General features: G+C 41.3%; 1 protein-coding gene across 1 annotated transcript; it reads left to right on the top strand.

Annotated features, from left to right (window-relative positions):
* Positions 1-32298: 32298 nt before the first annotated feature.
* Fam240b (family with sequence similarity 240 member B) lies at positions 32299-47851 on the top strand. The gene is made up of 3 exons (XM_070035445.1): positions 32299-32358; positions 43170-43314; positions 47758-47851. Exons 2-3 carry the CDS (start codon positions 43172-43174, stop codon positions 47849-47851), a joined length of 237 nt encoding a protein of 78 aa, XP_069891546.1. The 5' UTR covers positions 32299-32358; positions 43170-43171.
* The last annotated feature ends 24238 nt before the right edge of the window (positions 47852-72089 follow it).

Here is a 72089-nt window from a genome sequence, read left to right as displayed (position 1 = left end):
AAATCAACCATTAGAATAAGAAAAATAATTGCAAGTAAAAAGAAGTATTACAAAATGATAAATGGGCTAATTCTCTAAGACACATCATAGTACTTAACACATATGCACCTAATAACAAAGTGCAAAAATGTGAAAAAAAATGAGAAATACAAAGAAACAAAAGCAAATCTATTAAACTTGGAAACTCACATACTTCATTCCATAATTGATAGATCCAATTGACAGAAAGTCAATAAGGATAAAGTTGACTTGAATAATATTATCAATAAACCTGATCTTAAGTAATGTTTATCTAACACTCCATAAAAAGAGATCAAAAAATACACAGTCTTTACAAACTCAGCAACATACTTTTGGTCATAAAACCTATCTCCCTGAAATTTAAAAGAATAGAAATCTTGTAAGTCATTATAACAGAATGCAATTAAATGAATGAATTAAAGTAGATATCAATAACAGAAAAATAAGTAGAATCCCCATGTGTAGAGACTGAGCAGAACACTGCTAAATAATATAGAAAGCAAAGGAGAAATATCAAGAGGAATGCCAAAATATGTTTAAATAAAAATATAGTAAAACATACCAAAACTGAAAACTTGAAAGTACAACTTATCATACTTGTGAGGTACAGTGAAAGTGTATTTTTAGAGGGAAAATGAAAACAGTCTTAGAAGCAGTCTTATAACATTGGACATATATTTTGAAAGGAACATCTGAAGTCAATAATCTAAGCAATTCCTAGAGAAATAAAAAACTGAAGCCTAAAGCAGCCAGAAGAGAAAACATAATCAAAATTAGAGCAGAAATTGGTAGACTTGAAATCGAGAAGCTGATAGAAGAAAAATGGAACCCAAAATTGGTTGAAAGCAAAAAGATGATAAATCTTTAGCAAATATAGCAAATAAAAAAGAGGTGATCCAATTACTTATATCAGAAATGAAAAAAGGAATATCACTACTGATTGAAAGAACATGAAAAAAATATTATGAACAATTCTTAGGCCTACAAATATATTAATTTAATTAAAATAATCCAGTTTCTTGAAAGACACAAACTATGAAGACTCATACTAAGAATAATGAACATTAACTACTAAAAATGAAGGAACCAGAACTATATAATAAAACTAATTAATTCTACAAAAATGTAACAATTATACAATTCTGTAAAATCTCTTCTAGAGAATCAAAACCAAGTAAATATGTCCCAATTCCTTTTCTGAGGTCAGCAGTACCCTAATAGCCAAATAAACAACTTACACAAAAGGGAAACAATAGGCCAAAGTCTCTCAAAACTATAGATGCCACGAGGTGTATCACAATCCTATAATCCCAGAACTCATATTGCTGAAGCAGGAGACTGACGCTTGGATACCAGCCTGGACTTATATAACAAAATTAAGGCCAGGCAGGGCTACAGAGAGCGACCTTATCTAAAAAGAAAAAGAAAAAAGAACACAATTGCAAAAAAAAAATTAGTAAATTAAATCCAAAGGAAATTATATATAAAGGAAATTATAGCCTGTGACCAAATGGAATTTATTCCAAGTACCCAAGACTTATTTGATATTCAAAACTCAATTAATGTATTAAAGAGCAGAGTTGCATGCCTGTAATTCTATCACTTAGGAGGATGAGGCAAATTTGAGGTTGGCATCTGCTATGTAGCAAGAGCCTGCCTCAAAACACACACATAAAAAAAATAATGTATTCTACTTCACTAACAGGCTGAAGAAGAAAAATCATGTGATTATATCAATTGATGCAGAAAAAGCTTTATATAAATGGAATAACTGTGGTTTGAAAAAATTCAGCGAAATAGGAATAGACAGAACATCTATTTGATAAAAGAACATCTATTTGATAAAAGAACACCAGCAACATACCTATAGCTGCCATCACTCCATTTCCTTCTAAAATTAGGAACAAAGCTCCAATTCAGCATTATATCAGAAACTCCAACATATGAAATCAGACAAGAAGGGCTGGGAAGTTGGCTCAGTGGTAGAGCGCTTGCCTTGCATGCCTGAGCCCCTGGGTTCGATTTCTCAGCACCACATAAGCAAAAAGAAAAAAGCCGGAAGTGGCGCTGTGGCTCAAGTGTAGAGTGCTAGCCTTGAGCTGAAGAGCTGAGGGACAGCGCCCAGGCCCAGAGTTCAGTCCCACAACTGGATCCCCCCCCAAAAAAACAAAAACAAAACAAACAAAAAAAAAAAACAAGAAATCAGACAAGAAAAATAAATATAGGTTGGGAGAAAGAATAAAGTATCTTTCTCCTGGTGCCCATGGCTCACACTTGTAATCCTAGGTATTTAGGAGGCTAAAACCTGGAGGAAAGGGCAAAACCATCCCTGGTAGGAAATGACCAGAAGATTCCCTGCAAAAATGTGGGGCTGGAAGCCTGATTCAAGTAGTAGAGTACTAGCTATGAGCAAGAAAGCTAAGTGAAAACACGAGGCCCTGAGTTTAAGCTCCAGTAACTGCATGCTCTTGTGTGTACTTGTGGCGATTGATGTTCGCGCACACCTACCCACCATTGTTTTTTGTAGATGCCATGAGTTGTTAACGTAGATGCCATGATTTGTTAACGTGTACATACAAATTCCAAAGAATTGACAAAACTGCTAGAACTAATAAGCAATTATAGCCAGGTCAAAGTCTACAAGATTAATATACAAAAGTTAATTGCTTTTCTATATGCCAACAATACAAAATTGGAAGTTAAGATTAAAAACAAACACAATTTATTATAGCACTAACACTAATAAAAAAATTAGGAATAATTAGGAATAAAGCCAACAAAATAATTCGAGTTTTACACTTGATTTTAGATAAAAGCTTGAAAAGTGAATAGTATTAGTTATCAATATGGAAAAATGACAAAACTTTCATGAAGTATATTAAATAATTCCAGGAAATGGAAACTTTTTTTGTAGTAGTAGTAATGTTGTTGTTTGCTTTTGCTTTGGTGTTTTTACACTTTTTTTTCAGAGGGGGCAAAGATGGACTCAGAAAAGGAAGGAAGAAGGATGAACAAATGCAATCACACTATTCAGTGTATACTAATGGAAAATTGAGAAACTGGGGTAAAGTGAAGGAAGGTGTAACATTGTCCAAAAAAGAGAAATGTACTCATTACCTGACTTCCAACATGGTCATTCTCTGTACACTTCAATAATAACAATAAAATTATATTTAAAAATTAAATACTGGGGCTGGATGGGGTTGGGACAGACAGTAGAATGATGAAAGGAATGATAATGATCAGATGCATTGTATTCATAAACTGACATGTTGAATGGAAAACCCTTTCTACAACTACTTAAAAACAATAACTATATAATTAAAACATACATATCTGAGCTGGGTGTCGGTGGCTCATGCCTGTAATCCTAGCTGCTCTGGAGGTTAAGATCTGAGGATCACAGTTCCAGCCAGTCTGGGCAGGAAGGTCCATGAGACTCTTATCTCCAATAAACCACCAGAAAACCAGAAGTGGTTCTGTGGCTCAAGTGGTAGAGCACTAGCCTTGAGCTGAAGAGCTGAGGGACAGTGCCCCGGCCCAGAGTTCAAGCCCCATGACCAACAACACACCCACACACCCCCCACCACACATATATATCTAAGTAGAATGGTGAAACATTCTATACTCACAGAATGGTACACTCAGCATTGGTGATATGTCAGGATTTTTTCAACTCAAGATCTACCTTCAAATGGCCAGCTACCTACTTTGTAGATATCACAAGGGTCACAAGTTTACACAGAAAGGCAGAAGGCCCCAAATAACAAATACATCATAGACGATGAACACATCAAACTTAGTACAAAGACTACAATAATCAGCCATGTTTTGGTATTGGAAAATAAAATGGGGCCATAATGTTACGGAACGGAATACAACAAAACATACAGTCAACTAATCGTCAACTAAAAAGTAAAAATAAATTCTCCAGAGAAAGAATAGTCTTTTTTGACAAATGATGCCAGAACAAATGGATACTTGCATGATCCCAAATGTTTCTCTCTCTCCCCCCCTCTCTCTCTCTCTCTCACACACACACACACACACACACACACACACACACACACACACACACACTGTACATAAAATGGATCAAGTACCTTAAAGTAAAACTCTAGAAGAAAATACAGGAGAAAATCTGGGTTTTCCCAGAGTTGACTTTGAAATTTTATAACTTACTGGCTAGCAGAAGATGTGAAGTTCAAGATCCAAGGCCAAAACAATGACTAGCCCTCATCTCCTCCATTCTGTTAGAAGGACTCCATTCCCACTGAAGCTAAGGTTAGATGAAGCCTCAACTTTGTACACAGCTACAGCTACACTATCCTTATTGAAGCTATGACTCCATATGACCCTAATAAGTAATTTCTGTCTTAAATGATCATGTAAGCTTTATTGTTGACATTTCAAATAAGAAAGGAAAGCTCAGGTTATAAAGTGACAGCCAAAGCCCCAGTCCCATATGAAGCAAAGCTGGGTGGGCCATCTCCAAGGCTTGTGGCGCTGTCCAGTACCTCTGCTTGGTGCATAACATGTTCTTTGCCTCTGGTGAGTGCAAAATTCCTGCAGGCAGAATGTCTACACGTGGAGGATGCTGCGGTGGGGGTCGGAGGGCTGAGGATACTCACAAGGATAGACTTAAAACCAACTCCAGCCCTACAAGGCAAACTGAGAAGGTTCACAGAAATATCTGAGAACGATTTGGTGTCTGTAGGAACAAACTGGAACTGTACTAGTGAGAAGAAATGAAACTTTCTTGGAGATTATTTTTAAATTTTTTAATGCCAGTCCTGAACTCAGGGTCTGGGTGCTACCTCTGAGCTCAAGGCTGGTATTCTACCACCTGAGCCACGTTTCCACTTCCAGCCTCTTGGTGGTTAATTGGAGATAAGTCTCATGGACTTTTCTGTCCAAACTGGCTTTGAACCATGATCCCCAGATCTCAGTCTCCTGAGTAGTTAAGGTTACATATACGAGCCACTAGTGCCTGGCTTTTCAGCATATACCACATTTTATTTGTCCACTCATCTATTATGGGACATTTATTTTGTTTCTACATCTTGCCTATTAATCTCATGATTAATTAGAGGTGCAATAATGACATCCAATTTAGTTCTATGTCTTAATTTTAAAGAATCATTTAAATCCTTATCAATGAAACTGTAAATTGTGCTGTTCATCTTCAATATCACTCAGTGGCTCTGACATGAATGATAGAATCATGACAGATTGCTAATAGAGCCCAGATCCTATCAGCCGCAGGAAAATTAATACAAAAGTCAAGGCTGGATTTCTCTTTATCAAAGCTGACGCTATTGAAAAGTCTTGCAGGCATTCAGCATCTCTGCAGCTAACTTTGTCCCTTTTGCAATAGATTATTTCTTTCCACACTCTATTTTCACACTAGGTGTATGTTACAATGTCATCCATCATGTATACTGTCAGTTTATAACAGCTTTGCAGAAACCATGTGAACTGCCACCAGGAAGGTAATGAGAAATCTTCCCAACTTCCTGTGGATCTTTATATGTGCTCCACAGTTTCCTATACAAAATAATTGGAAGGGAGAAAGAAATCATCACAGCTCCAAACTGTTCTTTAACGGAGTATCTTTTCCCCTATTTTATTTATTTACCTCTCCTTTTCTGAGCTTTCTGTGATCATCAGATAGAAAAGCTAAAGGTTTTGCCTTAAAATGCAAGGCTTTGAAAAGCCTTACATCTGACAATCCTAATTAACAACCAAAAGGCCAGAAATGGAGCTGTGACTCAAATAGTAGAGAGAGGGGGGAAGGGAGGGAGAGAGAGAAATTGAAAGAGAAGGGAAAGGAAAGGGAAGAAAGAAAAGGTTTATTTCGGCTGGCTAAATAGTGCAATTTAAAGGAAGAGTGATTAAAGCTGAGGCTGGTAGAATTTTACTACCTATTTTTTCCCCTATAGAGTCTTTCATTTAAGAACTAGCCTTTCAAACAAAGAGATCAATAAAGGATGGGAACACAGGTAGATATTTAACAGAGTTCCCATAAAAGAGAAGCTAAATGTTTAGTGTGTAAATGACATATAGATTTTCTAGGACAATCATGCCAGCCACATGGAAGACTTTATTCTTCTGGCAGTTATTAAAAATAATAGGGGGTAGTGGGGATTGTGCCAGGATGAATTTTCCCAGCTATGGCTCAGATATAGAGAGTTGATCATGAATTTAGATTTGATGACAGTTTACCAATGGAGATTTCCCCACTTATATGTAACTTACTAACTTCTATTTTTCTTTCATCTTTGGCCAAATACTTAGATGAGTGGATAACTGAAACTCCATTCCAATGACAAAGCTTTTCAATATATTCCTAGGTTTTCACTTTTATGAGAACTTGCATTTATGTTCAATCTCTATACAGTCTGTAACTTAGCACTACAAGGGGAGAATATATAACTTTTACACTCCCCTCCATTTATCTATCTATCTATCTATCTATCTATCTATCTATCTATCTATCTATCTATCTATCTATCTATCTATCTATCTATCTATCTGTCTGTCTGTCTGTCTGTCTGTCTGTCTGTCTGTCTGTCTGTCTGTCTGTCTGTCTGTCTGTCTGTCTGTCTGACTATTTTTCAGATCTAAATTTGCTTCTGTAGTTTAAACATGTTTAATTGCAGGGAAGGTAGATGGGATACCCAAATGCAGAGTTCCTTGATGTTCAGGAAACATGAAGTATCTGGCCCGAGAGAAGGTTTCCTGTTCAGGAGTCTGTCTTGAACTGACATCATTCTTAGTTCTTCAGTCCTTGAAAACAGAGTCAGTTTTCACAACCTATGCCACACAAGCTAGACCTGAGCTCCTTCTCTCCCAACCCCCACCTCAAAGGATGACATCTCCCTGTTCACATTTCCTTTGTGAATCAGAAAAGATCACTGAAGAAAGCTGAGTGTTCTGGATGTCTAGATCTATCCTTGGGAAGAAGGAGGAATTAAAGATATAAGATTAATAAGTGCTAGGAAAGAAACTGGGGTTTTTTGTTTGTTTTTTAATGTTTTTATTGTAAAAAATACTGTATAGAGGGGTTACAGTTACATGAGTAAGGTAATGAGTACATTTCCTATCAAGCATTGTTACCCCTCCTTTGTTTTTCCTCTCCTATTCTTCCTGCCCCACTTCCCCAACTCCTCCCTTCCCCCGCCCCTTTCCCCACCTCGCCTCCCGAAGTTGTAAAGTTGTAAAGTTCGTTTTCAACATAGTGTCTTGTACATCTCATTATTACAATGGATCAACCTGTATCCTTATTTCAGCATTTTGTTATTTCCCTTCCCCTCCACAAATTAGAAAAATGTATATACAAGATGCAGGGCACTGGAATCAAATACAGAGAAAACAAGGGTTATACTGTGGGGGAAGATCATACAAAATAAACAAAAAAAATCACATAGTACATTATAAATACATTAAAAACAATACTAAGAAAGAAAGAAAAAACACTTGTGTCCCTATCTTGGGGGTTCATTTCACGTAACATCATCTTATATGGTTATTTGTGCATAGCTTTTGACCTTTTCTGCTTGTTCTAGACATATACTAGTTACTGCAAATAAGGGATACCAGGGGACCTACGTTTCTTTGGGCCTGGCTTACTTCACTTAATATAATTTTTTCCATTTCCTAACAAATGAAGCGGTCATTCTTTCTGATGAAGGCATAGAATTCAATTACATATAAATATATATATATATATATAATATGGCTATTATATATATATATATATATATATATATATATATATATATAACATAGAAACTGGGTTTTTAATAAGCATTCACATCTCTCAATGTGGCTTTAAAAGAGCAAACCTAGCAGAAAGCTGAGGTAGGAAATATGGAGGTGATATGCCCACTGGTAATTTGCACTTGTTCAGTTTTATATTAAGATCCTGTCTAGAGCAACTAGAGCAAATAATCACCCAAAGGCAAAGACATGTCTTGGGGAGCAGCAGGCTCTGACCAGGGACCATACTTGGGGAAATTGAAGCCCTGAGCTACATACAAAGCTAGAAGCTCCCAACTAGATCCATTCTTCAGAGGTGTGAGAGGAATATTTACAACTAAGGAAACTGTTTTAAACAACAACAACAGAGAGAAAACTGAATTTTTCTGTCCTGGGATGTCATTTTTATTCAAAGGGCAGTTACCAGGGCAACTCCCTCATACATGGCAACAAATCAGTGCCAAGCCTTTGGGGAAAAAGTGTGGCTATATATGTTCAAGTTGGCCCTGGTATACAAGTTGGCCCTGGCCTACATCTCTTTGGGTTATTATTATTTTTCAATCTAGAATTGGGAAACACAGGACTTTTCAGTTACTCCTCCTGTACCAGTTTTCTTCTTCTGTACCTTCAAAATCATTGAGGTGAGCCCCATTCCTCCATTCCTGTCTATGAGACCGTTTGTAAGAATTAAGGTCTTGTTCATCAGATGGTTTCCTGACATATGCAATGCTATTTTAGAGGTAGCCATCATCTCCTAAATTGCTACATAACTTAAAGTTCTCAGCAAAAACTGTGTATTCTTTCAGCCAACCTTATGAAATCCAACAAAAAGTTATTTCCATTGATCAATGTCCTATTGTGAAGGAAAAAAAATGTTTTTCCTAACTAGTTCCTGCTTTGTACCAGTTGTGCTGGGGGTGATTGATCTAGTAAACTTGTGACCCCATTTCCAACTAGCCAATTGCAGAAGACGGTGAACCTAAGTTCTGATTAACCAGAACAAGAGACAGTCAGGTGCAAGGGAACCTGGCTTGCCTGCCTGCCCAGCATGCTTGCCAGTCTGACTCTGGGCAATTACATGCCTTTTACAGAACTGAAATTTGCCTTGCCAAGTAATTTCTGAGTTTCGGATCTCATTCCATAGTGATACCCCCAGATCGTGAAATTCACATCTTAAAAATTCACATCAAAGAATGTCCATCTGTCCAAGGGAACTTTTGTGCAGCAGGCAAAGGAAGAGAGCATAAGCTCATTTTTAAATGTCAGTACTGGGGGAAAGGTTGGGAACACAGAGGCCTTGCCTGCCTAGATGTGTGTGAAAAGAGAAAAGAATCCCTCTCACAGCAGAGAAGAGATGAGCAATTCCAAGATGCAGGTGAGAATGAAGAAAGAATTTTGCTCTAGACACCAAGGCTGAAAACAAGTGAGTTGTGCTGTACCACCCTCCGTTACGTCAATAAAATAGAAAAATTAGTCTACTACAGGTGTATTTTGGACTGAGCAGCTTTCTGATCATCACTATTTATTATATCATTTCAATGGAGAAATGTGTCCCAGATTTTATTTTTTTAACAGTAATAAATCAAAGACTTCCGGTCTGTGAAAAACTAAAACCAAACATAAAAAATCTGGGACTAAGGGAGTGCAGGCATGGAGGAAGAAAAGGTAAGCAAATGTAGCCATTATATTCCATGTACACTATGGAAAACATGAATTATGCAACTTGTGGGTAGGGACGGGAGGGGGAAACAGGGAAGAACAAAGGAAGGATGACATTGTCAAGAAGCATTGACTTATGGAATTGTAACCTCTTTATACAGCTACTTAATAACAGTAAAAACTTGTTTAAATCTGGGACTATAAAAATATCAACAAGCTGGGCGCTGGTGGCTCATGCCTGTAATCCTAGCTACTCAGGAAGCTGAGATCTGATGATTGTGGTTCAAAACCAGCCCAGGAAGAAAAGTCCATGAGACTCTTACCTCCAATAAACCACTCAGAAAACCGTAAATGGCACTGTGGCTCAAGTGGTAGAGTGTTTGCTTGAGCTGAAGAGCTGAGGGACAGCACCCAAGCCCAGAGTTCAAGCCCCACAATCGACCAAAACAAATTTAAAAAATCAACAAGCCCAGATATTTATTACCCACATATAGTGCAATTTTGCTTCTACTAAATAAGCTAGTTTATTCATAAATCTGAAGTTTGCATCCAGCTGGCCTAGAGCTCATTCCTCCTCACTACGTCATTACTCTTCATTCAGAGCATTATTCTTATTCGCTTGACAGATTATTGTTTAGCATGTCCTTAAAAAGCTAAACCGTTCATCTGCTCATCTACATCCCGTGTACGTGAAGGCAATGGACCATGGCCTCATTCCTCCAAGGGCTCCCCAGCTGTTAAGTTGGTGCCTTGCTCAGGGTAGAACTATCTTTCTCTTTATGGATTTAGTTTTTAAACAGTTTCTGTTACCTGTGTTGTAAAAACAACCTCTAGCAGTTCTCTTTCTAGGCTTTTCTAAGACTACACGTACATGCATTGGTTCATAAGGCAGGAATGGAGGCCAGCTGCAGTCCAGGCTAGTGCTGGAGGAAGCAAGGACTCCAGCATATGGAAGAAGCAAGGACTTCTCTGGGTCCCTTCATCTATTCCTGTATCACTGATGCTCAAAGCTCATGGATGGTGTCCATGCAGCCAGGAATGTTCATTTGATCATAATAGTTCCTCTGCCTTAGTTCCTGTCTGACCTTAATCACAAATGCCTGACTAATTAAGTATTGCTAGTCCAGCAGTGATTTTCAGCTTTAGCTTCACCCTGGAAACACCTGGAAGAGCTTTGAAAATTTACCCATGCCAGCCTGCACAAATATCTGGTTGAGGAGATCCAAACACGGCTGTTGATTCTTCCCAAACAATGTGTCTAAGTTTACCCCATTCCGCAGCCAATATTACAGAATGCACAGTTGCATTTGAATTTCAGGTTAATAAAATGAGCATTTTTTTCTGTTTTTTTTTTTCCATTTATTTTGTAAGCAAGGAGTTTAAAGTGATTTTACATGCCAACCTCACCAAAAAAAAAAAAATCCTGTACTTTCTTCTCATTTTTTTCTACTTAAAAATAAACAGCAATGGCCGGGCGCTGGTGGCTCACACCTGTAATCCTAGCTACTCAGGAGGCTGAGATCTGAGGATCGCGGTTCAAAGCCAGCCCGGGCAGGAGAGACCGTGAGACTCCTATCTCCAATAAAACCACCAGAAAACCGGAAGTGGCGCTGTAGCTCAAGTGGTAGAGCGCTTGCCTTGAGCTGAAGAGCTAAGGGACAACGCCCAGGCCCAGAGTTCAAGCCCCACGACCGACAAAAAATAAAAAAAATAAAAAAATAAACAGCAATGAAAATAACTACTATGTGTGTGTGTGTGTTGTGTGTGTGTGTGTGTGTGTGTGTGTGTGTGTGTGTGTGTATGCTAGTAATAGAGCTTGAACTCAGGGCCTAAACAGTATCCATTAGCTTTCTTATGCACTTTAGTCACATCTCCACTTCCAGCTTCCAGCTTCTTGGTAGTTAATTGGAGATAAGAATGTTATGGACTTTCCTATCTGGGCTGGCTATGAACTGCAATCTTCAGCCTTATCCTCTTTAGTAGCTAGGATTGCAGATGTTAGCCCCAGCACTTGGTCAATAGCTACTCCTTTTAAACAAGAACTAAATATTTGGCACTTAAGTTCAGAGTGCGGATTGTTTAAAATGCCTTTGTGGAGTCAGCAGAATTCCACGTGAAAAGTATTTTCTTTGCGAACAATAATAATGAATGGGCAAGAGAAAATAAATTACTGAAAGCAGGCAATTTTTACTATAAATTTCCTCTATGTACTTGGATTTATTTTCCTTGTGCTTACATGCTTTTCTTGTGACTTGACCCCACTTAACATGTTTTAGGAAGAATAACTGAGAAAGTATATCTTCTACCCTATACTTAGAGAAAAAGGAATGTCGCTTTCATGAAATCTAAGTTGGGAATCTAGCATTTTCTCTGTAAACCCTAAAATGAACAGTTAAGTAGGAAAGCAACTATAACAGAAGAAAAGCCACCAGGGAAGAAATTGAAGTGATACAGCTACCAAGAAACAATGCAGAGACTTGGAACTCTCTGCCGTGATTTTTTCCCCCTCTATCTTTGAAACAAACAGTGCCTGAACATAGCTAAGGACTGAAATCTATGCTGTTTAATTGAAGATAAGACTCTCTCAAATTTGTTTGCCCAGTCTGGCTTCAAATTGTGATCCTCAGATCTCAGCCTCCTGAGTCACTAGGATTAAAAGCATAAATCACTGGAACATCACACATAGTAGCTTCCCCCTCCCTCCACCACCAAGAGAACAGTGTACAAAGAGGGGGAGACAGTAAATCCACAGTAAAGAATTAGCTGAGAACATTGCCTCAGGCAGGCTCTGGGTCTGTGTTGACAGCATGTATCTTGAAGTGATATGATGAGAAGTGCATTCTACCTCTATGCTATTTCTCTCCCCCGCCCCCCGCCCACACACTATAAACCAAGTCCAAAATAAGAAAAGCAGACAAATTCCAACAGAAAGGCATCCTACAAAATACCTGACCAGGGCTCTTCCATACTATCTTTACAATCTCTCTGTTTATTGAAAACTTATTGAAAAGAGATATGTGTATCCGTGTGTGTGTGTGTGTGTGTGTGTGTGTGTGTGTGTGTGTGTATATATACACATATATATATATATATATATATATACACACACACACACATACACACACACATATAAACTTAGCATCAACCAAACTTGCTTGAAAAGCAAAAGAAACACTTTCCTGAAAGGCCATCATGGTTCCAGCAGACCAAGGAAATTAGAGGGTGTCTATACTGAACCAGAGGCCACATCACCCACACTATTATTTGTTTGTTTATTATTGTGTCAGTACTGGCTTGAACTCAGAGCCTCTAGTTGTCCTTAGCTTTTTCACTTGAGGCTGGCACTCTACTACTTGTGTCACACCCCCACTTCCAGCTTTTTACTAGTTATTTGGAGATGAGAGTCCCAGATTTCACTGTCCAGGGTGTCTTTGAAATATGATCTTCAGATCTCAGCTTCCAAACTATGTAGTACAGCAGGCATGAGTCACCAATGTCTGGCACATCCATACTATTTTAAAGCAAGACAACCAAGTCAGAATTCTAAACATGCTTTAAGTGTTAAAAAATTAAAATATGCATAGTTCATTACTGTCCAGTACAGCCACATAAGATATGTTTCTTCTTCAGCAGAGCAAGTCAAACATATGGAAGAAACATCCAGCCACAAGTTATTCAGATAAGCATCAATCATTTGTGAAGTGTTATAAAAGAATAATGAGAAAGGAATAGAACTTGGATGACTAACAACACAATACCACTTTAATGACAAACTCAATAACAATATGTCATGGAGTGATACTGGAGACCAACACTAAGACCTAACACCAAGAAAGCACATTCCAGAGACCTCCAGGAACAATAGCTCATAGTCATCCCATTAAGTACCATGGACAGGTATGTTTTTAAAGGAAGACAAAGTCATTGGCATTGAGACAAAATATATTGCATCTTATCCACTGTGTCACAGTAAAATTGTAATCTATTCTGTGCACAAAAGGCACTAGTTCATTTTTGCCAATGAATGAAATGTACACTCTTTCTCCTAAAAGTATAAATCAGCCAGGGGCCAGTGGTTCACATCTGTAAGGGGCAGGAAGGTGTATTACACTTTTACCTCCCAGAAAAAAAGCTGGAAGTAGAGATGCAGCTCAAGTGTTAGAACACTAGCCTTGAGCAGAAAAGCTCAGGGACAGACAGTGCCAGGCCCCAGGACTGGTAAAAATAATAAATTAATCAATGAATAAGCTGGTGTGGTGGCTCACACCTATAATCCTAGCTACTCAGGAGGCTAAGATCTGAGGATTGTGGTTCAAAGCCAGCCCAGGCAGGAAAGTCTGTGAGACTCTTATCTCCAATAAACCACCAAAAAAGCAGAAGTGGTACTCTAGCTCTAGTGGTAGAGTGCTAGCCTTGAGGTGAAGTGCTGAGGGATAGCGTCCAGGCCCAGAGTTCAAGCCCCACGACCAACAAAAAAAATTAATAAATAGATAATATAAATTATCTGGGCACGGGTGGCTCATGTCTATAGTCCTAGCTACTCAGAAGGCTGAGAACTGAGGATCACAGTTTGAAGCCACTCTAGGCAATCACATTTGAGAGACTTTTTATTTCCTATTAACTAGCAAAAAAGCTGCAAGTAGAAGTATAGCTCAAAAGGCAGAGGGCCAGCCTTGAGAAAGAAAAACAAATGAGACTCTGATTTCAAACCTCAGAGCTAACTCAAAAAATAAAAAATAAAAAGAATATGAAGTGTTACTCTCTGTGTTTATCCATGGGAATGCATTAAAACAAAGTATATTTGTTTCTCTTTGTATTCTATCATCAACATTATAACTAAAAATTTCCCTCTTGTTTCCAATTTAATAGAACACAATTAGGAAACATAATATATAGGACAATATCATTAAGTTTTCTACGACTAAAATAACCCACCTTAGGGAAGAGTTCCAATGCCTTAAAGAGAAACAAACCATTCTTTCCCCTCATTTAATGTGGGATTTTCAATATTGGTCAATGATCAACTATGTCTCTCTAATTTCTCCCTATGTGCTAATCATATTTAATTCAATCTAAATAATGTATTTTTAATTTTATTGCCAATTACAATATTTGACTGTTTATCTCTATATCACAGATGCCATAGGTCATGGTAAGGGGAAAAAACCCACAGGAAATGCATGCAATTTAAAAAACCATAACACTATTTGAAAATGAAAGGCGGATGACAGACGGCAAGCTAAATGTTTGGTTTCAATAAACTCCCATTCATCAGGTGAACAAGCCTTTCCCATTTCATTAGACATTAATTTCCATATGGAGATCAAATCCTGAGATTTTAGTGTTTCATCTTAATAGTCGTGAACGTTGTTCAGGAACCATCTGGTGAGATACAGCCGATATGATCTTACCAATGTGAGTGAGTGACCTGTAGGCTGTAAGCATATTGCATGCCAAGACACATGTCATCCTTAGCTGCCTCTGTATGCGGGATGTCGAAGCTCTGATGATCTAGTGAGCCCTGGGAGTGGAGAGGAGTAACATTGCACTGCCTTTGAAGTCCTGAGCCTGAGCCAAGTTCAGTTCTCATCCACCTGCTCCCTTCTACGTCCCAGCTCAACAGCTCATCCTGTCTTGTCAGGCTGACTGGGAAGCATCCTGATTCCTACCTTTGTCTCCTGGCTAGCTCCATCCCTAATAGCAGACTCAGAACCCTGCTCTGAGCCCTCAGGAACTCCCAGGCACAGAACAAAATCCTTCACCTTCTAACCATATAGCAAGGAGTCTCTGAAGTCTGGTCATAGGCTCTGTGCCTGGCCTACCCAGGACCAGTATTGCATGATCATTGATCACCATCATGGAGATAGCACATAGAATATCTATCTAGAGGGTATCAGAATAGAAGGCACAATCTTAGCGTGGTTTTCCATGCCCAATACATCGGAATTTGTTACCTCTGCAATGCAACCTAGTCTTCCACTTCATTCATCATTAATCACCATCCCCCTCTGAACGCAACACTCTGCCTGGTCCTGCCCAAAGGTCTATATGCCCTGTTCCTTCTGCCTCGGGTACTCTTCCCTAAGATTCCGCCTTTATGATAACAATGTTCTCTTAGTTGTTTACAACCTGTCTCTCTTAACTAGAATGTGGGATTGTATTTTCATACATATTGGGGTTGGGGGGGGGCAACAGAAGAATGCTAGATATGTACTTGACTTTCAATAATAGGAATGTGGATTGAAGGGTGTGATGGGAGAGGTTAAATGGCATGACAGTCCGGGTGCCAGTGGCTCACACCTGTAATCCTAGCTACTAAGAAGGCTGAGATGTGAAGATCGTGGTTCAAAGCCAGCCCAGGGAGGAAAGTCCATGAGACTCTTATCTCCAATAAACCACCAGAAAAACAGAAGTGATGCTGTGGCTCATGTAGTAGAGCACATGCCTTGAGCTGAAGAGCTGAGGCACAGTGCCTAGGCCCAGAGTTCAAGCACTATGACTGAAAAAAAAATAGCATGACAGAATTGCTGGGCTCCTTCAAGTTAGCATTTCTGCTTGAGTATCCTGATTCTGAATTCATTCTTCACATCCCCCAAGTTTACACACCTTACCCCTTCAAAAACACAGAGCCACTCACCAAGGCCTCCCCATTGCAATGGGTGCTGCTACATCATCTTTTGTTCTGCACTAAATATAAGAAACGTACAATGGCTGACTGTAATCCCAGCTCCTCAGGAGGCTGAGATTGAAGATCACAAGTCAAAACTGGCTTAGGCAGACAAATCTGAGCGGCTCTTATTTCCAATTAATTAATCTCCAATTTGGTCCTGCAAAAGCTGGAAAAGGAAGTGGAGCTGTGGCTCAAGTGATAAAGTGCTAGACTTCAGTACATCTTCAGGCATCTTCAGGGGTGAAGACATTGGCTTAAGTTAAATGAGGAGAAAGAGGAGGGAGTGAGGAAAATACACAGTTAAAAGATTCCTAAGTCACAGATGGCCTGGTTGACCATTTGCTCCATCTTAGTCCTAGAAGGAATTCCAGAGAAGTTATTATCTCCCTATTTACTGGAACAGAACAGGAACTAGGTGATCTCCCAAAGTGTTGGCTGTTCACTTAAAGATAATAATAATAATAATAATAATAATAATAATAATAATAATAATAATAATACATTGTTTGAGGGGCAGTTTGCCTTCACACAAGAATGCTTATTGGTGAATCTGGTCTTCCTTGGAGCTCATGGTGATTACAAAGCTGACTACTACAGAGAATAGCTCAGATCAAAGGGGACACTCAGATTCAAACTGGGGGACTTTTAAGTTACCTCTTACATAATTACATACATCAAGAAGGGGGAACACTACGATGTTTTGATACATGTATACAATATAGAATTAAGTCAAGCTAGTTAATACTTCCATCACCTTAATTACCTCATTTTTTTTGGTAATACTCTGGTTCAAACTCAGTACCATATGTTTTGCTAAACAGGTGCTCTATCACTTGAGCCACACTTTAGCCTCATTTACCTATCTTTTTTGGTAGTGAGACATTTTTTTTCACTCTAAAATATCTCACAACCTATTCCTTATGTCTAATCAAAGCTTTGCACCCTTGCACCAAAGTGCACTTTAAATAGTTGAACTCACTGGATAGATGTGGAATAATAGTTTCCAGAGACTGGAGGTAGAGGGGAGAGAAGGGAAGATGCATCTTAAATTTTTAAAAATAATTTTTAATCTTAACAATTTTTGCTACCTGTACACCTGCAACAGTGCCTTAAACAGGTGCTTGTGTTTATGGATCCAAATTCAGTAGGTATAATTGCACAATTATGTTCCTGAAAGACAGTCCCATTAGGAAGTCTGCAGAATGCTAAATATGGCCTTTGATGAAAGTTGTATGAGCTATTTATTGCTCACTAATCGATGCTTGAAAATAACCAAAGCATCTAAAACACAAGAGAAGAATATAAACAAATCATTAATTATGTAGGAATCCTCCTCACAACCTCATAAAAGGCCTGAATTGATTATGGCACAAATCTACTAGAATTTTCCCAAGGACAAAATTTGGGAAAGATGGACCATTTTTTAAAAAAAGCAAGTCCTGCACACAGCTGGATGGATTTTATGGTGCACCATGAATACAAGGTCTGTTCTTTGCTAGAGATGGTTTAGTTGCTGAGTGCAGCCTGGGCTTTACTTCTCTCCCTCTCTCCTTCATTTTGCATTGAATCAATTTCATGCCAATAAAACTAAAAGAAGAGGTCTAAAATGAACTAAAGAAGTGCTGTACATCAAGTATGTTGGCTTATGTATATAGGGTCATGTATATAATCCCAGCACTTGGGAAACTGAGACAGGATGATTGTGAGTTCTGTGTCAGTCTAGGTCATACAGGGAGACTACCTTCTTCTTCTTTTCCTCCTCTTCCTCTTTTCCCCTCCTCCTCCTCCTCCTCCTCCTCCTCCTCCTCCTCCTCCTCCTCCTCCTCCTCCTCCTTCTTCTCCTCCTCCTCTTCCTCCCTCCTCTACCTCCTCCTCCTCCTCCCTCTTCCTCCTCCCTCCTCCTCCTCCTCCTCCCTCCTCCTCCTCCTTCTCCTTCTTCTTCTTCCAAAAAGTGCTTTATTAATTGAAAATTTGTCTTTAATTAAATAAATTAAAAAGCACTTTACGGTAAGTTTCTCCATTCCCCAAATAACTAGACTTTCCTTTCAAAGGTCACTGCCTCCAGAGTATCTGTCAGTCCATCTGTCATCTCTACCTTCTGATAACTTGGCCTTGACTTAGATCAGCAGTGGCTGTCTGGAAATGACCTTCTTTCTCCTCAGCATTTCATCAACTAGTCAAGTCTCTTAACTTGAAGATCTTGAGGTCTTGAACTTCATTAAAGGACAGCCTTATCTTAAAGACTTTCATGATCCCATCCATATTTAACTCCCAGTAGTTGATCAATAAATAGCTGTTGAATTTGAAAAAAAAAACTTATTGCCAAATAAAATGTTTTAAACTGTCACTTTCCTTAAAAGTGAAAATTCAGCTTTCCCATGCTGGCAGGAGTGGTGGCTTACTGATCAGTTCAAGGGACTCATCCAGGAAGTAGGACTAGCAAAAGCACATTATTGGATGTAGCAATGCTCACCGATGATTCAGACTTCACAATTTAAAAGAAAGTCCATACACCTGACACTGGTGGCTTACACCTGTAATCCTAGCTACTCAGGAGCCTGAGATCTTAGGATCACCGTTGAAAGCCAGCTGGGGCATGAAAGTCCATGAGACTCTTATCTGCAATTAACCCAGAGAACTGGAAGTGGCTCTGTGGCTCAAGTGGTAGAGAGCTAGCCTTGAGTGAAGAGCTGAAGGACAGCACCCAGGCCCAGAGTTCAAGACCCACAACTGACCAAAAAAAAATCTGCTTTCCATGCTTTTGAAATACACTTAATAATAAAAAGCAAATAAGTCATAAATTTAAAAAATGGCTCCCAAACTAAATTAATTGTACATCTACTGCCACATGCTCAGAATTAACCTAAAGGTGCAAACAACTCATCTAGATGGTTAATATGGAAGGGATAAAGTAAATATAGTTTATCTGTTTAATGCAATATTGCTCAGTCATTAGAAGGAATAGAGACAAAAAGGATACATGGAAATATCAATGAGCAATATCTCTCCAATTTTGGCCTGCATAAAACTGCCTGTTGGGCTTGTTAGAACACAATTGTTGAGCCTCATCCCTAAAGTGTCTCATTCCCTGAAATGGGAACAAAGAATTTGTCTTTCTGACAAATACTAATAGATGTTCAAGCTTCTGGTTCAAGAAGCACACTTAAAAAATACATCATCAATGCATTATACAAAAGGGGTTTCGTTTTGATATGTCTGTTCACGAACAAAACACCTTGGTTAGAATCACCACCTCCTTCTCTCCCCTCCTGCTTCACTTCCCTCCCCCTTTCTAATCCAACCGCCACATATTTCACCTTTCCAGGCTCACGCATTTGAATAAAGCACCTTACCATCCATGTGCTTCATTCTCTCTATTTTTCCTCTTCCTTCCTAGCCCCCTCTACCCCGCATGCCCCAGACAGGACATGTTTCATCTTAATATTCATTCTTGCTACAGTGTGGTAAATGTGCGAAGAAACTTCACCATGGTATTTAACACATGCATATACCATACTTTAATCAAACTTGACCCTGAATGTGTTTGTATATAGGTTTATCTTTTAGTTCTTATGTCTGAAACTGGATTTTTTAGAGTCCAGATCCAAAATCTAGGAGTTCCATGTTAAGTCTGGCCACTCATGCCCATATGTCAAATAAAGAGACAGTGAATTATTGGGCACTTGTGGCTCATGCCTATAATCCTAACTACTTGGAAAGCTAAGATCTGAGGACTGTGGTTCGAAGCCAGCCCAAGCAGACAAACTTGTAACTTTTATCTCCAGTTAACTAGCAAAAAAACCAAAAGTGAATCTGTGGCTCAAGTGTTATAGCCCCAGCCTTTAGTGAAAAAGTCGAAAGTCAAGTGAAAGAGCTCAAGCCCTAATATTGGGGAGAGAGAGAAGGGAGAGGGGCAGAGAAAGGAGATTTCTTTCATGATAGTCATGGGAAGACAGCACTTGATATTGACCTCATGTTAATTGGGGACTAGAAAGGAGAAAGGTATGAACAGTTAAAATCGTGCCAGGTCACAAGCATGGCCATAGTTGTCAGTAACTCAGACTTTGTCTCTGAAGGCCTAGCAGGTAGTCTATAGTATTTGGCTGTTCTCTTCAAATGATAAGAAGAAGGCAATGCCTGTTTGAAAAGCCGTTTGTCTTTTGTCACAAGATGCACAAGATGTCACAGTGAAGCCTTTTTCTTGCTAGGCAGGAACTTCACCATTGATCCAGGCCTTCAGTCCTTTTCTTTCCATTTATTTTTTAAACGGGGACTTATTTTCTGCCTGGGAGCACACCTCAGGCAGGATCCTCCTATTTTTCCCTTCCCACCATAGCTAGGATGACAGACACATGCCATCACACCCCCCTGTTTCAATTGAGACGGAATTTCATATAGCTTTCTCCCCAGGCTGGCTTGGAACTGTGATCTTCCCAATCTCAGCCTCCCATGTGACTGGATGACAGGTGCATGTCACTGCATTCAGCTATTAATTGAAGAAAAAGGTCTCACTAACTTTGTGCCTCTGCTGGGTTCAAACCACATCCTACGTGATCTCAGGCCCCTAAGTAGCTAGCTTTACAGATGTGAACCACTGCCATCTGTCTCCATCGTACAGTCTTGCAAATGCCAATTCTTTGTAACCATAGACGTATAGCAAATATTGGATCAACAGCCCTTTCCAGGAGGCCAACACCCTCAGCCGCTTGACATCCTGTCAGAAATGCTCCTACCTATCCTGCTTTTTGAAGCTGGTGTTCAAGCCCTGCACAAAGGGTCCAGCCTTTGGCTGCTTCTCAACAGGACCACACTTGAATTGTTTACTCCCATCTTCTCATCAACTCTGGAAGAGTTGTTGCTGCCAACAGGGCCCCTCCTCCCTGCGCTGGGCCTGGACTTCAACTCTTGCAGGTGGTTTCATATCACACACACACACACACACACACACACACACACACACACACACACACACACATTATGCTCCCTATTGCCTAGATCTTATAATATTGTGTAGACCTTACCATGGCACTTGACACACTAGATTTTACTTTGTGTGTATGTGTGTGAGTGTATATATCCCACTAAAATGTAAATTCAATGAAGGTGCACACACACACACTCACTCTCTCTCTCTCTCTCTCTCTCTCTCTCTCTCTCTCTCTCTCTCTCTCTCTCTCACACACACACACACACACACACACACACACACACTTTACAGCTCACCAGTGTATCTCCAAGGAACAGCACATCCAGAGTCCACAGCCATATTCTGAGGGATAAGAGAGGGAAAATATTTCAAGTCGTAATCTCTGGCAATGAAATGACACATGCAATGAAAGCTCCCAATAGTGTGTCAGGATTTCTAATAATGGATCTGTTCCCTATCTCTTTTCCAACTTGGAGTCACAAATTTTATTCAGTAATCTTGTAGACACCCAAAATGTGGGTCTTTTGTCCATTAACTGCAGCAAGAGGAGGCTTTGGCTGGTCAAAAGCACTTCAGGGTTCATCTGGCATCCTATCAAGAACCAAGCGTTCTTGTGGTCCCACAGTTTCTTTGAGCTCTCTGTATACTGAGTCCAAGGAGATTTGCTGTGGAATTTTTTTATGCTGTTAGTCTCACTCCCACATCTCTTCAATGCTGGAACATTACATGGACCAGGGAGCTACGGCAGGTCATACATCTCGAATCTTATCCTCTCTTCACTTCTGGTTCTAGATCAGAGGAACTGGAATTTCAAAAACCTGAGGTAGTTCATGAATGGCATACAATTGATAAGGAACAGAACAGATCAACTACTGTGGTTGAATGCCAGGCTCTTTCCAACTTGTTTCCTGTCTTCTACTTTCCTGTGGACATATTTTTAGGCCAAAAAAACACAAAACATCTTATTTGGGTATGTTTCATATACGATTTCTATCCAAATGCAATTTATAATTCATTTGGCTTTTAATGACAATGTCCGATTTGAATATGTCATTCTAATGGGGCTTTCCCCCCTCCTACTAAATTACTTTAAAAGCTGTGGGATTAGAGATGAAGGGGTTATCTGTTTTTTTGAAAGTGAGCTTGTGATCTTGAAGACTGATTTTTGTTGTTGTTGTTATTAATGTCTTGTTAGAATATTCTGATACTAAAGAGTACCTACACGGAAGTGGCGCTGTAGCTCAAGTGGTAGAGCGCTCGCCTTGAGCTGAAGAGCTAAGGGACAACGCCCAGGCCCAGAGTTCAAGCCCCACGACCGACAAAAAACAAAACAAAAACAAAAACAAAACAAAAAAAAAGAGTACCTACAACCTTGCCTGTTCCTGAGAGATTAGAAGCATATAAAAGCAAAATTAAAAATATTGCCTTAACACTTGATTTAAAAGAATTAAATTGTCTTCATGTAAATGCTGCTGCTTCTAACGTGTGGTTAGCATTTTTCTCCTCTTTCTGCTCCCCCTTCTTTTCCTCCTCTTCCTCTTCCCCTTCCTCCTCCTTTTTCTTTTTTTCTCCTCCTTCTCTTCTTTCTTCTTTTTCCTCTCTCTCTCTTTCTCTCCTAAGGCCAATATTAGGATCCAAATTTTGAAGTGCTCCTGGAACTCACAACTTAAGACTGAGAACTTAAGTGCTCAGGACTTAAACCAGAAGATTCTGTATAGCCCCAAATAGCCACTCAAAATACAGGTTTGATTAAGTAAAATACAAATAAAGTATTTATAATTTGCTGGAAATTTTATACTCATGAGTAACATACCCATCATCATCTGAAAGGTGATGATGAATCTGGAGATGTTATCATCCAAATTCTCTTTTCCTTATTTTACCTCTTCTTTCTCTCTAGTGAACTGTGTGACCTCCACCCTTGTAATAAAAAGTGCAATGTGCATTCATTTAAAAATGGCTTACTAGTTAGCTGTTAGTGACTGACACCTATAATCCCAGGTACTCAGGAGGCTAAGTGCAGAGGATTTTGGTTCAAAGCCAGCCTAGTCAGGAAAGTTCAAGAGACTCCATTTCCAATTAACTCACAAAAGACTGGTCTGAAAGTATGGTTCAGGTGGTAGAGCATCAAATATGAGTGTGAAAACTGAGCAAGAGGCTCCAAAGTCAAACCCCAGTATCAGCAAAAGAGACACTTACTCTGTTTTGTTTGTCTATTGCCATTTAATTTCCTTTTACTTTTGTGTTTGAATTTTAACTGACTTTAAAATGATTGAATTTCAAGCCACAGACTGGGGAGAAATATTTTCAAAACATAGATTTGACAAAGAATTGTTTCCAAGATACATAAAGAATTTTTTCAACAAAAAAATCTAATCATAAAAGCTTTGAATAGACACATCAGAAGGAGATTATACTAGTGGCCAATTGTACTTGAAAATATTGTGCATTAGATGCAGAAAAAGCATTTGACAAGATCCAACACCCCTTTATGATGAAGGTTCTGGAAAAATTAGGAATCCATGGAACATTCCTCAATACAATAAAGGCTGTATATGACAAACCTACAGCCAGCCTTATACTTAATGGTGAAAAAACTAAAGCCATTTCCTCTTAACTCAGGAACAAAACAAGGATGCCCACTCTCTCCACTGCTCTTCAATCTAGTATTAGAATGCCAAGTTACAGCAATAAGACAAGATGCAAACATAAAGGGGATCCAAATAGGGAAAGAAGTAGTAAAATTCTTTCTCTTTGCAGATGACATGATCTTGTATTTAAAGAACCCCACGGACTCCACTCCCAAATTAGTCAAACTGATTCAAAACTTTGGCAAAGTAGCAGGGTATAAAATTAACCCTCAGGGCTGGGAAGTTGGCTCAGTGGTAGAGCGCTTGCCTTGCATGCCTGAGGCCCTGGGTTCGATTCCTCAGCACCACGTAAGCAAAAAGAAAAAAGCCGGAAGTGGCGCTGTGGCTCAAGTGGTAGAGTGCTAGCCTTGAGCTGAAGAGCTGAGGGAGAGCGCCCAGGCCCAGAGTTCAAGCCCCACAACCGGACCCCCCAAAAAAAACAAAAACAAAAAAAAATTAACCCTCAAAATCAATGGCTTTTCTGTATGCCAAAATGAGAAAAGTGTGGCTGAAATTAGGAAAGCAGCTCCATTTGTAATACCCCCACAAAAAATAAAATACCTAGGAATTAACTTAACCAAAGAAGTGAAGGACCTCTATAATGAAAACTTTAAAAAGGAAATCAAAACAGAACTTAGAAAGAGGCAAAAAGTCCCATGCTCCTGGATTGGCAAGATTAACATTGTGAAAATGGCAATACTTCCCAAGGCTATCTACAAATTCAATGTGATACCTATCAATATTCCAACCTCATTCTTCAAGGAAATAGAAGAGGAAATCCAAAAATTCACATGGAACAATAAAAGACCCCGAATAGCAAAAATGATCCTTAACAAAAAGAACAGTGCTGGAGGAATATCAATACCAGTGCTGGAGGAATATCAATATCAAATTACAAAGCCATAGTATTCAAAACAGCTGGGCTGGGAAGGTGGCTCAGTGGTAGAGTGCTTGCCTTACATGCATGAGGCCCTGGGTTCAATTCCTCAGTACCACATAAGCAGAAAAGCCTGGAAGTGGCGCTGTGGCTCAAGTGGTAGAGTGCTGGCTTTGAGATGAAGAGTTCAGGGACAGCGTCCAGACCCAGAGTTCAGGCCCCATGACCGACAAAAAAAAAAAAAATAATAATAATAATAAATAGAAATGAAAATAAAGAAAATATTGTGCATCCTCATTGACTGTCAGAGAGGTGGAAATGAAATTAAAATTGGCAAGCTGGGAAGGTGGCTAAGTGGTAGAGTGCTTGCCTTGCATGCATGAGGCCCTGGGTTCGATTCCTCAGCACCACATAAGCAAAAAGAAAAAAAAAGCTTGAAGTTGCGTTGTGGCTCAAGTGGTAAAGTGCTAGCCTTGAGCTGAAGAGCTGAGGGACAGTGCCCAGGCCCAGAGTTCAGGCTCCACGACCGGACCGCCCCCCCAAAAGAGAAATTAAAATTGGCATCGATATTTCCTCTGTATCAACCTCTGAGAAAAAAATCTGGACACAAGATGTCAGAGACAAGTGCCAGAATGTATAATATATATATATATATATATATATATATATATATATATATATATATGTATATACACCATATACTCTACTATATATATATATACTATAAACCATTCATATCACAGTAAAATACATATAGTAAACAAGTTGCCATTTTAACAATGTTTAGTGCATACTTTGTATTTCTGTTACCACCACGATCCATCTCTGTACCTCTTTCTTGTTCCCCAATTTAAGTATGTCCACATTGAACACTACTAACTGGCTGCCAATCCTCCCTTCTCCAAGTGAATTTGAGTATTCTTGATAACATTAAACAAGTAGAATAATACATTTGTCCTTTGACACATCCAGGTTGCAGCAAACATATGTTAGAATTTCCTTTCTTGATAATGGCCTGATTGCACTAAGATGGAATCTCAATATTATTTTGACTTATGTTTCTTTTATAAACAGGGATGCTGGGTATTTCTTCATATATTTATCGGTCTTCTGTATTTATTCTGGGAAGTATCTTTGTAGTTCCTTTTCCTGTTTATTAATTAGATTATTGATTCTTTGAGAGTTTCATTGGTTTTTGTTTTTTTTTAAGCTCCTTGTTTATTAGGATCTTGTTCTTAGATCTTTGTCTGGCAAAGACAGTCTCCCATTCTGTAGGCTGGTATTTGTTTATTTATTTATTTTAGCTTAGCGACAATATCCTTTACTGTGCAGAAGCTTTTTAGTGAGATGCAATACCACTTGTCAGTTCTTTCTCCAATTTGCTAAGCTCCTGGTATTCCATTTAGGAAGTTCCTGCCTATGCTAATGAGTACTACTAAGAGTCCTACTCTTTCCAAAACAACAAATGCTGGGAAATATGCAGAAAAAGGAACCCAACACATGTTGATGGGAACATAAATTAGTGTGATTATTATGGAAAGCAGTATGGAGATTCCTCCAGGAACTAAAAATAGATCTACCCTATGATCCAGAAATACGACTTTTGGATATGTTCATTACAGCACTGTTCATAGTAGCCAATTTATGGAGACAGCCTAGATGTCTCACCACCAATAAAAAATTAAATATATATGTATGTATGTATACATGTATTCTGTTGTTTTAAACAAAGGAGGAGGCAACAATGCTTGATAGGAAATGTACTCATTACCTTGCTCATGTAACTGTAACCCCTCTGTACAGTATTTTTACAATAAAAATGTGCAAAAAAAATAAATAAAATCAAGTTGATAGGTTGCATGTTGGTGGCTTATGCCATTAGGCCCTAGGATCCTTGTGAGGGTAATGTGCAATCATGGATGTTTACCACCCGCCCAGTGCCTACATGTCTTATCAGAAGTGTTTAGTAAATGCTTGACAAATAAACTATGTTTAAATTTTTTCTACTTAGGAAATTGGAAACAATTGCTCTCTTGATTGTAAATATCCAGGGTCAGATCATTCTGCCACTTCATAGAAAAATTAATAGGCTATTTGACCTTCATTGAGATAGATGGTTTCTGATGTGAATAGATTACAATTTATCATCAATTCCCCCTCATTCCCCGCCCCCCCCCACACACACTGGTGGCTAAGTGATTGGAGGTCCTGTTTCTCTAAAATAGAAAGTCAGGAACTGGTGGCTCACTACTGTTATCCTAGCTGCCAAGAAGCCTTAGCGCTAAGGATTACAGTTCGAAGCCAGCCTGGGCACACAAATCCAAGAGACTCTTTTCTCCAATTAACTAGCAAAAAGGGGAAATGGAGATGTGGCTCATTGGCAAAATGCCAGCCATAAGTGAAATAAACTAAACTACAACACCAAGGCCCTGAGTTGAAGCCCCAGTACTAACACTCAAAAATAAAACAAGCATATAAAATAACAGGTTTCCATTTTTAGGTAAGTGTGGTGGTATATACACCCATAATCTCAGCACTCTGAGGCAAGAAAATTATAAATGCAAGGTCATCATCACAGGCTATATGGTGAATCCCTGTGTCACATAATCAAACAAAACCTGGACTGTTTCTTAGATGAAAACATTATAGAATGCTTAATAATGATACCAACTATGTTATATGCTGTATGCATGTATTATACATGTCTACCTGTATTTTATTAGAGTGAATTCCTTCTACCTATTACAAAATAACCACAGTTTACTGGAAAACATTGGGCTATGGTAAGAGGCATTGGTAAGCACCTCTTAAACCTTATGCTCATCACATCTCTTGATGGCATCAAAAGGCCAAGTTGAATGATTGACCTACACCATCCAGCCTTGTGTAAGTACACTTTAGGACATTAGTACAGCAACAGAGTCATCTAATGATGCATCCTTCAGTGTTTATCCCCATCAATAAGCCCTGCCTGACTGGTCTTTCAAGTGGTGCTCAGAAAACCCAGAGGAGTTGTTAGAAATAATAGTGATGTTGATTGCAAACAAATAAGGGAAAAAAATCAACAGTGCAGCTATCTTGACCTTTCATGGTTCTGGTAGAGGTACATGACAGGACAGCAGACCAGAAAGAAATGTAATAGTGAAGTCTGGCTCCCTTGTGCTGGTCATAGTGGACACCTCTCCCTGGTGGTCTCTTTACCAGAAGGATAACAAGGCCTCAGAGCTTTGCATCCAATGAAAGATTAATTCAAGCAAAACATAATGAAAATGGCAGAAAAGGCTGACTACACTGAAAGAGCTGTATGTTCAAGCAAGGAACCAGCACTGTGGTACTACATTTGGTTGGAGTTTTATTCAGGCCAACATTAGGTGTGGACCGTCTTTCAATTGATGAGAACTCTGATGGGCAAATTGAATGGCTGGAGTTGTTTTTGTACCAGATGTGTATCTGTGGCCTCCTAGAAACTGAAGTCTCGTGAAGCAAGTTCCCATGCAGAGTAGAGCCAAGAAGTCACTGAAAGGATGTTGTTTTTATCTCCATGAGTTTTTCTACTTGCTGATGAACCTCCCGGTCACCAGATTTCAGGGCCAGCTCATTTGGCCCTGGGAATTTTACTAGCAACTTTATTAGCTCCCTTTTGAAGGATGTAATTGAAGGGTCATCTGGTGAGCCATTTGCTAACCTCAAAACTTTCTTCAAAGGCCAGGAAAGGCTAGCGCATGGGCAGATCCAATCTTATCAAGTCTGTCTCCCTGGCAACCAAGGACTTTATGCTTGCTGCCTGCCTCTGTCTGACATTTGTGGGCAAGGAAAAGGATGTGAGCATACAGAGGCTATACACAGGAGTAGGTGAGCAGAAGTCACCCAGCTGTCTACTCATTGTTGGCTTCCTATGAGGTCATAGGGATTAGTAAAAGAGGTATGAAAAGTCCAGAGCATATTTGTAAATTGTCCAAATGTGTAATATTCTTCACCCATACATAAGCTGGTTTATCAATAAACAATGAAAGACATACTGGCCCAAAGGATTGAGCATAAACTATAACCAACCATTAGTTGACATATTCAGACAAATGGGTATGCAGAGTACACTGATAAAAAATCTATGCAAATAAAAGGATAACCCCACATTTAAATTTAAAATGGTGGCTTTGGGGCTGGGAAGGTGGCTCAGCGGTAGAGTGCTTGCCTTGCATGCATGAGACCCTGGGTTCCATTCCTCAACACCACATAAGCAAAATGAAAAAAAGCCGGAAATGGTGCTGTGGCTCAAGTGGTAGAGTGCTAGCCTTGAGCTGAAGACCTGAGGGACAGCGCCCAGGCCCAGAGTTCAGGCCCCACGACAGGACCCCCCCAAAAAAAACCAAAAAAAAATGGTGTCTCACACTTTAAACTCAGCTGCTCAGTAGGATAAGATATGATGATCTCAGTTCAATTTAACCTGGTCCGACAAATATGAGATACTCTTATTTCCAACTAACCAGAAACAAAAGCTCTACTTCCATGTTCCCTCTCTCCAGAGAATAACGATGTTTGTTCTGGTCTCCATCCTCAAAACCTAACTTAATACATAGTACAGTTGTAGCCAGTCCATCAGTTTACAATCCTAGTTAGGACTGAGTCCAAACAGAAATCATGTATGCAAGAGACAAAACTAGCTCTCCTTGGCTAAATCCAGTATCAATCTACCTCCCTTCCCTTACAACTTTTATCCTAGCCCACTTCCTGTTATCTCTACTAACACAAGACCTGAGAGAGCTTTTTCTTCTCCAGCATCTGTTTTCCAATCCAGGTAATTCATTATTTTCAATTTCCTGCTTCCGTTTTACTTTCCCTTACAGTCTATGCCCCTTTTGAGCCCTAATCTTTAATTGTCATCATTATTTTTCCCTTTACAAGAGCCTCAGCTTATCATCCTTTTCCTCAACATCCTTTGCGATCTCTCTCAGCATACTTTCCTCATTAAATGCCATTTATTTATAAGATTTCCTCAGTGGTTTGCTTCTGTGCTTTGCATCTGAGAATCTCCATGTTCAGGAAGAGGTCTTTTCCTCCCTCAAAACTCTCCTTAATTTCCCTTCATGAACTAAGAGTGCTAGCAGGATGGCCTTTCTGTTCTGAAGAACTTAATTTGTTTTCTTTACCATCCTAGCTTGGATTTGCTTTGCCATCATCATCAGGCATTTCGTCAACATCTTTCTAGGTTGCTTTGTTTGGCTTGGTTTTTCATGAATCCCTACCCTGGTGAGCAGTGATTTTATTTGATCTAAAGACAAGCTGTTCTTGGTTTAGGAAAAGCTCTCTTAATATACATTGAACGACTACTTTTCCTCCTTCTCTTCCTTTAAAAAAAAAGTCTTTTGATTACCCCACTGTTGACACATTACTATGGTTTTCTTTGCATCCTTCAGAATAGCTCCTTGGTCGTCCTCAGTTAACTACTGTCTTATATTTAGTGTATGAACTGCTTTTTGATTTTTCTAAGCGTTCAAAATTGTGTCTTCATGAGGCTTAGACTTCTTTCTGTAGTTAGGTCTCTGCAGTTCTTGTTTTTCAGTTTCTTTTCAAGCTATGCCCTTCTCAATTTCGATGTCAGAATTGGTATCAAGGTCAGTAGCTAGTTAGAAAAGAATGATTGGAATTTACATGTAAATTTTCTTTTCTTTTCTTTTCTTTCTTTCTTTCTTTCATTCTTTCTTCTTTCTTTCTTGTTCTTTCCCTCTCCCTCTCCCCCCCCCTCTCTCTTTCTTTCTTTTTTCCTTTCTTTCTCAATTGTCTAGTTTCTCCTTGGTCTGGGGCAGAGGCTAATGAGATAAGGGAAGGGGGCTAAAGGCAGAATAGTCTTCACCCTGATTATTAAATGGAGTTATTTCCTTCCTCTCACAAGCTACTGAGTTCCATTAACTAGACTTCCCTTTACTTTGTAATTTGTTGTTGTTTGTTTGTCTGTTTCTGTTGGTGTTGGTGTTTGAACCTAGGGACTGGGAGCTGTCCCTTTGTTTTGTTTTGTTTTGTTTTGTTTTGGGTCCAGTCGTGGGACCTGAACTCTGGGCCTGGGCGCTGTCCTTCAGCTCTTCAGCTCAAGGCTAGCGCTCTACCACTTGAGCCACAGCGCCACTTCCAACTTTTTTCTTTTTGCTTTTGTGGTGCTGAGGAATGGAACCCAGGGCCTCATGCATGCAAGGCAAGAGCTCTACCACTGAGCCACCTTCCCAGCCCCTCCCTTTTTTGCTTAAGGCTGACGTGTTACAACTCAAACTACACCTTTATTTCTGTTTGTTTTTTTGGGGGGCGGGAAGGTTAATCAGAGATAAGAGTCTCATGGGCTTTCCTGCCCAGGCTGGCTTCAAACTGAGATCATCAGTTCTTTTTTATTAATACATTTTTTGTTGTAAAAATACTGTGTAGAGGGGTTACAGTTCCATGAGCAAGGTAATGAGTACATTTCCTATCAAGCATTGTTGCCTCCTCCTTTGTTTTTCCCCTACCATCCCTACCCTCCCACTACACCACTACCACCCCCCTGCCTAAATTGTAAAGTTCATTTTTCAACATAGTGTCTTGTACATCTCATTGTTTCAATGAGATCCTCACTTTTTATCCCACTGAGTAGTTAAGATTATAGGAATGAGCCAGGAAGGTGCCTGGCTCACTTATAATTTCAATATATTCCCTGGATATAATTTTTTATTGTTTTTCTTTTTCAAAATGTTTTTGTATAAGTAGTTTAAAAGTTTTTAGGCTATAAAAGTTTAAGTTATGAAAGTTTTCAGAACTAAATCTTCTTTCTCCCTATGGGGGAAAAAAAAACCTCATCTGTATAATTTGGCTCTACTATTTAAATTAAGCATCCAGTTGGTAGTAAATGAGCTTATTAAAATACATTCACAGAGTCAACATTAAATATTACCACTGCAGTAAGATAAAATCAGAACATCAATATTAGACGAGATTGTCAAGTATAATGTAAGTTATAAATTTATAACCCATAGAATCAAGTAATGGATTTGCAATTAGCTAGGCTAGTCCAAGGATTTGATGAAAACCAGTGCTATTTCTGTGATCAGATGAGTGAGTATTCTAAATGTTTTTCCTCGGGACACAATGTGCCTCCTCCATCATGGGGTGAGAGCCACACTAAAATGAGAAGTCGACCTCACTTGGATGCATCTTATTGGAAAACACTCATCAGGGGTCAATTCCTGCTCCAACTGGTGGCAAGCTAAGCAGACCGTGATATGTCATCACCGGATTCTGTTCAAGGATTAATGGCTCCAAAGAACAAGATGCTTCACTAAGTCGTCCTGTAATATTACACCCAAGTGTGACTCCATCCCGCCATTCCCGACCCTTTACAGACCAAAAAGGCAGCGGATGGCTTTCTACAAGTCACAGAAGAGCAGGGCACATGGATAATCCACTACAAGTTCTAAATCATCTCTGCTGACTCAGGCCAAGTCATAGTACTGACTTTGAGCCCTGCCAAAACAGAAGCTTGCTTGTCCTGGGATGGGTTAGGGTAGCAAGAGGTGGAATTTTGTTTAGAGCATCTCTCACCACGAAGGAAGGCTACAATGTCCCTGGAAAGATTTTTGTCTGATTCTGCTACTAATTTGGCTCAAATGACCTTGAACGGTAGAGGGATTTCTGTAACTCCTTTCACTCCACATATAAAGAGCTACAATAATGAGATTTCAGAAGAGTGCCTGAACTGTGGCCTTCCCAAGCCAGAGGTGCAGAAGCAGGAGTAGGGACAGGGACCTCTTGTATCTCACAAGAATATCAGTTTTCCAGCAAGTTCATCTTTAAGGTACAGTATGTTGATTGAGCATGTGTTACCTGATATGTGTCTAGAAATGAAATCGTATGCCCATTCTCATATATATGACCATCATTGGCCAATTGAACACATTTTCACCTTATTTTGAACATTCTACCCTGAAACCAGTTGGCAATATCTTAAGTGAGCCAAGTAGTAAGATTTCAATTGGTCACGTTTATTTCTGTTTTGGTTTCAACAAGTTATTGTGTGATGACGTTCTAAATGTGAGCTGTGCTCAAGAGTTTTAAAAGTGATTCATACCCAAAGTTGTTTTGTATATGTAAATGCTTAGCTTTCTATAATTTTTTAAAGTGCAGCTACATTTGAATATAACCTAACTGATCAGATGTTGAAAATTATTTCAAATACTTTATTAAAATAATTATTTTATTTGGAGAACAAAACAATATTTTTTTGCATTTTTGATATTTTTACCATAAATGTCAATGATAGAAGAATCTCAAGCTGAGGAGTGTGAAATTAGTCAATCTCACTGGACAAGGCTCAGACAAAATAAGATTAACCAAATAAGAAAAATATCTCGTGTTGATTGATGGATAACATTCATTCTCGATGCCAGACCACAGAAACCTCTCAGGAAGCTGCTGGTTAGAAGTATTAATCTTTGATTTGGGGTTTTTACTTGGCTGTGTAGCCTGGGAAATTAAACTGGAGATCTTCCTTTTGTTTTGCACATTGGACTGTGCTCTGGTCTCTCCTTAGACAGATTTAGAAATGCATGATCCTGACAAAGTCAAGTTTCAACAAACGTTATCTTGATCAAATGCATGTTTAATTTACAATGTATTTAAGAGTGAGTCATAGTACTCTGCAGGTATAAGTTAAATAGGAGAGTATATTTAAGAATCACTAGTGGAATAATGGCTTTTCTACGCAGGTAATGGTTTGGTATGAACATAACTCATTCTCCCATAAGTATAAACTCTAGCAAAATAGAAACAAAACCTGTATTTGCTGTGAGTGAAGAAAGGGTAACTCAGAGAAACAGAACTGCTCATCTAGTGAATGGAAGTCCTATTCGTTAACCACCTATCTAATTACTGATATTTGGCTATCTAATTATGGATATTTGCCTACCTAATTATTGATCACTTTCCTTCTCATGTGTACAAGACAACCAGATATGCTCATTTGGAAGCGAAGAACTAAAATGCCAAGTCCTTATAATTTTTAAGGACACAATCTATTCATTAATTCCCTAGAGCTTTATACTGTTGGTTTCACTGCCTGTAACAGCCAGAAGACCCCAGTGACCCTCAGAACAGATACCCCAATTCTATTACGAGAAACCTGGGGTAAGGTTTCTGTTCCAAAACCTAAAACACAAACACACACACACACACACACACACACACACACACACACACACACACACACACACACATGCACACACACACACACACAATTACAAGCAAATAAATAGAACCTACAAAAATAAGAGCATTTGATTTGTAACATGCACTGTAAAAACACGTATTAGTTATCATATGGTAAGTATAAGAAAAATAGCATTCAGGAACAATAAATAGAAAGCACAATAGATCTTTTGGAATGCCTAGTTTGAGTATTTTTTTTGTTCTTTTTATTTACTGAACTTCAAAAGGTTATACAAAAGTGTTATAATTTGTGTGTGAGAGAGACAGAAAGAGAGAGAGAGTACTGAGGCTTCAATTCCAGGACTCACACTCTCTCTTGGCTCTGCTTTTCTTTTTCTGTGCTGGTCTTAAGGCTTGAACTCCTGAACACTTGTCCCTGAGCTTTTTTTTCCCCTCAAAGATAATGCTCTACTCAGATCTCTGCCTCCTGAGTAGCTTGGATTATAGGTGCAAGCCACAGGCACCTGGCTGAAGAAGTGACAATTGAACATGTCCATCTGAGCATCCAGTGCTTCTTAATAGTGCCTTTTTTCTTACCTCAGACTATGTTTCTTTTCTATAAGCAACAACATACAATAAAGCTGATTGAAGTCTATATTTATTTCCTAAGATGATGATGGTGTCCATTCAGTGTAACTGAACTGAGACCCATATTGATTATCCCTCTAGGAACTCTGATCTATGTATTTATTAATGCAATATTATGTTTGGGGAGCCAACCGCCATGGGGTTGCACATACAGGAATAATTCTCCTAGATCATGACCTTCATCTGTGCTGTCTCCACTAAGAGATAAATACATGCTGGGCACTGGGGTTCATGCCTGTAATTCTAAATACTCAGGAAGCTGAGATCTGAGGATCTGCTAAAAGCCAACCCAAGCAGGAAAATCAGAAGTGGAGGTGTGGCTCAAGTAGTAGAGTTCTAGTCTTGAGCTATGAAAAGGCCAAGTGCTAGGCCCTGAGTTCAAGCTCTAGTACAGTCATTTTAACACTCAAGCAACTGCAAGGAGCAATATTCATAATCAATAGTTTATGATTTTTTACCTCAATGATACTGATACTCCAGAAATTTATGCTTGAAATATACTTGAATATGTGAACAAATAGTATGAGGCAATCTGAAGGAGGCTTTTTTTAAATTTTTGGATCCAAATAGGAATTAATTTGTGTCCACCAAAAAGAGGACCATTAAGGAAGTTGTAGCACATCATACACAGATTACTACACAGCCAGGAAAAACAATGTGTGTGAGTAAGAAAGTGTTTAATCTTTAATGAAAAAGCAAAAGGGCCAGGCATTGATAGCTCACGCCTGTAATCCTAGCTACTCAGGAGGATGAGATCTGAGAATCTCAGTTCAAAGCCAGCTGGGGCAGGAACGTCTGTAAAATTCTTATCTCCAATTGACCAGCAAATAGCTAGAAGTAGAGGGAAAAACTGAGAGCAAGAGAGCAGGGTGACATTGTTTAAAAAGATAGATAGATAGATAGATAGATAGATAGATAGATAGATAGATAGATAGATAGATAGATAGATAGATAGATAGATATGTAACACCCCCTCACCCTACCCCCCCAGCTGAACATCACCTTTATAATAACAATTTTTTTCCTCAGTTTTGGGGCCTGAACTCTGGGCCTGGGCACTGTCCCTCAGCTCTTCACCTCAAGGCAAGAGCTCTACCACTTGAGCCACAGTGCCACTTCTGGCTTTTTCTGCTTATGTGGTGTTGAGGAATCGAGCCCAGGGCCTCATGCATATGAGACAAACATTCTCCCACTGAGCCACCTTCCCAGCCCAACAATATTTTTTAAAAACTAGAAGTATAACTGTGGCTCAAATGGTAGAACTAGCCTTCAGAAGAAAAGAAAAGAAAAGAAAAACCTCAGGGTCAACATCTAGGCCCTGAGACCAAGGCCAAGAACAAACTCCCAGAAAAAGCAAAAGACAGAACAGTGTATAAAATTTAGCCCTGCTTCCAAACACACACACACACACACACACACACACACACACACACACTCAAATTCAAATGCTATCATTATAATGGTAGTGTGAGCATTTAACATGAATTTAATTCTGTCATTGTCCATATTCCAATTTTGTCCATTCATTCAACACTGACCTTTGCTACATGCTGAAATTGAGTTTTTGAACAGATTGACTCTACTGATTATGAGCTCAGTGGTCCTCATTGCTAGCTTAGCCCTCTACTGCACAAATCTATTGGTTTGCTTTTTTTTTTTTTTTTTTTTTTTTTTTGTTCTCAGAGCTCTGGACCAAAACCTCAGAGACAATCATGACTGAGCACAGGTTGGGCCAAATGGGACCAAACAATATTCTCCCAGTGCATCTTGGGATAGCAATTATCTATCATGACAGATCCTTATTAGTCCTTATTTTTCCCCTAAATGAATAAGGAAAGCTGCTCAGTCTGTGGGAGGCGGCAGACAGGAATCATGACATCAGACAACAAAGGTTCAGAGCTCAGCACTGCGATTTACTGGCCCCATGATTTTAAACTTACACTTGGCTTCTTATCTGATGGTTAACAGGGGAAATACCTATTTCCCAGAGCTATTAATTTCATTAAAGGAGACAATTTCCAAGATCAAATTAGGACTTACAAAGCTCATTGCAGACTGAAACTTCTATGCGATGTCAACACCCAGGAGTGTACTGTGGAGACTGTGACACTGCAGGTCTAGATAAGATTCCTCCTGCTCTTCTTCCTTAGCTCATTTCTGCATCCCCAAATATAAGAATATCAAAATGTACTGTGATATGTTGAGGATTCATTGAGACTAAATTCAGTGTTGTTCTCAATACCAACTCAGAAAGCAACAGAGCTAGTGACTGACAGTAAGCACTTACCACTGGCCAGACATTACATTAAGTATTCTTGCATTATCTCATTTAATTCTCGAAACAGTGCATGTTTCATGGGAGGAGATTAAGCAGCAGAAAGGTTAAATGAGTTCCTCAAGATCACAAGGTCTCAACATCACAATAATTGCCCTAATAATTATCTATGTCCTTCCTTCATAGCTTGTTGTCACCCCAATCAGTTCAGGGAGACCTCAGAGGAAGCAGCAGAGTTTAATGATTATGAATATATTCAACATAAGTCCTTTGTTTTTCTTAAAAGTTTTCTGTTAGCTAAAATTTCCAGTTATTTGAGAATTCAATCATATTGTCCCAAGTAATTTTATTTCCCCTGCAAGATATATGTATATATATGCACACTATATATATATATATGCACACATATACACTATATATACATACATAAAATGTACTTATGTGTATATATGCATGAGTATGTGTGCTGGGTCTTGAACTCTGGACCTTGGATATTGTCCCTTACCTTATTTTGCTCATAGCTGGTGCTCTATCATTTGAGCCACAGCTCTTTCTGGCTTTTTAGTGGTTATTTGGGATAGAAAGTCTCAAGGATTTATCTTTCCAGGATGGCTTTGTACCATGATTTTCAGATTTCAACTTCTTAAGTAGCTATAATTAGCACATGAGCCACTGGCACCTGACTCTGATAAAAAAAATTATATGAACATAGGAAAACAGATATTATTCCTAAAGGATGATTACCAAAAAAAATGATCAAGATAACTCATTAGTGTAAACTTTTAACTTCTACCCCTTAGACTTGTTGCTACTTGATTTGCTTGCTGCCCTTGATTTATTAGTAAACCCTTGGGGCTGAAAGACAGAGATGGAGGACAACACAGTTGTCTTGGTGTCAGAAAAAAGAGAGAATCCTCTATCCTTACAGAATCTTAGGATTGGAGGAAACTGAAAGGGGCAGGTACTTCACCCTGTGTACGTATGCCATTGGTTGAAAGTCAAAACTTGAAACTTGAAGGGAGGGAATATAAAGGTCTGAAATTGGGTTTGCAAGGAAAAACATCAATTGTATAAGGAGAGAATGGAGTTCCTCATGTAAAACAAATAACAAAAATTACCTATATGAACTTCATCCAGTTCTTTGACAGTAGCTCACCAAAGCTCAGACTCCTGAAAGTTTACATGTCTGCACATTTCTTACTGTTACTTATTTCTCCGCCTGTTAAAAACACTATGATCTACCCCCACAGAGATAATAGTGGCCTTTCCTACTTTTTGATCCCATAGAGAGAATACATGAAGAAAGTAATATTTTTCATGATCATGGGAGCCTCTCCCAGGGAGAAGGGGCAGTACCAGGTGCATCCAGCATAGAGTTGATGTTTTCTTTGCTAGAACCAGGTGTGCATGAGAGACCAATTGTCAGAATTTATCACAGAGCACTGGTGGCTCATGCCTGCAAATCCTAACTACTCAGGAGGCTGAAAGATGAGGATCGCAATACAGAGCTAGCCCAGGCAAAAATGTTCTTACCTCCAATGAAGCAACAGAAATCCAGGAGTGGATGGCTCAAGTGGCAGAGAACCAGCCTTGAATGAAAAAGCTAAGGGACAAAGTTAAGGCCCTGAGTTCAAGACCCAGAACTAGCACACACACACACACACACACACACACACACACACACACACACACACACACACACACACACACACACACACACACACACACACACAAAATTAAACATTCCCACAGGGACAGCCTAAAATATTTTACCCCTGCTTTGGGCCTTATTTCAATATTTTCCTAAAATTTTCATCAATTCTACTTTCTGAGGGTCCAAAGTACCATGCAGCTTGCAGGTCACACAGATGATTGGAACCAGAAATGTAAAACAAGCCAAAGAAGAAAGAAATCAGAGGGAGGGTGTGTTTCCTTTTACAGAGTTTATCATCCTCCTCCTCAGAGCTGAAGTTCCCTTTCCCCAGTAAAGCAAGCAGGTGGGGTGTGCAGAAATGATCTAGAAGGATTGCGCCCAATGATCAGCCTACTAGTGGCTACTACCAATTTTAGTAAGACAATCACAACTAAAATGTAGCCAATGTGATTAGAGGGTCTGACCACAGAGTAAACAAACATAACAACCCTAAGTAGCAATAAGGGTGAGATTTATGACCAAGAGCTTTGCTAAAGGTGTCTCTGTCTGTGATCCAGCACTAGTCCTCAGACAAGATAGGAGGCCTCCATACCCCTATGATCTCAGACTTTCTAATCCTCACTACCCAGCAACAGAGATAAATAAACCTGAAATACAAACTGGGTACTGGTGATTCATCCCTGTGATCCAGCTACTCAGGAAGGTGAGATCTGAAGATTATAGTTCAAAACCCGCTCAGGTAAAAAAGTCCATGAGACTCTTATTTCCAATTTACCACCAAAAAGCTGAAGGTAGAGATGTGGCTCAAGTGGTAGAGCACCAAGCAAAAAAAAATCAAGTGAGAGTATTAGGATCTGAATTCCAATCCCAGTACTGTCATTAAAAATAAAGTAAGAGGGCTGGGAAGGTGGCTCAGTGGTAGAGCGCTAGCCTTGAGCTGAAGAGCTGAGGGACAGCGCCCAGGCCCAGAGTTCAGGCCCCATGACCGGACCAAAAAAAAAAAAAAACAGTAAGATAAACAAACCTGAACTATAGGCTGAGTCAAGAAGTCCAGCATTTATGAGAGAACACATGAATTGAAGACCATGAGAATGTATTTAGGTGGTGATTCAATGATGGTGAACTTTTTTCATGCTTGCTAGAGATGGACAGCTCATGATTAACTCTCTAAGGACAAGCATGTTGCATTGTGGGTAGAGGATGTTTGTGGAATGAACAACAGTGTACAAGACTTTATCCTCTAGGCTATCGCTCTTCATTTCCATTTCCTGAGTTATAAAATTGGGACTCAGAGTAAGAAAAGGGCTTGTTCACTCAGTATGACAATAATGCCAAGTCTTCTACCCTATTTCGTGACTCCCTCACCCATCTGGCTGCCAAGGCACGGTTTATAGGACTGTTGAGTGAATAGTAAAGACAGGAGGAAAGAGAGCTATGTCTACATGTCCTACAGTGGATAGGAAGAGCAGCTGAAGAACTCACTGCCCTTGGAAGTGGAGTCATAGATCAAGTAGTAGAGCCTCAGTCCTGAAGAGGTCAAGCAAGAGTATGAGGTACCTGAGTTCAAGTCTCAGACATGGCACAAAAAATTCATTAAATTTAAAAAAAAGAATTCATTCCCTTCTACTGCCAGAATAATAGCAGTGGAAGGTCTGGACAACCAGCATGGAGTTTGCATGTTCAGGTGAAGGCAGAAGGACGTGATAGGAGTGAGGGAGATGAGATAGAAAGCAAGCAAAACAGTTCAGGAAGCTCTACAGGGAGAGCACAGGGAAAAGGTTTGAGAAAAGCCAAGGGAAAAAAAAATGCATGTTGCTGGGGCTGGGATGGTGGCTCAGTGGTAGAGTGCTTGCCTTGCATGCATGAGGCCCTGGGTTCAATTCCTCAGCACCACATAAGAAGAAAAAGCCGGAAGTGGTGCTGTGGCTCAAGTGGTAGAGCACTAGCCTTGAGCTGAATTGCTGAGAGACAGCGCCCAGGCTCACTACTGACCAAAAAAAAAAAATGTATATGGCTAAAGCTGAAGATTCGTTAGAGAATGCAGGTACAGTGACTGCCTCTCCCAGGGGAGCAAGTAGACAGCCCTCAAAATGCATCTGGCAAAACGCCATCTTTACTTTGAGTTCCTTTTTGAAGATGTTGTCTTAAAGCAGAGATGATGCTCTCCAAAATCATGGGGCAGCAGCAGGTAACGTGGTATGTGCCTGCCATTCCAGTATTTAGGAGGCTGAGGCAGAAAGATCTCCAGTTTAAGGCCAGACTAAGCTACATAACAAAACCCTGTCTCAAAACACCAAAGGTGCCAGTGGATCATACCTGTAATCCTAGCTACTTAGGAGACTGAGATTTGAGGCTCCCAGTTTGAAGTCAGTTATGAGTCTATAATAACCAGTTAACCAGCAAAATACCAGAAGTGGAGTTGTGGCTCAAGTAGTAGAGTGCCATCCTTAAGCAAAACAGCTAAGCAAGAGTGCAAGTGCATGTGCACACACACACACACACACACACACACACACACACACACACACACACACACACACACACACACACACCCCAAGCAGTGACCATGACAGCCTATTACTCAGCCCCAGTAGCTTTTCCTGCATGGCTCTAGATATCTAAGTCTCTGTGTCTTTTTAAAGTCATCCCAAAGGTCACAGCCACTACATTCAGGCTCCTCCAGGAAAACAGAACACACACCCCCACCTCTCCCACCACCGTGCTCTGTGATCCATAGAAAACAAGAAATAGGTCAGCACACAGAGATCCCTCCTAGCCTGCTGCTAGCTTTTTGTTTGTTTGTTTGTTTGTTTTTGGGTCTGGTCGTGGGGCCTGAACTCTGGGCCTGGGCGCTGTCCCTCAGCTCTTCAGCTCAAGGCTAGCGCTCTACCACTTGAGCCACAGCGCCACTTCCAGCTTTTTTCTTTTTGCTTATGTGGTGCTAAGGAATCGAACCCAGGGCTTCAGGCATGCAAGGCAAGCGCTCTACCACTGAGCCACCTAGCTCTAGCTGCTAGCTTTTTAGGGGGCTTTCAAGATTTAATTTAACCCTTGGGGATTGTGGGCCCCATTCTGCTTTAAGCTGTTTTGCTTCCTCTAGATCTTGACTGTGAATGTCATATCTGTATGCAAAGCTCAAGCTCCTGTCAAACAGATGTGAAATTCATGAGTTAAACTGTCCAGCTTCCTTTACAGGTTGCTCTGTCTTCTCCATGGTACTCTTCAGCTTAGAAAGGCCATTCAAAATGCTGAGAAAAAGAGAAACATTTCCCTGAATACCTATTTCACCAAATGGGCCTTTCTTGCAATGCCAGATACTTGGCTTGAATTATTATAAATTTAAGAGCATTATGTCATGAAAGATTCTATGACTAAAGAGGTACATGGAGAGAGGTCTTACTTTTTTCCTTCCTAAGGAAAGCATTGGGTTTTCTTTCTTTCTTTCTTTCTTTCTTTCTTTCTTTCTTTCTTTCTTTCTTTCTTTCTTTCTTTTTTCTTTTCTTTTCTTTTTTTTTTTTTTTTTTTTGGTGCCAGTCCCAGAGCTTGAACTCAGGACCTGAGTACTGTCCCTGAGCTTTTGTAGCCAAGACTAGGACTCTACCACTTGAGTCCTAGCTCGACTTCCAGCTTTCTGGTGATAAACTGGACATGTTGTCATATGCCTGTAGTTCCAGTCTCATAGGAGGCTGAGGTAGGAGGATCATTTGAGCTCATGAGTTTGTACCCAGGTTGAAAATAGCAAGCACCCATTTCAGAAAAAATATATGTGTGTGTGTGTATATATATATATATATATATATATATATATATATATATATATATATATATACTCAAATGTATTAAATAAATTTACAACTAGATGGAAAAGTGATACCTATAGGTATGTCATTTGCTTTCTGATGGACAAAATTTATTTGAATTTTTATGTTCAATAATTATTTGAATTACAAAAAATTTTTTCTATAGCTTACAAGATTTTAAAATGATTTAGAGATCATGACAAGGACAGAGCCCTTATAGAATCAAATAATCTGAGCTGGACGCCGATGGCTCACACCTGTAATCCTACCTACTCAGGAGGCTGAGATCTGAGGATCGAGGTTCAGAGCCAGCCCGGGCAGGAAACTCCGTGAAACTCTATCTCCAATAAACCACCAGAAAACCAGAAGTGGCGCTGTAGCTCAAGTGGCAGAGCACTAGCCTTGAGCTGAAGAGCTGAAGGACAGCGCCCAGGCCCAGAGTTCAAGCTACATGACTAACAAAAAATAAATAAATAAATAAAAATCAAATAATCTGAAAGTTACTGTTTTTATTTTTATTTTAAAAATAGTTTCATACTGGGCACTGGTGGCTCACGTCTGTAATCCTAGCTACTCAGATGGCTGAGATCTGAGGATTGTGGTTCAAAGCCAACCTGGGCAGGAAAGTCTGTGAGACTCTTATCTCCAATGAACTACCAAAAGCCAGAAATGTTGCTATGGTAAAAGCACTAGCCTTGGGTATACAAGATCAAGGACAATGCTCAGGCTCTGAGTTTAAACCCCAAGACTGGCACTAAAATTTTTTTCAGAATATTTTTTGATACAACTATTACCTTCGTTTCCAGTCCAAATTCACAATATGAGCATGTGTCTATGGTCTCTCTCTATTTCTATCTCTGTCTCTCTCTGTCTCTCTGTCTCTCTGTCTCTCTGTCTCTCTGTCTCTCTGTCTTTCTGTCTCTCTGTCTCTCTCTCTCTCTCTCTCTCTCTCTCTCACACACACACACACACACACACACACACACACACACACACGAGTAAATGGCAGTATCTGATTCAAACTCATTCCAGATTGAGTGACCTCATTTATAGGACTTAGGACTTGCTTCTGTGTCATGTTTCAGAGATGAACAATCAATACATCCGCCGGGAAGTCTTCTGCTGTGAGACCTGTGATGAACTCAAAAGCTTCTGGGAAAAAGAAATCAGTAAGCAGACTTGTTACCGAGAGCTCGAGGAAGATCGCCAGGGGAGAAGCGCCCTGAGAAAGTATGTGGAACTGTTGTTTCTGTCTTTTTATTTATTTTTTAGTACTGATCCTAGGGCTTGATCTGGGCCTGGGCACTGTCCCTGAGCTGCTTTTTCTCAAGAGCAGTGCGCTACCACTTGAGCCACAGCTCCACTTCTGGGCTTTTTGGTATTTAGTGGAGATAAGAGTGTCACAAGCCTGGCGCCGGTGGCTCACGCCTGTAATCCTAGCTACTCAGGAGGCTGAGATCTGAGGATCAAGGTTCAAAGCCAGCCCGAGCAGGAACATCTGTGAGACTCTTATCTCCAATAAAAACCATTAGAAAACCGGAAGTGGCGCTGTGGCTCAAGTGGTAGAGCGCTCACCTTGAGCTGAAGAGCTGAGGGAAAGTGCCCAGGCCCAGAGTTCAAGCCCCACGACGGATCAAAAAAAAAAGAATCTCACAGACTTTTCTTCCTGGGCTGGCTTCGAAACATGATCATCAGATCTTAGCCTCTTGAGTAGCTAGGATTACAACATGATCCACCAGCCTCCTGTTTTCTCTGCAAGTTTTTAAGTAGGCTTTCCCAGAAACAGAACAAGTGTAAAGAGGTCCTCTGACCGGGTAGCAACAGGAACAAGGAGAAAAGTCTACACCCCACTTCTGATTTCCATGGAAAGACAGCATCACATCTTTTAAGGTCAGCTAGTGTAAATAACTCCATAAGCTTCAAGCTATCCTAGTGATTTCTATGCAGATACCTGGCTCCAGGATGCATTAGGGCAGGAATTGAATAAGAGGAGTTGGGAAACAGATTTGGGAGAGTTTCAGGGGGAGATGGGTTATTTACATCAGCTAAGCCTTTTGCTATCTCTAAGAAAATTCGTAGTGAACAGGCAACATCTCAGCCAGGAAGCTTTATAAAATGTCAAATCATGAGATACAGAATACTTAAAAACAATATAAATCCCACCAGTGGCCCACACCTATAATCCTAGTTACTTAGGAAGCTGAGATCTGAGGATTATGGTATGATGCCAGCCTAGACAGAAAAGTTTATGAGACTCTTAATTCCAATTAACCAGCAAAAAGGCATACATGGAACTGTAGCTCCGGTGGTAGAGCATCAGGTATGAGTGATAAAGCTAAGCAAGAGGTTGAAGCCCTGAATTCAAGACCCAGTACCAGCACCCAAAATAAAATAATTAATAATAATAATAATAATAAAACAATCCTGGCACAGAAAAAAAATTGTTAAGCCAGGCATGGGAAGGGCTGAAGATATGCCTGAATCTCATGAGTTAAACTCAAGATCAATTTTTTTTAAATATCAATTATTAGGAGAGGAACAGAAAGGCACAATGCCTATCTACACCTGATCATGCAAAATAATATTTATTGAAATGAACCCCAGGAAATTAAAACAGGGTTGTTTTTTATTTTTGTCATTTCTGTTTTCTTTCCTTTTTGTTCTGTCCTTTCATTTATATGTCTTTGGGGGTGTAAGGGGAAGAAATAGAGGGGCAAAGGGTAAACAAATTCAGCAATGGTACTCACTAGACATTATGTTGAAAATGAATTTCTGGGTGGGGGATCGGAGGGAAAAACTGAGAGAGAGGGAAGGTAGAGGTGACATTGTCCAGAAAGATATTTACTTATGACTGATTATGTAACTGTAACCACTCTTTAAATCACCTTTATAATAACAATTTTTTAATTTCTAAAAAAGAAACAAAACATAGCAATTATTTAGGAGGCAGAGACAAAGGAAGTTTTAGGCCAGTTAGAGCCTAATCTTAGAAAATAAGTAATACACAGCAAAAGAGTTAAAGGGCTGGGGACATGGCTCACTAGAGGTAGGGCACTTGCCCTACCATCCTGAGTACTACAAACATCTGTGCTGGGATTTTTCAAGCACATGTACAGCCCAGCCCTCACAGGATTGATCAGCATTGTAGGACCAGATAACTCTTAGCTGTGGAGGGCTGTCTTGGCTTCTTGAAGATGCTTAGCATGATCAACTCTTTGGTGTCAATAGGATTCTCCCTTCAGACCCCACATTCTGTCTTTTTGTGACAAAGTGGTGCCTACTGAGAACCAGTGACTTCAGATATGGATGAGCCTTTTGTAAACACAGACAAAAATGACGTTCTATTATTTAAAAAGAAAAATCTCACCTTTGGGCTGCGAAGGTGGCTCAGTGGTAGAGCGCTTGCCTTGCATGCATGAGGCCCTGGATTTGATTCCTCAGCACCATATAAGCAGGAAAAAAAAGCTGGAAGTGGTGCTATGGCTCAAGTGGTAGAGCACTAGCCTTGAGCTGAAGAGCTGAGGGACAGCGCCCAGGCCCAGAGTTCAGGCCCACAACTGGACCAAAAAAATAAATAAAAATCTCACCTTCACCTCCTCACTCTTACCATTCCTAGTATATGAATTAATACTGAATTCCAAGGTTAGACTGGCAGATACCTGTCAGTGGGAAAAGCTAGTTAATGAAGAGATCCCTCCTACGAGTGTGATGACACATGTAAGGGGGATGGGGGAGGATGATGTGGCCCTTTCCTTATTGACAATGAACTTCTTGTTCTAGTTATGGATCTGCCAAAGGGAACATTTCCTATGTAGAAGACTTGTGTCACGTGTGTACGTGGCCAGAACCTGCCCTCACAAGCTCAGCGCCTCAACTCAAATGTAGCCACTCAGCTGCTTGTAGGAGTTCTTCATCTCCAGAGTGGATAGAGCTCACTCAGCAGAGGGGTGATTTGACCTGTTCTGCGATTCTGCTAGGCAGGTGGTCATCCTGACTCCATGTCCCTGTATCTGGGCAATCATACTGAGCTGGGTGGGAGGTAAAATTCACATGGGATAAACTCAGTAGCAATTCCTATAAACATTTTTTTTTTTTTGGGTCCAGTCATGGGCCTGAACTCTGGGCCTGGGCGCTGTCCCTCAGCTCTTCAGCTCAAGGCTAGCACTCTACCATTTGAGCCACAGTGCCACTTCCGGCTTTTTTCTTTTTGCTTATGTGGTGCTGAGGAATCAAACCCAGGGCCTCATGCATGCAAGGCAAGCACTCTACCACTGAGCCACCTTCCCAGCCCTCCTATAAACATTTTTAAGCCAAGTGCTTAGTAGTAGTAGTCTTAGCTACTCAGAATGCTGAGAGCTGAGGATCATGATTCAAAGCCAGCCTGGGAAGAAAAGTATGTGAGACTCTTAGCTCCAAATAACCACCAAAAAGCTCTAAGTGGAACTGTGGTAGAGTGCCAGACTTGAGTGAAAAAGCTAAAGGACAATAACCAGGTCCTGAATTCAAGCCCTGCTACTGGAACTAGCACACACACACACACACACACACACACACAGAGACAGAGAGAGAGACAGAGAGAGAGAGAGAGAGAATGTTCTGAGTAAATAGGATAAACAAAATCCTTGAAACTTCGCAGTGACCCCTTTGTGAACAAGAGAGCAAAGGCAATGTTTTAATGTCTTCATTTGGTGATTGTTTTACCTCTGACAAGCTAAGCTAGCAAGAGCCTGTGCCAAAGCTGGGTGGAGTGTGTTTAGCACATGTCTATGTGTTCACTGACAGAGGAGGTAGCCAGCACTGGTGAGAATCCATTTTTCTCTGCTAATTGATGTTTCTGGCAGAGGTCCTAGAGATGAAATCACTCACAGGTGAAGTGAGTAGCCCCAGAGATAGGAACCCAGCTGGCTTCGTGAAGTCTGGCAAACCAGCATAAGAGTGGGTTGGTGTCCTGAAGAAGGTGAGAATTGGTTACATAGAACGGGCTGGGCAATCTGAGAAAAGCCAGGTGCAGTAGAGATATGATCTATGAACACACTTCCTGTTTGGCTTGGGATGGGCCAGGTATACAACTATCACTTCAATGTAACTCTTAATTTTGTTCACTTTTCTATGTCTCTTCCATTCTCTTTTCTTCTCGTCTCATTTCTTCTCTTCTATCTTCTTTCTTTTCTTTCTTTCTTTCTCTCTTCCTTTCTTTCTGCTAGTACTGAGGTCACTTATTTTCAAACGTATCCCCATTTAGAAAAGAAATCTTGAGAACGGCCAAATCTAAGTGACCTGCCTTCAGCTGTAACTGAGTCATTATATAATGTTTCAAATACAAGAAGTGTGCTCTTCATACCTCTTCCAGGGAATTCACAGTATCAGGGAGTTATTCCACCTAGCTACTCAGGAAGCTGAGGTCTGAGGATCAATGTTTGAAGACAGGTGAGCAGAAAGATCTGTGCGACTCATCTCCAATGAACCAGCACAAAGCTGGATGGGGATGTACAGCTTACATGGTAGAATGCCGTCCTTGAGTGAAAGAGCAAAAAGTAAAAACAAGGGTCTCTGAGTTCAAGCCCCAGTGGCAGAATGTGTGTGTGTGTGTGTGTATGTAAAGAAAACTTGTCAGTTGACCAACACATGAGAAGACAAAATGCATTAACCAGCTGTGTGTATCCCTCTCCTCAGGCTCCGAGAAGAATGGAAGCAGAGACTGGAGAAGAGGCTGAGGATGCTCGATAATCCTGATGAGAAGGAGAAGCAGCCTAACCCCACACACTGAAAACTTCCTGTGTCAAAGCTGACAAACCACAAAGAGCAATTTTGTAGGAGAAAAAGAAACAACGAATGCCCAAGTTAGGTTGATTAAGTAAGCAGGACACTCTCTCTTTGCCTTTCCATGGGGAAGGCAAGTTCATGTGAACCCCACCCTGCCCCACCCATGCTAATGGCAGTTATTATCCAGTTCAATCCTCGCTGCACAGGGGGTACGGTGAAGGCAAATCATAAGGGAAGCTCTAGCTCTTGGAATTAGCACCTGTTTCTCCAGATTTCCAACATCTACGTAAGCATATAATCTCTCTTACCATGTTTTTTTTTTTTTTCTCATTTTGGAATCTGTATGTTTTCTTTAAGTTTCCTGAGGGAAATGACCTGAGTGGGAAATCTGCTTTTCCTGCATCACCTGGAATAAGAAAGTCAACAAATATTTAAAGATAATAAAAAATAAATAATAAATAATAAATAAATGTCTTTGTCTTCCTTTCTCCCTTTCAACAGTTAAACTACCTGCAGAAATAATAATAATAATTACAATCATAATAAACCATCTGCAATAGTAATAAAGCTATGAGTATTTTTTTAAAAACAACAATCTGGTTTAAAAATAAATTACTGTTGTCTCTGTATGGATTTAGCTTTATCTTGTTTTGCTTTTTTCATCTTCATATTTATTCAGAAACATAAGCACTTTCTAGCTGGACCCTGGTGACTCACTCCTGTAATCCTAGCTATTTGGGAGGCTGAGATATGAGGGTCTTGGTTCAAAGCCAGTCAAGGCAAGAAAGTCTGTGAGGTTCTTACTTCTGATTTACCACCAAAAAGCTGAAAGTGAAGATTTGCCTCAAGTGGTAAGGTGCCAACCTTGAGCAGAAAGGTTAAGGGACAGAGTCCAGGTCCTGAGTTCAAGCTCCATTGCTGCCACAAAATAAAGGGGAAAAAAAAAAGAACAGCTTAAACTGAGCCTGTGTCGCTGGTTGGGTGTTTAAAAGGAATGTGAATGCTGGCCTGGGAGGGTGTTGTCCTGGGTGGGGGGAGAGGCTTGATGGAAAAGTTAGGCCTTAGAGGATGAAGTAGCTAAAGGTTAGGGAATGGCCTCTGTGCTGTCAACATGAGGCTGCAGGAAAAGAAAAGGAAAGGTACCTTGGGGTTAAGTCGGGGAAGGTCCTGGAAATGCGGTGCTAAGGAGTTTGGACTTCACACAGGCAATGGAGACTCATCAAAGGTTTCTAAGCAAGCAAGTGACTCGCTAAGAACTTGTCTTAGTAACTTAGTGAAACAACCCTGGCAGAAGTATGGAGAATGCACTCTACAGATGTTAGGGATTGTCTTTGTTACAACTATGATTATCTAAACAGCTTTATTTGGAATATCCACTCTGTCCAAGGGGAATGACAGTACAAATAATATTGCAGACTTGGTCATAAGATGCAGGGACCATAATGGGGCAAATGTGCCTTCTACTGGAACTCAAGGCAACTTTGAACTTCCAAGGTGTTTGGTTTGGTTTTATACTGAGAGTGGGGCTTGAACTTGGGGTGTCTCACTGTCATCTGGCTTTTTCACTCAAGGCTGGTACCCTACCACATAAGCCATAACTCCACTTCTGGCTTTTTTTTTCTGCCAGAAAAAAAGAAGATAAGAATTTCATGGGGGTGGATGGCTGGGAAGGTGGCTCAGTGGTAGAGTGCTTGCCTCACATGCATGAGGCCCTGGGTTCGATTCCTCAGCACCACATAAGTAGAAAAAGGTGGAAGTGGTGCTGTGGCTCAAATGGTAGAGCGCTAGCCTTGAGCTGAAGAGCTGAGGGACAGTGCCCAGGCCCAGAGTTCAGACCCCAGGGAGGAGGAGGAGGAGGAGGAGGAGGAGGAGGAGGAGGAGGAGGGGGAGGGGGAGGGGGAGGGGGAGGGGGAAGGGGAGGAGGGGAGGAGGAGGGGGAGGAGGGGAGGAGGAGGAGGAGGAGGAGGAGGAGGAGGAGGAGGAGGAGGAGGAGGAGGAGGAGGAGGAGGAGGAGGAGGAGGAGGAGGAGGAGGAGGAGGAGGAGGAGGAGGAGGAGGAGGAGGAGGAATCTCATGGATCTTTCTCCCCAGACTGGCTTCAAACCATAGTGCTCAGATCTCAGCATCCTAAGTAGTTGGGGTGACAGGTGTGAGCCACCAGCATTCAATGTTTAGTTTTCTTTTTGTTTCAAAATTAATTACACATTCCTGTTGATAGGCTTGTGTGAACTACAGACTGGGGGGAAAATGACAAAAACAACAACAACAGCATTCTGCCAACTTAGAGATAAGCTCAGTTGCTCAATAAAACCTTCCCTGAATTCTACACTGCAATGTTATGGATGGTTGATGGTGCACACCGCCACCAAAGGTCCTTTTGCCAGTTGAACAGCTGAGGAACAATTCAGTATCAGTGACAGATCAAGCAAGAAGTATCCCTTTTCAGAAAGCAATTTAATGGGCAAATTGAAAGCACTCTGGGTACCCAGAGCAGTACACAAGGCCTTGGGCTACGGTGAGCACTTAGAGGCTTTGATACTGGAGACAACTGTGTCTGGAGTGGAGCGCAGTGGAGACAGAGAGAGAGACACTAGTTAGGAAAGATTTATTGTCCTAGGCTCACAGACAGGATGGGCAGTGCCCAGTCTACTCAGTCCTCTGGGCAAATTGCAGGATTATTTATAACACTGGTTACAGTTCTCCCCCAAACACCAGAAAAACTGTAACCCTGCTAACGTGCAGACAGGAAACAAAGCCAAGACTTCCTAGATGACCATAACAAGGACAGAAAAACAGTGCTTTAGGAGTGAGAAGCCGTACTAAGTCCCACTTTGAAAATGTATTCATATATTGGTTAAGGCCAATGAAAACAGAAAAGGGGTGTGTGTGTGTGTGTGTGTGTGTGTGTGTGTGTGTGTGTGTGTCTGTGTGTGTGTGTGTCTGTGTGTGTGTGTGTGTCTGTGTGTGTATGTGTGTGTGTTTTAATACAATTAGTTGACCAGGAGCTGGTGGCTCATGCCTTAATACTAGCTATCCAGGAGGCTGAGATTTGAGGACAAAGCTCAGAATTCAGCCTGGGCAGAAAGGCCATAAGACTCTCATCTCCAATTAACCAATTAAAGGCCAAAGGTGGAGCTGTGGCTCAAGTGATAAAGTAACAGTTTTGAGCAAAAAAGCCAAATGAAGGCCAGAAGCCTTGAGTTCAAGCCCCCAGAATCAGTGTACACACACACACACACACACACACACACACACACACACACACACACACACACAATTATTTAGTTGAATAAAAGCTGTACCCCAGTAGTTCTCACCGGTAATCCAAGCTACTCAGGAGGCTCAGATCTGAAAATCTTGGGTTGAAGTCAGCCTGGACAGAAAAATCTGTAAGACTCATCTCCAATTAACCAGCAAAATAACAACAACAACAACAACAATAATAATAACAATGACAGAAGTAAAGTCATGACTCAAATGGTAGAACCTATATCCAATGTTCAGACCCCAGTATCAACACACACACACACACACACACACACACACACACACACACACTTCATTTAAATTTTTAAAATGTTCATATTTTTTATAATGTGAGGAAATAATAATACAGAAGGCACATGGACCTATCAATTGTGTCAACAACTGACATGATTGATTCATAAATGATATGATATTCGTGATGTAGAGTTTTGAGGTCCCTACTCCACAGCATGAGAGTTTTTCCATTCTTCTGGCATGATTTTGCCTGTTAAAAGTGTCTTTGTCCCTCCTGAGCATACACTGGGCAGTCACGCTGTCTTTTAGTATGGTTAAAGTTCAACTAGTAGTAGATCCTGTGGACAGAAGGTAAGTTCAAAGCATACAGATGAGGAGAGTACAAAAAAAAAAAAAAAAAAAAAAAAGCCTCCATTTCTTCTCCCTGATCCAAACCCCCAGATTCTCAGTATTGACAACACCTGAGATCAGACTGAGGCACTGCTTAGAAGCAGAGTTGAGAACAGAGTCCAGACTCCAGGGAATCTTGGTGCAAACCCTGAGAACAATGTTGACATATAAAGGTCAAGGTCAGAGCTGAACTTTTCCACCAGGCTCACACTGAAACCAAATCCAAGGCACGAAGACACACTGCCCTCCATTATCCTTTTAAGCCCCATCTTGTAAGACCATCTGACAATTAAAAAAAAATTTCGATGCAAGAACTTGTCATTGTGAGCTGTGAACAAATTAGAGTTCAGAGTTACTCTGATATATTGGTATATCCACTCCAGTTTTCTGTTGGTTGGCATTTGCCTGGTATTATATTTCCATTCTTCTATTTACCCACTATCCTGTGCTGCAGAAATATGCAATATATGAATATGCATTTACTTAGTTCCTAATAACTATCTACTGTCCACCTGAGGTAAAACTAAATGTCCCAAATGCAACAGATAAAGAACCTGACCTTCTTGGTTTTGGTTTTTGTTTTTTTGCTGGTCCTAGGACTTGAACTCTGGGACTGGGCACCATCCCTGAGCTTCTTTTGCTCAAGGCTAGTTCTCTACCACTTGAACCACAGTGCCACTTCTGGTTTTTTCTGAGTAGTTTATTGGAGATGAGAGTCTCATGGCCTTTCCTGCCTAAGCTGGTTTTGAACCATGATCCTCAAGTCCCAGCCTCCTAAGTAGCTAGGATTATGAGTGTGAGCCATTGGCATCTGGTGCACCTGAACTTCTTTACCCGGGCAGCTAAATGAGTGACTGAGTACATATGACACTTTAACTCTCATGTTTGAGCTCTCTGTGTTAAGTCTTGTGAGGGTAATGACCATACTAAATGATTAAGTTTGGGGTGTAAAACTTGCTTTAAAAAAAAATTCAAGGAGGCTGCAATGCTTGGTAAGAAATGTACGCATTATCCTGCCCATGTAATTGTAACTCCTCTGTACAGTATGTTCACAAATAAAATAAAATTAAATTTAAAAAAAATTCAAGAGAATTAACAGAGCTAACATTTTACCAAAGGTAGCCTGACCATGTTTCTCTGTCCAATCTACATTTCTCCACTCAAACACATGAGCTATCCAATGGCATGACAAGAAACCTGCTCTCTTCCAAAATACTTTGGAAAACTATATTCACAGTATTTCTTGTGTGCATGCTGGCACTGGGATGTAAACTCAAGACTTCTTGATCTCAAGCTGGGAAGGTGGCTCAATGGCAGAGTGCTTGCCTTGCATGCATGAGGCCCTGGGTTCAATTCCTCAGCACCACATAAGCAGAAAAAGCTGGAAGTGGCTCTGTGGCTCAAGAGGTAGACTGCTAGCCTTGAGCTGAAGAGCTGAGGGACAGCGCCCAGGCCCAGAGTTCAGGCCCCATGACTGAAAAAAAAAAAAAAGACTTCATGATCTCAGTTGGCTTTTTCCACTCAGGGCTGGCACCACTTGAGCCACACCTCCATTTCCAGCCTTTTGCTGGTTAGTTAGAGATATGAGTCTCTCAGATTTGTCTGTCAGGCTGGCTTTGAACGGTGACCCTCAGAACTCGGCTTCTCAAGTAACTAGTGTGAGCCATTAGCATCCAGCAAGTTCACAGCATTTTAAAATGAATATTTGGTAATCAGTAGTCGGCGGTTCATGTGCATGTGTCTGATATGGAGTGGTGAAGGAATGTGATTAGCAAAGGAAGAGAAATCTACCAATCTGGGTTTCAAGTGTCGCGTTCTGGGAGTGTGACCATGACTGAAATACAAATGACTAGCTGTTATTTGTGGAGCCTGGGGATTAAGTGCAATGACTTTGGAGTCAGGAAGATCTGGGAGGTAATCCCAAGACTGCCTTTGACTACACTCAATACCTACTTTCTGTTAGCTCAACTTCTTTGCTGCTGGGGCTTGGTTCTTCAGTGTTCCTCAAAGACCCATTGTTAAAGGCTTGGTTCTTGGGATGATGCTCTTGGGAGGGGGTGGGACCTTTAAGAACTGGAAGATGGCTCAGTGGTAGAGCGCTTGCCTTGCATGCCTGAGGCCCTGGGTTCGATTCCTCAGCACCACATAAGCAAAAAAAAAAAAAGCCGGAAGTGGCGCTGTGGCTCAAGTGGTAGAGTGCTAGCCTTGAGCTGAAGAGCTGAGAGACAGCGCCCAGGCCCAGAGTTCAAGCCCCACGACTGAAGAAAAAAAAGAGGTGAGGTCTAGTGGAAAGTCCTTAAGTTATTGGAGGCTTGCCCTTGAAAAGCATTGCAAGGCCCTGCACCCTTTTCCTTTCTTCGCTCCTTGACTTGTAATAAAGTAGGTTTGTGTGTGTGTGTGTGTGTGTGTGTGTGTGTGTGTGTGTGTGTGTGTGTGTGTGTGTGTGTTGGTACAAGGCTTATAGTCAAGACTTTATACTCTTACTTGTCTTTTCTGCTCAGAACTGGCATTCTACCACTTCTAATTTTTTGATGTTCAATTGGAGATAAGTCTCTTGGGCTTTTCTCTCCCAGAATGGCTTTGAAGTGAGATCCTCATATCCCAGCCTCCTGAGTAGCTAGAACTAAAGACATGAGCCACCAGCACATTACATAAAGTAGGCTGGTGTGCCATTTACTGTCACTTTGATGTGCTTCCCAAAGCAACGGAGCGCCTCAATCTGCAAGTGGAACCTCCAAAACAACTCTTTTCTCTTTGTAAGCCAACTACCCCAAGAATTTTGTTGTCAAAATAGAAAACAAGTCCTATTTCACTGGAAATTGGGGAGGATACAACTGAGAAAGAAAGGAAAGGATGATCTCACTGGAGTCCTGTCATTTTGGCTACATGCTTTGGGAAAATGAGGAACCAGCAGTCCTTGGAGTAAAGGAAGTTTTTGTCACATATAAATAGCAGAGAAGGTTTTGGTCCAGAGTGTTTTACAAATCATAAAAGACAAACAGATAATGCAAGAGAGAGATGAGCGAAAAGTACTGGGGAGGCATTTTCCCGGAGAGGAAACTCAGGTGGCCAATAAACATATGAAAGGGTATTGGACCTTGTGGATAATGAGGAATATTAAACAAAACTTATCCACACATATCCACAAGACGACTGCTGGCAGTACCAGGTGTTGGAGGGAGAACTAAGCTTGAGACTGATTGGGACAGGCACTTAGAGAAAGCTACACCCAGGAGAGCCAAGGAGAATTCCTATACCTGGGTAGTCATGCACTTCTTAGAATGCTGATTCAGACAGGGATGAGGTACTGCCCTAGGGATGAGGAAGAGGGTGGAGGTTGCTTTCAGAAGCTGCTAACGAGAAGAGATGTCCCAGGGATGGGGCTGAAGATTCAGCAAACTGAATCTTGTACAGCTGATTGAATATGGGTGGTAATGGCTAGTCTTAAGCTCCACCTTCCCTGAGTAACAGGTGGAAGGGATTTGTTTCTTCACCCGAGAGAGAGACAGAGAGAGAGACAGACAGAGAGAGAGAGAGAGAGAGAGAGAGAGAGAGAGAGAGAGAGAGAGAGAGAGAGAGAGAGAGAGAGAGAGAGAGAGAGAGAGAGAGGAGCCTTCTATGTTTGTGAGTACTATGCTCCTTGGAGACTTGATCCTGGGTATCGTTTTTCAGAGAAGAGTGCATGCATCACTTGCTAACAGCATCCTAGATGACAGTACATATTTCAGACTCACAAATCACCATTGTTGAAAATAGGGGTTTTCAGACCTCCTGAGAAATGGTTAGCTTTGTAACTACTTAAGAAAAGTCACCAGCTGTCTCAATGGTATAACGATAAACAAAAATGTCTGTTTGTACATTAGCAAGTCTTTTCCAAGAAACGTTGGCCTCTAGAGACAAAAGACATAAAATAGAGGGGCTGGGAAGGTGGCTCAGTGGTAGAGCGCTTGCCTTGCATGCATGAGGCTCTGGGTTTGATTTCTCAGCACCACATAAGAAAAAAGAAAAAAGCTGGAAGTGGCGCTATGGCTCAAGTGGTAGAGCACTAGCCTTGAGCTGAAGAGCTGAGGGACAACGCCCAGGCCCAGAGTTCAAGCCCCACAACCGGACCCCCCAAAAAAAGACATAGAATAGAATGAAGCCAAGAAAAAATTGACCTGTACTTGGGTTACGTATCCCAGCAAGAACTCAGAGAATGCCTGAGCACACCAGAGAGATAGGTGGACAGATACAGTCTTCTGACATGGCACAGCCTTGGCCCACGGTAGAACTTCCCAGCTTTAATAACCACCCAGAGCTGGCAATGGACTCTACAGGCAAAAAAATGTAGGATCCCAACAAGATCCTTCAGGTACTAGCCACAGAATTTGGATGCCTCCAGGTCCTTTGTACTTCTGACCAACTGTCTGAATTTAGGAGGTTCTCGTGATTTCTCAAGGGTTTTGATTATGCATAAAATAGTTCACCAAACTCATTATGAATAACTGCTTTAGCATAATGGATTCTCTTTGAGATTAGCCTAAATAAAGATATCAAGGACAAGGTGTAGGTGATCCTGTACCACAGTTTTCCCTATCTGTTTCCTGTGGAATCAGGGTACATTCACTCTCAAACCCACCAAACTGTTCACAGGAATGAAGCTCCACAAGCTTCAGTGTCCACACCTATGGTGTAGGTAAAGTTAATTGAACCACTGACAGTATGATTGACCTGTCTCTTGTGTCCCATTCTTCTGTGGAGGCCAGGTTACCCCAGGACCCCAACCCCGTAGTTCTATGGAGGTTTTCCTGGTAAGTAGCTCCCAGTCTGAGACATCTCCTTAGGGTACACTGGGCATGACCCAAAGGGCTTATGTACAACAAAGATATTTCTAGGATTCAGGAAATTCCAAAGTTTTAAGTATCCCCACCCCAAAGGGAGGGTTAATTAATTAATTACTGACACAATGACTGGTGAGATTCTTGATTATGTTTTAGGACACCGTTGGTTAGGAAAGAGAAAAAAAGAGGTCAAGACCAAGGTTTTATCTATTCACCACATAGGAGAGATACCTGAACCTGTCCTGATAAGAAATGAATCTTTAAAGAGCTCCAGAGCTGTTAGAGAATCAGAGCCATCTGTTGAAAAGAAAAATGCTATTCATTGGCAAATTCTCCTGGCTGGGAAAGACCCAAACCATTTAGAGGCTACTAAACTGACTAGCATGAGAACCTACTTTATTCACAAGTACATATAAATCTCAATAACATGGTAACAATTTACAACAGGACATACCTTGATTGGATAATTCAAAATCATTGTGCTGGCTCATTATATCTGCCTCCTCCCACTTACAAGCAAAGCCAACCAACAGAGCCAAATTTAGAAAGAGAATGGTGATTGGTGAAAGATGGTGAATTTGGAGCATACAGCAAGCAAACACCATGTGGCGGGGAATGGAGGCCTTTGGATTAGCAGGTAAAAGATGGCAGTTGGAGTTGGTTCCAAGATGACTGAGGATGATTCAGCAAGACAAATGGGAGGTCTGCTTCAGCAGACACAGGGGAACCAATCCTAACACATGTTCCCCCAGCAACATGCATTAGGTGAGCAGAGGCAAAGGACCCTCTATAAAAGGGGGGCGGGACCCAGAGATAGATGTCATCCAACCAGCTCTGAGACCCCTCCCTGCACAAGGAGTGCCATTTCACTATTATTGTCACGGTTACTATTGCTGTTTCTTTCCCTTTTGTAAGTAAACCTACTCTGTCTGCTTTGAACACTTTCCTGCCCTTTCATTCTTTAATGGGCAAGAGAAAATGAACTTGAGCTTTAGATGGTATTACTGCCTTCTCCCTTTTGGACCTTGTCCCCAACATTCTTGTATTATCAAAATAGAATAATTTTCCTTAGACATGCCTATCACGGTTGTGAGGAGCCTCATTCACAGCTTATATTGTGGACACATCAAGGTCATATAGGTTGACCTCTGTAGATGATCAAGTTTCTTTAGTACAGATTTACCCTCAAATGAGAAGGTGAGTCTTTTTACCAACTTTTAAGTCACTTAGGCCCAGCCACTTCCAAGGGGTTAAATTCCTGAACTGGCCCCAGAATTTGACCCATACACTTCCTATATACTATGTGAAGACTCTATCCATGAGCATAATTAAAAAGACTGTCATTCTATCCAGTGAGTGTTTATTTTTTGAGGCGTGTGTGACTAATTGCAGGCATTTGTTACACGCTTAGTTGCCTCGATGGCATGCCCTGCATGTTGTTTTCTTGACATTTGATTGTTCAGTGGGAACCTTTACACATCTTTCATCAATGGGGCCTGAATAAAGAATGAGCTTAGTTCAGAATAGGGCTAGCACAAAGTCCTGGGGGTTACAGAGAAGCTGGAAGAAAGACACTCACAAATACAATGCCACTTCTGCCTCAGATGAATCTCAACCATGTCTGTGTTTATTTTCCAAGATCATTAAATTAAAAGGCAGCTGTTGCAGAGTCGCAGGCCCCCGGACTGGGCCTTCCATCAGAATGTTAGCTACCATCACTCAGCATCCAGCATGTGCCCCGTATGCCTACATTTCAGAAGCTCGACCAGGACTGCCCACCCTGAGGTCTAAAGGATCAGACTTGGACACACAGATGGCTTCTCAGCTTCAGGCACCCCTTCTATCACTAGTCCAGGCAGGATTCCATGATAAAGCCAGCGTGGAGAAGCCATTCAGAAGAACAAGTCCTTTGTGTCTGCTACCAAGTAAAGCAAAATTATGGGCTGCATAAGGTAGACCAGGCTTTGGTCTCTTTTCTCCAAAAGTGGTCTTAAGTCCTCATGCAATCAGAAAACAGTACTGTGCTTAGATCCCTGGAGGCCCTGCCAGTAATGAGTACAGGCCCGAGTGAGCCCTGAATCAACGCTCCATGTACAAGACTCTCTCCATCCCCCAATATGCCACCCGCAGCTACAAACCACATCCACATCACAAGCTCACCCTGCCCACATGTCTACCTTTCCACCCATTCCCCTCTGTGCTTCTTGGCACTGGCACCAACATCATCCAGATATATGAAGATCATCATTATTGTTTTGATTTGGTGTGTGTGTGTGTGTGTGTGTGTGTGTGTGTGTGTGTGTGCCAGTCCTGGGACTTGAACTAGTGCCTCACACTCTCACTTGCCTTTTTTTGCTCAAGGCTGATGTTCACTTGAGCCACACCTCCACTTCCATCATGTTGCTGGTGAATTGGAGTTAAGAGTATCACAGACTTTTCTGCCTAGCTGACTTCAAACCTCTCTCCTCAGACCTCAGCATTCCATACAGCTAGGATTGAAGGTGTGAACCAGCAGCACCAGGCTGGAGATGTTTCTTTGATAGGTTGCTGTTTATCCACCAGAATAACCTATCAGCAAATTTAGCATTTTCCCTCCAAACATTCTCAAAGCTATGAACTTCCCTTCTACCTCAACCTTAATACATTGGTGCACATTGGTTACTTTCTCTCTCTCCTAAAGATCTCTGGTCACATCGATCATCTAAGTCAATCATATCCTCTTTTCTCTTTACCATCTCCAGCCTAGTCTAGGATGATTGTTCTCTTTATTTTTTTTGCTGGTCCTGGGGCTTGAACTCTGGGACCTGGGCGCTGTCCTGAATTTCTTTAGCTCAAGGCTAGAACTCTACCATTCAAGCCACAGTGCCACTTCAGACTTTTTCAGAATAGCTTATTAGAGATAAAAGTCTCATGGGGGGTGGGGTATGGTAAGTATAGTCATGGAGATGGGAAGGAAGGGATGGTAGGGGAAAATCAAAGGAGGCGGCAACAATGCTTGATAAGAAATGTACTCATTACCTTGTTCATGTAATTGTAACCCCTCTATACAGTATTTTCACAATTTAAAAAAAAACTTATTTTAAAAAGTCTCATGGACTTTCCTACTTGGGCTGGCTTCAAACCATGATCCTTGAACTATGATCTTCAGCTCTCAGCCTCCTGGGTAGCTAAGATTACAGGTGTGAGCCACTGGTGCTTGGCTAAGTTGATTGCTTTAAACGCAGATTGTATCACAATTCTGATAACTCCCCAGTTAACTCTTAGGAGTCTTAGAAAAACAAAAACTCAGGTTCTTGTGTGGCATATCTTCTGCTGGCCACTCTGGACTTGTCTTGATCCATACCTCCTAAATCTCAACAGGCCAGACTCATGGACTTGTCTCTCAGTCCACTAACATATGTAAGTTACTGTTTCCTTTGCCTGCAATGACATCTTCCCAATCCTAACCCATCTCTCTCTTTTTTCATTATGTCATGACATACTTAAGAAATTTGCCATTTAACCAGTCTATATTACAGGAGTACCTGGTGCGTTGTCATTCATTCCCTTGTCTACTTGTACTTAGTATCTGTGGTAGAGCCGTTCCATCAGCCATCCTGGGCTGTGAGCTTGATGGAGACAGTGTCTGGATCCTCAAGGAGTGTGGAGGTACTTTGTAGGTACAAATTAAGAAATGCTATTGTACCCACAGACTTGTGTCCAATATTATGGAAAATCATTCAAGCAAGCCTTAAGCAAAAATAGTGGCACAAAAATGCAAGGCCCTGAGTTTAAGTCCCAGCGCTGGCATGCACACACATGCACCCAACCCAGACAGAGACAGAGAGAGACAGAGACAGACACAGGCACACATACAAATGTTTTCAGGACTGAATTTTTCCTCTTTCTCTTTAACCAGGTGTGGGTGGCTCGTTCCTGCTACTCTTGCAAAAGTGTGGGCTATCCCCTAGGGTCAGCACCTACTGTCTAAAATGTCTCTGCAGGCATCAGCTTGAAACTGTCCTGTCCTGCAGAGTTTCACGGAATCTGACAGAACCGGTGAGGCCCCCTCTGCCTCCCAGTGCAGCAGCTGATAGGCTGAGTCCCCTGGGATTCCTCTAAATCCTGCCTGTCCCCACCCTCCCGGTGGAAAACTTAATGAAGAATACTCTAATCTCTTGGATCAAAGGGACCAGCGATATACACACGGCGCTCGGACTGCAGGATCAGGCCGTGCTGAGATAACCCTTTAGGCTCTTGGCCCAAGAGGTGATGAAAAGCAGAGAGGTGCCTGCTCTGAGGTCACTTGACCAAAGCTCCTCACACCTGTTCCCTGCCACCACGTCCCCCCACCCTCGACCCCACTGAGCCAAAGGTTCCAGTGACCACACACAACTCACAGCCCCGCGTTTCCCATCTCCCCTCTACATTTCCCTGGTATTCTTTTTGTTGTTGTGTCTACAAATCTGCCTTTCATCACCTCAGCTGCATTTTCCCTTCTGTGCACCACCATGGAAACGCTTAGCTCTCTGGCTACATGTCTGGGTCAGCAACTCCAGTTCCTCAGCAGCAGAATCCAGATAACCCAGCTTGGATACTGCCTCCCTCCCCAAACTTCTTTTCGACCTTCTGTAAGTGGCCCCAAGCTCCTTTGATTATTAAAAAAAAAAAAAAAAAAGACATCTTTTCAGTGTTCTTTCACCCTTCTTTTGGGTCTTGCCCTCCAGTGTCTTCAAAGAGATTTTAAAGTATTCAGGTGAAACACTGTTTTATAATCATGCTCTCATTGTGATTTTTTTTTTTTTTTTTGCCAGTCCTGGGGCTTGAACTGAGGGCCTGGGCACTGTCCCTGAGCTTCTTTTGCTTAAAGCTAGCACTTTACCACCTGAGCCAAAGCATAACTTCTGGCTTTTTCTGCTTATGTGGTACTGAAGAATCAAACCCAAAGTTTCATACATGCCAGGCAAGCACTCTACTGTGAAGCCGCCTTCCCAGCCCGTGCTTACTGTTTTATTAAGCTAGAGAGTTTGGGGATGGTTTGTTACAGCAATAGCTAATAGCTGCCTTCAGAGTTAATAGAGACATTTGATTAGGATAATTCATGGCTAATAAATGATGGAAATACTAGAGGCTTTTTTATTTTATATTTTAATCTGGGAAACTAGGGTATTATTGATTGATGGATGGATGGATGGACTTTTCTTTTTGGTAGGTTGTGGGGATTGAACTCTGGGCTTGGGGACTCTCCCTGCACTCTTCAGCTCAAGGCAAGCACTCTACTGCTTGAGCCACAGCGCCACTTCCGGTTTTCTAATGGTTTATTGGAGATAAGAGTCTCACGGACTTTCCTTGCCTGGGCTGGCTTTGAATTGTGATCCTCAGATCTCAGCCTCCTGAGCAGCCAGGATTTAAGGCATGAGACACCAGCACCTAGCTTGGGAAACCAGTTTTGAGTATCACACGTAAGGAATCATTTCTGTTGTGCTGATACTGGCTTCACTGAAGACAGATCCTCTTGTTCTCACTTGGCTTTCTTGCTTGAGACTGTAGCTTTATCACTTGAGCCACACTGACCACACTTCCAATTCTCTTTGTTTCTGTCTCAGTGTCTCAGTCTCTCTGTCTGTCTGTCTGTCTCTGTCTGTCTCTGTCTCTCTCTGTCTCTCTCTCTCTCTGTCTCTCTGTCTCTTTTTATCTCTGTCTTTCTTCTCCCTTCCTTGGACTGGCTTGAAGTCAAGGCCTGGGTGTGATCCCTTAGCATTTTTGCTCAGGGCTAGCTAGCTCTCTACCACTAGAGCCACAACTCTTGGTTAATTAGAGATTAGAGTCCCTGAGACTTATCCGCCCACACTGGCTTTAAGCTTGGGTCACAAGATCTCAGGCTCCTGAGTGGCTAGGATTATACCCTGCCAATTCCCAATGTTTTTTGTTTAGTTGGAAATAAGACTCTCATGGATTTGTGTGCCCCGGCTGGCTTTGAAACAGGATCCTGAGAACTCAGATCTCAGTTCCTGAGTGAAAGGATCCACCACATCCATCCCAGGGGACCATTCAGAGGCAGGCAGGCACAGGAGGAAGATTATTACGAGTTTTATTACAGGAGCCATATTTCCCCCAGAGAGAGAGCACATGGTGGCTTCCACTATCTAGGTAGCAGCAAGGTCTGGGGGATAGGAAATAAGGTAGATGGGAGTTCAGGTGGGTCTGGGCAGAGAGAGGGAGGGGCCAGCTGTATGGCTGGAACTCCAAGGCTGGGAGAAGCTCAGGTCTGGGTGGAGCTGAGGACCAAAGGTGGGCATAATGCTAACACTGAGTAGCTGGGATTATGAGCATGAGCCATGAGTACTGGATTTCTATGAATAATTTGAAACTGTCTTTTGGTCTCATCGTATTTGTTTTGTTCTTCTCAGCTAGATGCCAAGTCCCAATCAATGAATAAATGAATGAGTCAATCAGTCATTTTCTGGCTTATACTCTTGAAGCATCAAAGAATTCTCTGTGTACTAAACACATGAAGAAAGTTTCAATGGCCACAAGGGTTTGGAGAGCAACTCAGCTTCTACAGTCACTGGGAAAGGACGGGTACTTAATTCCCAACAAAACACCTGACTTCACAGCTAGAAGACTGGCTTCAAGAAAGTTGCCAAGGTGACTTCCAACTCAGTGTGCTATTAGTCTTCCTTTCCATTTGTCCCAACTTTTCAGCAGTATGGTTAAGTGAGTCTTTCAAAAAATGCATGATTACATTGAGTGCCTATGGCTCAAGTCTGTAAGTCTTGCTACTCCAGAGGCTGATATCTGAGGATCCCAGTTCAAAGCCAGTGGAGGCTGTTGGGAGCCAAAAGTTGAGTCTCTCAACATAATAGGCTTAACTATCTCACTGGAACATCTTAAGGCTGAGTTTAAAGAATCCCACCTTTTCACCACGCCCTAAGTAAACACCCTGCAGCTGCTAAAGACCACCTTTTCACCATGCCTTAAGTAAATACCCTGCAGCTGCTAAAGACCCACCACCTTTTTCACCTTGCCCTAAGCAAACATCCTACAGCTGCTTCGGCCAATGAAAAAGCTTCCTTAACGGCCAATGATTCCAAGCATATATATACACCTGTGTGAAAAATAGAATTTAGCAGCAGCAGCTTGGGCAGCTTGATCAGAGTCCCTGTCTTGCTGTCATTCTTCACGTCTCTTGTCCCTTCATTCCTTCTAGCTTAGTTCACTGCCCTTGTTGATGTCCTGTGGGTCGGGACAGGAGGCAGGAAAGTCCTTGAGACTCTTATTTCCAATCAACCCTCTCCCCTCCAGAACTGGAGGTGTGGCTTAAATAGTAAATTGTCAGCTTTGAGCAAAAAAGCCAAATGAAAGCTCAAAGCCCTGAGTTCAAGCCCCAGTACCAACACATACACACACACAGAAAGCAGAAGGCTTTGTGTCAGGAGAGAGAATTTTTGTAAGATCAGAGTGGAAATCAAATAATTGTGAGGATAATGATTTGTTGTTTTGTTGTCCTAGGGTTTGAACTCAAGGTCTGGGCAGTTGCTGTCCTTGAGCTTTTTTTGCTCATGTATGGCGCCCTACTACTTGTACCTCAGTTCCACTTTTGGCTTTATGGATGGTTAATTGGAGAGGGGAGAGTTCTTTGATGCTTCAAGAGTATAAGCCAGAAAATGACTGATTGACTCATTCATTTATTCATTGATTGGGACTTGGCATCTAGCTGAGAAGAACAAACAAATATGAGGAGACCAAAAGACAGTTTCAAAATATCCATAGAAACCCAGTATTCATGGCTCATGCTCATAATCCCAGCTACTCAGTGTTAGCATTATGCCCACCTTTGGTCCTCAGCTCCACCCAGACCTGAGCTTCTCCCTGCCTTGGAGTTCCAGTCATACAGCTGGCCCCTCCCTCTCTCTGCCCAGACCCACCTGAACTCCCATCTACCTTATTTCCTATCCCCCAGACCCTGCTGCTACCTAGATAGTGGAAGCCACCATGTGCTCTCTCTCTCTGGGGGAAATATGGCTCCTGTAATAAAACTCGTAATAATCTTCCTCCTGTGCCTGCCTGCCTCTGCATGGTCCCCTGGGGTGGATGTGGTGGATCCTTTCACTCAGGAACTGAGACCTGAGTTCTCAGGATCCTGTTTCAAAGCCAGCCTGGGCACACAAATCCATGAGAGTCTTATTTCCAACTAAACAAAAAACATTGGGAATTAGCAGAGTGTAATCCTAGCTACTCAGCAGCCTGAGATCTTGTGATCCAAGCTTAAAGCCAGTGTGGGCAGGTAAGTTTCAGGGACTCTTATCTCTAATTAACCAGAGGTAGAGCTGTGGCTCTAGTGGTAGAGAGCTAGCCTTGAGCAAAAAATGCTAAGGGATCACACCCAGGCCTTGACTTCAAACCAGTTCAAGGAAGGGAGAAGAGAGACAGAGAGAAAAAGAGACAGAGAGACAGAGAGACAGACAAACAGACAAACAGAGAGACTGAGACACTGAGACAGAAACAAAGAGAATTGGAAGTGTGGTCCGTGTGGCTCAAGTGATAAAGCTACAGCCTCAAGCAAGAGAGCCAAGTGAGAACAAGAGGATCTGTCTTCAGTGAAGCCGTATCAGCACAACAGAAATGATTCCTTATGTGTGATACTCAAAACTGGTTTCCCAAGCTAGGTGCTGGTGGTTCATGCCTGAAATCCTGGCTGCTCAGGAGGCTGAGATCTGAGGATCACAGTTCAAAGGCAGCATGGGCAAAAAAGTCCATTGAGACTCTTATCTCCACTAAACTACCAAAAAAGCCAGAAGTGAAAAAGAAGCCGGAAGTGGAGCTGTGGCTCAAGTGCTAGCCTTGAGCAAAAGAAGCTCAGGGACAGAGCCCAGGCCCTGAGTTCAAGCCCCATGACAGACATAAAAAAATCCATCCATGAAGGGGAAACAAACAAAGGAGGAGGCAACAATGCTTGATAAGAAAAGTACTCATTATCTTGCCTATGTAATTGTAACCCCTCTGTAAAGTATTTTCACAATAAAAATAATAATAATAAATCCATCCATCCATTCCATTAATCTGGAAACCCTAGTTTCCAAGATTAAAATATAAAATAAAAATCCTCTAATATTTCCATCATTGTTAGCCATGAATTATCCTAATCAAATGTCTATTAACTCTGAAGACAGCTATTAGCTATTGCTGTAACAAACTATCCCTAAACTCTCTAGTTTAAAAAAACAGTAAGCACAGGCTTGGAATGTGGCTTCATGGTAGAGTACTTGCCTTGCATACATGAGGCACTGGGTTCGATTCCTGAGCACCACATTAGCAGAAAAAGCTGGAAGTGGTGCTGTGGCTCAAGTGGTAGAGAGCTAGCCTTGAGCTGAAGAGCTGAGGGACAGCGCCCAGGCCCAGAGTTCAGGCCCCACGACTGACAAAACAAACAAACAAACAAACAAAACAACCCAGTAAGTAAGCATTTCTTTATCTCTCACTGTCATTGGTGAAGCAAGAATTGAGGAAAGGGTTAAGTGGATGCTTCTGGCCCTGAGTTTCTCAGAGGTGGGTGAGGTCTACAGATGTCTGTTGGCTTGTTGGGCTGGGCGTCTATTTAACATCAGCTAGCTCACATGGCTGGCCAGTTGGTGCTGACCACTGGGACCCAGCCAGGCATGCTTGTGTGTCTTCACAACATGGCGGCCTCTGGCCTTCCCCAGGGGAGGGCTCTGTGTAGAGGGGGAAACGGCATTGGTTCAGGACTTAGAAGTCCTGTCTCAGCACTTTCTCCATCATTTTGCCAGCACTCAGGATCACCCATGCCTCCTACAATGGCGAGGAAAACTAAGCTCTTGGTTTTGGTTTTCGTTTTTTTTGGGGGTGGTCCTGGGGCTTGAACACAAAGGTTGGGTGCTGTCCCTGATCTTGTTTTGCTCAAGGCTAGCGTTCTACCCTTTGAGCTGTAGCTCCACTTCTCATGGACTCCAAAGTCTCATGGACTTTGCTGCCTGAGCTTCCTTCAAACTGTGACCTTCACATCTGAGCCTCCAGAGTAGCTGATAGCTGAGAGCCTGGAAAATTAAGTCTAATTTGGAGACAGGTTTTGTCTCTTTGTCTTTTTTATAATTGATTTTAAGGACCACACCTAAGGTCTTAGGTATGTTTAGGCAAATTTTCTTTTTTTTGGGGGGGGGGTCTGGTCATAGGGCCTGAACTCTGGGCCTGGGCACTGTCCCTCAGCTCTTCAGCTCAAGGCTAGTGCTCTACCACTTGAGCCACAGCGCCACTTCTGGCTTTTTTCTTTTTGCTTATGTGGTGCTGAGGAATTGAACCCAGGGCCTCAGGTATGCATGGCAAGCACTCTACCACTGAGCCATCTTCCCAGCCCCAATTAGGCAAATTTTCTATCCTTGAGATTTACCTCAGTCCCTCCAGATATGTTCGAAAACTGTCAGGGATTATGTTTGAGTGAGAAATTATGTTTAATCCATTATAATTCCCTTCATGGTACAATTTACATAAAGTTCACAAATCTTAAAGGCAAATCTTAGTGACTCTTTGTTGCTGTGTTTTTGCAGTATTGGGGTTTGGCCTCAGGGCCTTTCATTTGCTTGGATGACACTCTACCACTTGAGCCACATCCCAGCCCATGTTTTCATTGATTATTTTAAGGTAGGATCTCACTTTATACCCAGTCCTGCCTGAGCTATGATTTTCCTATTTGTGCTTTTCCTGGTCACTATGGATGACTGGCACATAGAGGGATGAAAGGTATTCGTTGAGATAGAGTCTCCCAATCTTTTTGCCTTAGGCTGGTCTTGAACTTCAATTTCCCCTCATCTCTATCTTCCAAGTAGCTAGGGTTACATGCTTGAGCCAACACACCATACTATTTATGGTTTGTTGGAGTTTTGCTTTGTTTTGTTTGTGCAGGTCCTGGGGCTTGAACTCAAGACCTGGGCACTTTCTCTGAGCTTCATTTGCTCAAGGCTAGCACTCTACCACTAGAGCCACAGTGCTACTTTCAGCTTTTTCTGAGTTTATTGGAGATAAGAGTCTCATGCCCTTTCTGCCTAGGTTGGCTTTGAACCGGATCTTCAAATCTCAGCCTCATGAGTAGCTAGGATTATACGTGTGAGCCACTGGGGCCCTGCTTACTATAGGCTTTTTGTAGACATTTTGTAACAGGTTAAAGTAATTCCCTTCTACTCCTAGTCTAATTAAACCTTGGTAATAAAAATGTAAATAGAACGACCATTTATGAGTTTTCTCATCACGGCTTTACATATTAACCATGGTATTGTCTTTTTCTGCTAATATCCCCTATCTAATTGAAAAAAAAATACAAACCTGTCACAGGTGGCTCACACTTGTAATTCTAGCTACTGAGAAAGCTGAGATTTGAAGAGCATATTTAGAAGCCAGCCCAGGCAAAAAAAAAGACCATGAGACTTATCTACAATCAACCACCAAAATGCTGGAATTAGAGCTGTGGCTCAAGTGGTAGAGCACTAACTAGTCTTGAGCAAAACAGTTCAGAAGCCACACCCAGGGCCTGAGGTCAAGCACCAGTACACACACACACACACACACACACACACACACACACACACACACACACACACACACACAGTGGGGGGGAGTTATATCAGATCTCCACATTGCCCAGGAAGTCCACTTTTACCCAATATGCTGATCTTTAAATATGTCTTCCTTTGTCTGTTTTTTAGCAATTGCCTAGTTTACTTACACTTGGTGTATAATTATTTAGGGTAACTGCAGATATTTATCTAATCTACCTGATGCCTGCCCATCATGTGGTTGTGTTATGGTGGCGTGAAATAGGAGAAGAGAGCTAGAAAGGAGGAGAGCGAGTAAGCCCAAGCAGCAAAAGGGGAGCAGAAGGAAGAGGAAGAGGAGGAGTAGGAGGAAGAGGAAGAGCAAGAGGAACCAGAGCAGGAGCAGCAGAGGGTGTGAAGTGACCACACTCAGCCACAGACTCTTATCACCTCCTCCAAGCTGGGTGTGTCTGACATTTTACAGATTAGTATCTTGTGAGTCAGTCAGTGTGAACTCTGCCCTAAGGAATGAAGGAGTTTTAAACATCTCAGCACCCAATTCACAATGCTGTAAAATCAATTGATTTTACCACAAGACAATTTGACTTGCGCTGACGATGAGCCCTCAAGTTCACAGTCACATTTACTCTTTACAACACCCCCAGTAGGTTCACGTCCATGGTGAGCAGAGAACACTGAAACCTAGAGATTTTCAGTGGCTTCCCTGAGCTCTCACAGTTTAGGCTGTCTGATCCAACGACCTTCTGCTGCATCCTGTTAGCAACAATTAGCTGACAACTGTTAATCAGTTTCCTTCCTTTTCTCTGTGTGTGTGTGTGTGTGTGTGTGTGTGTGTGTGCGCAAGCGCGCGCGCGCGCGCAAAGATCAGGGCTTGAACTCAGTACCTCAAACTTATGTTTGGCTAGTGTTCTACCACTTGAGCCTCAGCTCTACTGCCAGATTAGACAGGAGAGTCTTGTTTGTTTTGGGTTTTGGTTGTTATTGTTTGTTGTTTAATGCCAGGACTGGCTTCAAACTCACATCAGAGCCTCTTAGCTAGCTAGGATTATGGGAGTGACTCACCGGGCACCTAGCTAGTTCCTTTTTTTTTTAAACTACAGGGCTGATGTGTTTACACTCAGTGTAACTTTGGAAATGTCAGCGTGTAGCTTCCCAGCTCTTGATCCAGGGGTCTTTCTCCATATAATTGAACAAACAGAAGGATAGTTTCTTTTCACTCCCCCTCCCAGGACATTTTAAGATTTCTACTTCAGGCACCAAGCATAAGAGAAGGAAAAATCGAGAAAGGGAACAATTTTATAATTTGACAAAGACTATCTTTCCTGAGTGTAACAATCACTGTAAATCATTTAGCCTCCTCCGTTTTATTCATCGTTTATACCACCACTATATGATTTAGACCACCATTAGACCATTTAGTCATCATTTATACCATTACTACATGCCAGGCTCTACCTTAGGCATCTCTGGGGCCATGAATGATACTTCACAGAAAAAAAAAACCTCACAACTTATTAGTTACTTCATAATATAAATGCTGGGCTTGCTCTTGCTTTTCCAATACAGAAGAGTTCATGAAGATGCTTGGATATAAATGTTTTGGGTTTCAGTTGATTTTCACAGTACTGAGAAGCCCCTTTTGATAAGACAACAGTGAGGGAGGACTTGGGTCTCCATTGAGTCTGAGAGTCTGGCCAGGTGCTGGTGGCTCACATCTGTAATCCTAGCTATTCAGGAGGCTGAGATCTGAGGATCTTGGTTCAAAGCCAGCCCAGGTGGGAAAGTCTGTGAGACTCTTATCTCCAACTAATGACAGAAAAAGCTAGACATGGAGGTGTGACTCAAGTGGTAGCGTGCTAGCCTTGAGTTAAAAGAAGCTCAAGGACAGTGCCCAGACCCAGAATTCAAGGCCTAAGACCTGCAAAAATAAATAAATAAAATAAAAATAAAAAAGCCCCCACACACAAAAAAAAAACAAAAACTGAAAGTCTGGGTGCTGTGGCTCATGCCTGTAATCCTAGCTACTCAGGAGACTGAGATCTAAAGATCACAGTCCAGAGTCCATGAGACTTGTCTCCAATTAACCACAAAAAGCTAGAAGTAGAGGTGTGACTTCAGTGATGGAGCACCAGCCTTGAGCAAAAAAAGCTAAGTGAGAGCACCATTACTGGCGAGCGCACACACACACACACACATACACACACACACACACACACACACACACACACACACACACAATGAGTAAAAGTCCCACCAACCACAGGACATTTCACTGAGCTGGAGAAAAACAGTACTGGGAGACAGAGGGACCAGGTGGACCCATCACCAAAGAAGCTTAGAAGCTGAGGCTTCAGAGACCATCACAGATTCCTCTGACTGGCCACAGAGAGCGGCTGCTCAACTAGACTTGTGCTGTCAGCCTAGAGCTGTTCTGGTCAGGCCCAGCAAGGACAAGAACAGTGACCTCTGGGGAAGACAGACTCACATTTCCTTAAGGCTTTCTATTTGTAGGGATGAGCTCAGTGTGACCACAAAAGGGCAGCTTCCCAAGGGCTGTTTGACACCAGACCAGTCTCATTTGCTAAGTAAACAAGGACAGAAGTTACAGCAGCCAGAATGTCATTATCCCCTGGCTTCTGAGTGCTCAGATTAAGCTGCTTGCTTTGATTATTACTGTTATTATTTCCCAAAATATGAATTGGGTCATCCCATGAGTGGTAGAGGTATTGGTCCAAAAGAACCACAGCTGTATTGAAGCTTGGTTTCTACCTCGTTAATTGTCTCAAGTTCACTCAGGGAAGAACCTGGTGAGCTGAGAAGGCTTGGTCAAGCCTCTGATTCCACTGAAATCTTATGTATGTATATGTATATGCATGTATGTGTATGTGGGTGCATATACATATTGTGTGTGCCAGTTTTGAGGCTTGAATTCAGGGCACTGTTCCTAAGCTTTTGTGCTCAATGCTAGCACTGTACCACTTGAGCCACAACTCCACTTCCAGTTTTTTTTTTGTGGTTATTTGGAGATAAGACTCTCATGGATGTTTTTGCCTAGGCTGGCTTCGAACTGTGATCCTCAGATCTCAGCCTTCTGAGTGGCTAGGATTATAGGTGTGAGCTACCAGTGCCTGACCAGATAGCTAGCTAGTTAACTAGATCAGTCAATAGATAGATAGATAGATAGATAGATAGATAGATAGATAGATAGATAGATAGATACATACATACATACATACATACATACATACATACATACATACATACACACATATGTACATATATATACATTTATACATATATATCAGTGTATGTATATACATGTGAGTGTATATATACGTGTGTATATATTTGTATTGTGTATATGTGTATTGTGTATGTGTGTGCATGTGTGTCTATACATGTATTATAAGTGCAAACATGTATATATGTATATGTGCGTGTACTATATATAGATACATAGAATTTTATTTTAGAATACTTCTGCCATGGCTTTTCTGACTGCCTATCTAGGTTTAAACATGCCAAGCCTGTCATTGGGAATAAAATGTTTCCCCACAAGGAGAAACAATCAAGAACTCTGAGACTCATGGGAAAATTAAGACAACAAACAGTGAGAAGAGTCAACATTTCCCAGATGTGTTCTCACAAAAGTGAGGGAAGCCAGGCACTGATAGCTCACGCTTGCAGTCCCAGCTACTCAGAAGGCTGAGGTCTGAGAATCTGTTTGACACCAGCTCAAGCAGACAAATCTAAGAGCCTCTTATCTCGGATTAACCGTTGTCTCTCTCGAATTAACCAGCAAAAATCCAGGAGGGGAAGTATGACTCAAATGGTAGAGCATCGGCCTTGAGGGAAAAAGCCAAGCAAGAGTTGAAGGACCTAAGTTCAAGCCCCATTACCAGCACACACATACGTACACACACAATGGTAGGGGCTTTGTTGATCATTGTCTGATAGCTAATTTCCAGAACTACTTATTTTCTCCATTA

Source organism: Dipodomys merriami, unplaced genomic scaffold, assembly GCF_024711535.1.
Source record: "Dipodomys merriami isolate MVZ:Mamm:240054 unplaced genomic scaffold, mDipMer1.0.p SCAF_26, whole genome shotgun sequence".
NCBI lineage: Eukaryota > Metazoa > Chordata > Mammalia > Rodentia > Heteromyidae > Dipodomys > Dipodomys merriami.
This window is presented reverse-complemented; position numbering and strand designations above follow the sequence as displayed.

What these genes read in the sequence shown, in the direction of transcription:
- Fam240b (XM_070035445.1), top strand. Translation starts at nt 43,172, where the DNA reads ATGAACAATCAATACATCCGCCGGGAAGTCTTCTGCTGTGAGACCTGT. An exon ending in GGGAGAAGCGCCCTGAGAAA is followed by an intron (nt 43,315 to 47,757) that starts GTATGTGGAACT and finishes CCCTCTCCTCAG; the next exon opens with GCTCCGAGAAGAATGGAAGC.